General features: G+C 34.4%; 1 protein-coding gene across 2 annotated transcripts; it reads left to right on the top strand.

The window, feature by feature from the left end:
- The first annotated feature begins 31,039 nt into the window (after positions 1-31,039).
- On the top strand, positions 31,040-40,500 carry LOC107847377 (integrin-linked protein kinase 1). Of its 2 annotated transcripts, XM_016691583.2 has the most exons (12): positions 31,040-31,823; positions 33,195-33,269; positions 33,345-33,449; positions 34,209-34,294; positions 35,710-35,830; positions 36,112-36,191; positions 36,325-36,387; positions 36,497-36,615; positions 36,943-37,028; positions 37,191-37,312; positions 37,938-38,069; positions 40,086-40,500. In XM_016691583.2, the coding sequence occupies exons 1-12, from the start codon at positions 31,410-31,412 to the stop codon at positions 40,090-40,092; spliced, it is 1,410 nt and encodes a 469-aa protein (XP_016547069.1). In that variant the 5' UTR covers positions 31,040-31,409; the 3' UTR covers positions 40,093-40,500. The 2 variants fall into 2 exon arrangements, with proteins under 2 accessions (XP_016547069.1, XP_016547078.1); XM_016691592.2 differs by lacking the exon at positions 40,086-40,500 and having other exon boundaries at positions 37,938-38,073.
- The last annotated feature ends 31,589 nt before the right edge of the window (positions 40,501-72,089 follow it).

Genomic DNA, 72,089 nt, shown 5'->3' with positions numbered 1-72,089 from the left:
TTAAGTGTTGAATAAATGAATCAAGAATTTTTATTACAATATGCGAAAAAAGTATTCTATTGAGAGAAGTTTAACAGCCTTGTTGGCAGTATCATTTTTTTATATGTATTTTGTTTGTTTCTTTGTTGTTTATGCTGTTATTAATGTTGTTGGTAGGGTTGGCATTGTTGAAAGTTGTAGTGGGGTGTTGTTGATGGTATTGGAACAAAGGATGTTGCTTTTTTATTATTGATGATGTTGGAACAAATGTTGTTGTTTCTTCATTGTTGATGTTTTTATTTGTTGTTTCTTTATAGTTTATGTTGTTGTTGATGTTGCGACAGATGGATCAACTGTTGAAACAAATCAAATCACCAGCAAGGCTAGTTTGATGTATTCCAACAGACTCCAAGTCTGTTACAATAGACTCCACATCTGTTGCAACAGACTCCACATCTGATGCAACAAACTCTACATCTGTTGAATAGATGAATAATATTCTTTCTATGACATTAATTTTTTTCCTCTTCTTTGTAGATATAAGGAACTGACAGTTGATCAACTTTTGCTCGACCATCACAAGAGGCTACAGTAAAGATGGGTTCAGAGGAATAAGTTACATGCAGATGGAACTACTTCATAGGTGGGAGGTATGTATTACTGATAAAATTATCGTAGAAACACACATAGAGTACATTGATTTTGTGAATGTTGTTTTTACCGATTAGTCATAGATCATTACAATAAGTTATCTGCAATTTTACAGTTAAGTTTGGTAGGTCCGAACTGATAAGGCTGCAGGACCATAAATATGATTCTGATACCTTGTTAAGATTTAATGTCGGTTATTGCTCATGTTTATTTGTCAAGCACTGTGAAAGGATCTAGTTTTGGTGTTATTGTAAAGAGATTCAATAGCAATTAGACTAACTTTTAGGGTGCATTGGACTCTGAGAAGGCCTTTGAAGCCTAGCATTGCATCTAACAAGAACGGAAAACCAATATAGTTATTTCCCTAGCCTAAATTTATATGGTTGGGTTGCTTGGGGTGATGATTATACGCCTGTAGGTGCGGTAGGAGAATGCCTTTGAGGGAAAATGGGTGGTTAATGAAAGACTATATCATCTGAGAGCTAATTAAAGAGGATACATAGGGTAGAAAGTAACTTCTAGTGAATTTGGCCGATGAAATTATCTTAAATTATGAGAAATCTGTATCAAGTGCAAATATGAAAGTGTATATAGTAATGAAAAATCCATATGTTGTCTCTCTGAAAGAAAAATAATGCAAATGGTCACTTTGCTAGGGAGCTGCCACTAGGTAGCGTGGACGGGATTATCACCTAGATAGAAAATAGCAGAAGATCAAGAAAGGTGCCTTGAGGGCATCGAGGGTTGAAATTTTATAGAGTAAGCCTAGAAAACTTTCACCAACAACAACTGTAGTTAAAATAAGGAGTTTAAGCGAAGGCGACAATTTCTGAATTTTAAATTGCATCTCATGCCTTCTTATTTGTGGTTCTGATTAGATCAACTGTTGTTGACCTGATCGGAACCACAAACGTGATTGAAAGGCAAATTGAGTATCATCACTTCAATAGTAATATGGTTATAATTGATTGTGTTTTATAGCCTTAGCATGATTTAAACATTTCTTGGAGAAGACTAGAGGCTTGCTCTAGTTTGTGAATTTCGATAATTTTCAAGCTTGCCTCCAGCTTGCTGATTCTGTATTCAAGCTGGACGTTGCCATCTTCAAAGTTGGTCAAGAGATCCTGATCTCTTGTGAGCTCGATCTGGAACATCACCTTCAAAGTTGTGGCATTTTAGAAGGCATTCAGAACACTTTCTTCAGAAGCCTTAAAGGATAGACAAAGGTCCTTGTGTTTGTTTTAGGTCAAAATGTGTTGATGCACACTGAAAATGTGGTTCTAGCAGTTGAACAACATACTTTTATCGAGCGTTGCTCAATGCAACTTGCTCAACTAATTTAATAAATTAATAACAAGGAGTTACGTAGCGTGTGATCTAAATCGACTCTACCAAGCCTAGTAAACGTTACGTAACTCCTGGCTTATTACCTTATAAAAAAAATTGACAGAGTTAGTACACAAATCAAATGAGCTAAATCTCTCAGCCTTTCTGTTGATCACTCTTCTCCAATTATAGATGACAAGATATATGCTATGCAAAAGGCTACCCCGTCGCCAAAAATGCTTGTCAGGGTGCAAGTCTTCAGATGGCATCATCAGTAATCTCTTAATATCAAGTGATATGGAGAGATTCCTAGTCATGCCTTCCCAAGACTTTTGCTACGGCAAGAATTTCTACTGATAACAAGATATCTACCATGCAAAAGTCTACACCATCAGCAGAAATTCTTAACAGAGTGAAAGTATTTAGAAGGCATTATTAATAATCTCTCAATATCAAGGAATCTTGTATGAAAGTCTTCAGAAGACATTAAAAAAATAAGGAATTTTTTATCAATGACTACATGTTGATTATCATCAACAACATCACCAGATTCACTCCTCGTATAAAAGAAAAGGCAAAAATATTTTCATTTGCATTCGCATGAAATTTATTTAACAAACCAAAAAAAGATGAATTAAATGCTAGATTTAGTTCATCTTTGTTTGGTTTGTTAAATAAATAACATGCAAATGCAAATGAAAATATTTAACATGAATTAAATGCCTTCTGAAAACTTTTGCTCTAGTAACAATTTCTGCTGACGGTGTAGAATTTTGCATGGCAGATATCTTATCATCAGAAGAAATTCTTGCTACAGTGCATATCTTGAGAAGGCATGACTAGGAGTCTCTCAATATTACTTGATATTAAGAGATTACTGATGATTCCATCTGAAGACTTACGCTCTGGCAAGAATTTCTAGTGACGGTGTAGACTTTTGCATAGCAGATATCTTATCATCTATAATTGGAGAAGAGCGATCAGCAGAAAGGCTGAGAGATTTAGCTTGTTTGATTCGTGCACTAACTCTGTCAAATTTTTTTTAGGGTAATGAGCATGTAGTTACGTAATGTTTGATAGGCTTGGTAGAGTCGGTTTAGATCACATGCTATGTAACTCCTTGCTTATTAAATTATACAATTAGTTGAGCAAGATACATTGACCAACGCTCGATAAAAATGTGTTGTTCAACTATTGGGACCACATCTTCAGTGTGCATCAACATATTTTGACCTAAAACAAACACAACGACCCTCTGTGTATCCTTTAAGGGTTCTGAAGAAAGTGTTCTGAAGGCCTTCTTTAATACCGCAACTTTGAAGGTAGTGTTCCTGATCGAGCTCACAAGAGATCAGGAACTCTATACCAACTTTGAAGACGGCAACGACCAACTTAAATACAGAATCAGCAAGCTGGAGGCAAGGTTGAAAATTATCAAAATTCACAAACTAGAGCAAGCCTCTGACCTTCTCCAAAAAAATTGTTGAAAGCATGCTAAGGCTATAAAACACAATCAATTATGACCATATTGCTATCGAAGTGATGATACTCAATTTGCCCTTCAATCACGTTTATGGTTCTGATCAGGTCAACAGCAGTGGACCTAATCGGAACCACAAACAAGAAGGCTTGAGATGCAATTTCAAATTTAGAAATTGCCGCCTTTGCTTAGATTCCTTACTTTAACTGCAGTTGCTGTTGGCTAAAATTTTATAGTCTTACTGTGCATCATTTCAACCCTCGATGCCCTCAAGGCCGCTTTCTTTGTCTTCTGCTATTTTCTATCTAAGTGACAATCCCGACCACGCTACCTAGTCGCAGCTCCCTAGCAAAGTATTCATCTGCATTATTTTTCTTTCAGAGAGACAACAAACGAATTTATATTACTAGATACACTTTCATATTTGCACTTGATTCAAATTTCTCATGTTTTAAGATAATTCCATCGGCCAGATTCACTAGAAGTTACTTTCTACCCTATGTCTCATCTTTAATTATCTCTCAGATGATATAGTCTTTCATTAACTCCCCTTTCCCTCACAGGCATTCTCCTTCGGCTCATTCTGGCGCATAATCATCTTCTCGATCAACCCTTCCATATAAATTTGGGCCAGGGGAATTTCTATTAGTTTTATATTCTTGTTTGATGCAGTGCAAGGCTTTAAAGATGTTCTCAGAGTCCAATGCGCACTTAAAGTTAAGACCAATCGCTATTGGTTCTCTGCAATGACATCAAATATTGATCCCTTCTCAAAACTTAACATGCTTAAACACGAGCAACAACCGTCGGTAATTCATAACAAGGTATCTGCACTATCTTTATGAGGCCCTCAGTCTTATCAGTTTGAACCCATCAAACTTAACTGTACAATGCAGGATCTTGTTTGAATGATCAGTGCCTAATGGGTTAAAACTACATTCACAAAAACATTGTACTTTGTGTGTTATTCTGGTGACCTTATCAGTAATACTTCTTAGCTCACACACATATGATAGTGGATCCATCTGCACGCACCTTATTCTTCCTAGCCCATCTATCGCTTAAATAAAATAAATGGATGACTAGCAAGTTACAACAGAAGCCACATCTATTGGAAAAGCAAACTGATATATCCATATGTTGCAACAAATTGTCAATATTGTAAGTTATCTGACAGATGGAATATATTTTGCAACAGATTACCTATCCGTAAGATTTATTTTAAAGTAATTTTCTTTTCTTTTCGAAATACAATAAAAAGATAAAATGTTGTATTTAGATCTGTTTTTTTTTAATTTACATATTCGAAAAGTCACCAGTTTTATTTAATTAAGAGATATGAATAGTTGTGGCTTTTTGTTTGATTAACCTCTTTCAATTCAATCATTTATAAATAGGTCCCTCCTTACTCGTTCATTCTACTACACTTACAAATATGGCCGATCCAGATTCGTACAAGAAGATTAATATCGAGTCCTTGCAGGAACTTCAAAGGCAGTTTGATGAACTCCATAGGGATTTGGCCGACTTCGGATAAGGCTGAGGAGGGCCCTACTGCTGCCAAATGAAAATTGTCCAGTTGACAATACTAATAGTAATAATAATAATAGTAATGATAATAATAATAGTAGAAATTATAATTAGTTTTTTTCTTTTAGCGTATGTATGCATTTTCCTCCTTTTGTATATTGGATCTACCCAAGGGATTTAAAAATCTATGTTTGGTGGTTGACTTTGAATTTTTAATTCTTATTTAGTATTTAATTATCATTCTTGCTTATTCCTTATTCTCAACATGTCGACAAAGGTTAATCTGATGCGACAGATCGATCATATGTTGCAACAGACGGTTATTAATAAAAAGGGTTATTATTATTGATAGAGTGAAAAGACATGACATGACTTTTTGATTATTTAATATGAAGAACGGTTCGTAAATAAATAATAAGGAAATAAATAATACACAAAATTTATAACCGTAATAGAACGATTTTTTAATTTTAATAACTGATTGTGACTCTTCAACATATTTATTTTTAAATCTATTTTTTAAATTTATATAATAAAATTCACCAAATTTGGCTTAAAGATATGTTGATTATTAAAAAATATAGCTTATATGTGCAACAAATATATTATCTGATGCAACAGATTGTAGATTTGTTGCAACAAATGGTATATCTGTTGCAACTAAAAAAATGGTTACTGAAAAGAACTTATCAAGTCAAAACTTTCCACAGTAATAAAAAAGCCACCAGTATTAATAAACGGAGTTGAACAGTCATGCCTTTTTATTTTTGAATCTGTTTTTTTAATTTATATAATAAAAAAGTCACCAAATTTGGATTAAAGATAAAGATATAATAATTATTAAAAAGATATTTGTTGCAACAGATCGTATATTTGTTGCAACAAATTTTATATCTATTGTCACAGATGGGTTATCTGATGCAACAAATATATAAGTTATTGCCACAACTCAAAAAAGGGTTACTGAAAGAATTTTATCAAGTCATAACTTTCCAAAATAATCAAAAAGTCACCAGTATTAATAAATGGAGGTGAACAGTCGTGCTTTTTTGCCTAACTCATTCAAATTCAATCCTCTATAAATAGGTCCCTCCGTACTCTTTCGTTCTACTACACATATCTATTTATTTCTTGCTCGTCTTTCATATTACACCTTCAACTACTTTTTCTTCAAGAACTTGATTGCTTTTCCCTGTCTCTAGTAAGTTTTTTTCTTGCTTTTTGTGTAAATATACGCTGTATTACTTTTGGATTCTTTTCTTTACTTTTGTTTTCGCATTTTTTGTCAATTTATGCTTGTTCTAAATATGGGCGATCCAGTGTGGGATGTCGCTATTTTACAAGACGACGTACAGGAACTGCAGAGGCAGATACATGATATACAGTGGGAGTTGGCTGCTGTCAGAGTAAGGATGTTGCAGGAGATCCGCAGAATAAAAAGGGCGCTGCTGCTGCTTGTCGAAGATGTGGCTGGCGATAATAATAATAATGATGAAGAATATATTAATAATAATTAGATTATTTTGTTTCTTCTTTCTTTCTAAGTCTATATATGTATTTTTATTTGTTTTTGTTTAATTAAAAAATTATGTTTGATCAACTTTAACCGTTTTAATTCATATTTAATTTTTATTCTGTCTATTATCTTCTCAACAAACATGTTGACGATTGAACGTAAGGAGTAATTTTGAATCCAGTAGCAATAGCAAGATTTAAGATTTATCTGTTGGGTTTGTGGCAGGGGTTGATTTAGGTTGTTCCAAACAGATTACTCATATGTTGCAATAGATAACTAGTTTGTTTCAACAGATAACTCCCTCCGTCTCAAAATATCCTGCCCGTCTCAAATTGAGATGATATATTGATTAAGAAAAATAATTAATAACATGCCTAGTTTACCATAATACCCCTATTAAATGATGTTTACATTTTAATTTGAAGAAAAAGTGATTAATGCAAAGGGTAAAACATGAAAAAAAAATTTCATCTCTTCTTGATTAATAAAACAAGACAAGTAAAATGAGAAATCAAATTAAAAAATTTGGGACGGGTAATTTGAGACGGAGGGAGTCTTTAATTTTCATTCAGTCTATTATATTCTCAACAAACATGTCGATGATTGGACGTAAGAAATAATTTTAAATCCAGTAGCAATAGAAAAACATATTGGTTATCTGTTGGGTTTGTGACAGGTGCTGATTTGTGTTGTTCCAAATAGATTAATCAGTATGATGCAACAGATAATCAGTTTGATGCAACAGATAATAAGTCTGGTGCAAAAGATAATCAGTCTAATGCAACAGATAACTAGTCTGTTGCAACAGATATATCTTCTGTTGCAACAGATTACTCATCTTATGCACCAGATGAGTGATCTATTTAAATTGTGGGCACTTATGTTGGATTCATGATCGGCTTCTATCCATTGTTGAAAAAAACAGCAGTAACTTTGTAACCCAAATGACAAATTCGAATGAAAATCAAATTTGACTTACCAAGGTCTCCTATGAAGTAATGTCAAAGTGAAAAAATGGTGATGCTCGAAACAAAATTTGACCTAGAAAATTGGTAAAATAGCAACAGTAGCAGAAACAACAACAACAATGGTCGACAAGAAGAAGATGAAGATGATAATGAAGTAGAATATGATGATAATGAAGTAGAAGATGATGAATAAAGCAGTAGTAGCAACAATGAACAAAAATAATTGTGAAGAGAGAGAAAACAACAAGGGATAAGAAGAGAGAGAAATGCGTCTTTTTTCCCTTCATTTTCTATTATATTAACTAACATTTGGATCAAAGTGTAAATATAAAAACTTGTGGTTTATTTTCAAACCTCTCCAACTTTCTTAATCCATAATAAAGTAATTGTCACGTCCACTTAATAATTAAGACTTGTGTCACCTACACCTTATTTTAAAACTATTTTGTCACCTACAACCCAAAGCCCCGAGAGTCTTCATGAAACAAAATATGAGTTTATATAGCAAAATAGAGGAAAGTCATGAGACATCAAATTAAAGTTTGGGGGTTATGAACATACAAATTATGGAAGTTACAAATGTTATTGAGAGTAAAAATTTAAAAGGTATAAGTTATGAGTAGTTACTCCTTATAAATATATTAAATATATATATATATATATATATATATATATATATATATATATATATAAAGACTTAAAATATTAGAAGATATTGATATTTACAATCAGAATATGACAAAAAAAGGGGGAAAATAATAAATTTCTTGGCTATAAATTTTTTTAACACCAGTCTCATTTTTAATTCCTAACTTTAATATATGAGTTCTCCAAAAATAAAGTGAAAACTCAAAAAAAAAGTAGTTGAAAAAATTGAGAAAGGAGAGAAAGAACGATTGGAGTGGCCTTTCAATTCTCCTTTAATATATATAATAATTATATATTAATATTATAACTTATGCATAATAAATTATTATGAAACTTAATAAATAGGATAGAATATACTCCGTTCATCTCATTTTATGTGTAGCCATTTTTTTTGTCCATCCCAAAAAGAATATCAATTTTCCTTATTTGGTAACTATCAAAAGACACAATTTCACTTTTATCCTTATTGGTCCACCTTATAAGGTTTCACTTAATTAAAAATAATAATAGTATATTTTTAAATAAAGGACAATTTGGTAAACATCATCAAATCTTTTCTTACTTCTTAACTTTCGTGCCCAGTCAAACGATGACACATAAAATGGAACGAAGAGAGTAGTTAATAGAAAAATAGATAAAAATGTCAAAAAAGAAAAAGCATGTCACTTCATCATGTTTATAACTCTCCTTTATATATATATATATATAAATTAGTTTAGGTGTACGCGCCTTGCGCATGTACCTCACTTTAATGAGTTCAATCATTACACTAAATAAGATATTTGTTTAAATAATAAAGATGAATATAATAATTAAATTTAATATCTTTTGAGTATGTAAATATGAAGAATTTATTTATTAAACCTAATCTTTACCAAAAATATTTTTAAAAGTCGATTGGCATTCATCTACCATATGTAAATTGCAACAAAATAATACAATGATAGAGACATCAAAATAATACAATTAAATCTAATCTTTACACACAAAAAATTTCTCAAATTCATCCGACACTCATCTACCACCTGTAAATAATAACAAAATAATACGATAATAGAGATATCAAAATAATACAACTAAACGTAACTTTTACATTAAAAAAATCCTCAAAGCCGACCAACATTTATCTATCACTTGTAAACTGCAACAAAATAATATGATAAAAGTGATATCAAAACAATACAATTAAACTTAAATTTTACACACAAAAATTTCTCAAAGCCGATCGAGATTCATCTACGAACTGTAAACTACCACAAAATAACAAACTAATAGAGATATTACGACAGTACAATTAAACTTAACATTTACCTAAAGAAAAAATTTCAAAGTCGATCCACATTCATCTAGCATCTATAAATTAAAATAAAATAATAAGATAATAAAGATATCAAAATAATACAGTTAAACCTGACCTTTACGCAAGAAATTCTTCAAAGCTAACCGACATTCATCTACGACCTGTAAAATAAAAAAAAAAAAATATAATAGTGATCACAAAGCTTCGATTTTGATCCAACTAATTCTTGTTTGAGCTAAAATTTTGACCTTAAAGAATGATTTTGAATGAAAACAAAGAAGATATATATATATATATATATATATATACATACATACATGTTGAATTCTATTATGTAGATAAAAACAATGAAGAAGTTGAGGGTTAGAAAATCAAGCACCCACTAATCTAGACATGCAATCGAATCAAGTTAGATGAGCATCAATCATATTCTCCCAATAGCTAAACCGGTTTGATATCTAGTTCAATATACATCTCAATATTTACAGAATTATTTCCTTAAAATAGTCCTATTTTATGAGTATTTTTCTAATTGAACAGTAGAAAGGAAAATATTAATTAATTCTCTTACCATATATTTTAGGAAGTATAGTAGAAAGAAAAATATTAATTAATTCTCCTACCATATATTTTAGGAGTCTCATATATTTTAGGAAGTCTAGTTAATATAACAAAAAAATAATTAATTAATAAATTTTAAAAAATAGTGAAAAGACAGTTTTGTCTAAAGAAGAGTTTTTTAATGAAGGCAAAAAATTTAAATCACTTTCCTAAGGGTCTTCACACTTTTAATATATATATATATATATATATATATATATATATATAATTAGTTTGAAATAGTTGGTTTTCCAAGGCTTAATGGTGTTTTGACTTTTTCTTCATTAATTAATAAATTAAATTTTGAATTGCTTGGATGAATTGTGCAATTGATTCAGTTAATAACATTGATAACAAATTAATATAATATGCATATCTAATATTCTATAAAATTTTATAGTGAAATATTTAGCTTTATAAAATTAAGAAAAAGGCTAAAAAAATCACAAAAAAAGATAAATATGATTTTATGCCTTAGAGAGAAATACATCAACAAATTTATAATCCTCCTATATATAGAGAGATATATGGAGGACCCCATCGACAGACACCTAAAGTTTCAACGATCTTTCACTTTAGCACCTAAAGTAGACGGTATTCATTTTTGGTATCTCAATTAGCATTCTGATGTGTCACTTTAACACTTTTTGCACAATCAGCAAACATATATGTTGCGCGTGTATTACACACGGTATGCTATGTAAAAGAACCTATTATAAGAGGACATTTGTCATTTTTATCAAAAAAGTTTTATATAATTAATTTAAATAAAAACTATTAATAACCCCACCCCACCCCCACCCTATATCATCTTCGACAACCACACCACCCACCTCATATCATCTTTCTCTACCAACCCATCCCTAAATCGTCTGCGGCCACCCCCACCCCTATATTGTGTTCTCTCCCCCCCTCCTCAACCCTTGCCCCTAAATCCCCACTACAACAACCCCCAATAGACTACTCCCCAAGCCCCACCCTTCCACCTACTCTAATCCAAACGTCGCCCCCAAATCACTGGAATGTGGTGGATTAAAATCAAATCCAACCAAACCAGTTCTGTTGTTTCTTATTTACACTTTTCATTGCATTGAAATTGTCTACTGAAATTTGGAGAGCACCCTGAGAGAAATTTTTATTTGATTGTCAATCATTATTATTATTTGTCCCAGTATTAGCTAAGCTGTCTTAATTTGTCAATATTGTATTCCACTAATGTGGCTTTTTAGGTTAGATAAGATATTTGTCTTTGGTATTTGAAATTAGAAGCTCGATTAAATAAGTTATATTGAAGAGAAGGTGATACAGTGGTGGATATAAGAGAATACTACTGAGGATGGGAAGTGGGTGGGGGTAGGGGTGGGTGGGTGAGTTGGAGAAGATAGATTTGGAGATGGGGGTGGATACATGGGTCAGAGAAAATAGATTTGGGTAGGGTTAGAGTGGGGTAGAGTGAGGTATGGGGTAGGTTTGGGTGGGGGAGAGGGGTAGGTGTAATACCCCGTACTACCTAGCTTAAAAATCATCCCAGAATTATTAAAGACTTATTTAAAATATGAATACGATTTTATAAATATGGTATTTTCAATATTTTCACTTTTTATCATGTGAAAAATTGAATAAGATTTCCATCGATACCAAATTCACCCAAATCCGACACCCGGGCAAAGAGTTAGAGCCGTTTTAGTAAGACAGTGTGCCACCTAAGCCATCAACGCATCACGGAGCCAGCCAAAATGGCAATCATCAAAATACAGTGATCCTCCATGATCATGGCGCGTTGCATCAAAGCTCAAATTCAGAATTGTCAAATTCTAGTGACACGGCGCGGTAGTGCCGCGTCGCGCTAAAGGTCCAGGTCGGGAAATTTTCTCATAATTTAAATACGCGTTCAAGGGTTAAAATGGTCAATTTCTCACCCCTATATAAACCTAATAACTCGTGATTCAGCCATATTTCACCCTAATTATAGTGTTTCTCTCAAGAATAAGCTAGGGTTTTCAGTTGGGGATTCAAATCCAAGACTCAAATTCAAGAATCTCTCCGTCAATCTTCGTAGAATCAAAAACTAAGGTATGCACAGTGTTCATTCATGGATTTCTTTCATCCATGAAGCCCAATAATCAATTTTTAAATCTTGTGTTGTGAATATTTTATAGTGGGTTGATTATAATCATGTGATTATGGTTGTATGATTCCCAAGTTGGAATCTTTATGTGTTGTTCATGAACCTATGCCAGTATGTGGTATGAAACATTTAAAATTAAATTAAAATATGGAGTTTTGTTGTATTAATTTTATGGTCATGCCTATGCCCTAAGTCATACATCCTAGGTGTTTGATAAAATGTTTAAGAGAATATAAATTATGCCTTATAGCTTAATTGTGACCCAAGTGATAAATGCATGCTTTACCCTATGACTAAGAATGACTTCCATAATATTGTGTGCATAATGAATGTTTTAGGAAATGTCCATAAGATTAGGTTGATGAAAGTATGACATGTTTATATGCAATTCCATTCATGTACAAGACTATGATAACTATGTGCTTCATTAAATTCCCAAATTAATGTATTATGAATTGTTGATATTGGTCATGTATTCAAGAAGTGTTATGTCCTATCAGTTTCATGCTATCGAGTCCTGGGGGTACTCGTACCCAGCAATTTAGCTGTATGTCTAGAGCCAATGTCATGTTTTCATGATACTCTCAATCAAGTCATGATCAGTAGAATTCAGTCAGTTATATGACTCAGGAAAAATTAGTAAATTCAGTACCTATCAGTTCAGTCCTACTCAGAAATCTCAGTAGTCCAGTAATCTCAGTGATCTCAGTACTCAGTAATCTCAGTAACCTTAGTATTCCCAATTATCTCAGTTACTTTAGTAATCTCAGTCAGTTATCATATTTCAGTAATATTCCATCAGTCAATAGAATTTAGTGAACTCAGTTTAAATCAGTTAAATGATACAATCAGTTATAGCTCAGTTCAGTTTAACTCAGTTCATTATCTATTCAAATGGGAGTAGGAATTATCACCGAGTGAACCCAAGGATGGGAACACACACTGTTAGATGAGGGTGTGATTCTTAGAAGTCGTCCTTACGTTCCAGAACTATGTAGCTAACATAGATTGAGACATTAACACTGTTAGATGAGAGTTGTTGAGGTGGATAAGCACTATCAGGTGAAGGCTCCACCATTCTCTTTTGGGGACACTGTCAGATGAGGGTCACTCATAGCTTGTCCTTACCAGTGGCGCGGTATTTACACCCTTCTAATTGTGGTTACAGATTAGACCCCAACTCATCCATAATGGCATATTAGGGGCATGTCAGTTAGATAACTACTTCCCACAGTTCCAGTTATAGAATCAGTACTGTTAGATACAGTCATTCAGTCTCAGTAATAGAACTCAGATAGTTCTACAGAATTCAGGACTGTTAGATATAGTATGGAAATCAGCTAGTTCCATCAGTATCAGGACTGTCAGATACAGTCACTCATGTTATCAGTACTCATACTCAGTAATCATGTTATCACGAACTCAGTTAATAGTATATTAATTATACAAACTTTATGTTATCATTATTCAGTTTTAGGACTGTCCGATACAGTCAACCAGACCAATTATTCATAATCAAAACTGTCAGAAACAACCTTTTCTCTATCAGTAAAATAACATCAGTCTCATAGTATTCAGTAGACTCAGTCATTCAGTAGTTCAGTATTAGTACTTAGATATCAGTAAATCCATGTTATCATAATTCATGAGTCAGTGTTATCATAAATTCAGTTATAGTCTCTTATTGATACATGTATTCTCAGATTCATGTTATTCAGTCAATTAGTATTGTTCATGCATATGAATCATTGCATTCAGTCTACCTCACTCGTATACCAGTACATTCAACGTACTGACGCATTTACACTATGGTGTTTTATACCATAGGTTTAGAAGCTCGAGCTCCCGAGCATCCTTAGTAGATAAGATGTTCAGCAACCAGACTTACAGTGATTCCTCATCATTCTAGGATAACATGATTATTTTATTATTTTATTATTTCAATAGTTCAGAGTTAGTTGGGGACAAAGTGATTTAATTTAGATCGTTATTTAAATAATAGCAGTAGTAAAATGGCTAACAGATGAATGAATAGACATTAATACATCTTAGCATATTTGACATCCAACGTATTGCTAAATTATTTGACTTCAAACATATTAGTAGATTATTTGATATCAAGTATGTCACCGTATTAGTGTACTTGGTAGCATGTTAAACATAAGTATTAGGCATGTTTATCATATATTTGATCAATTTTTCAGTATGTCTAATTAGTTTTTCAGTATGTCTAATTAATTCTTTCACATGATTAATCAATGTTCAACATGTTTAATTAATTTTACAGCATGTCTAATTAATTCTTTCACATGTTTAATCAATGTTCAGCATGTTTAATTAACTTTTCAGCATGTCTAATTAATTTTCAGCATGATTAATCAATTTTTAGCATGTTTAAATAACTGGTTAGCATGTTTGATTAATTGGGCATGCTCAACATAACTCTCAGCATGTCCAATAACATCTTTAGCATGTTTAAATATAATATCAGCATGGCAAAATGTTAGTTTTTTAAGACATCTTTAGTATGATTGATACACTTTCAGCATGTCACTATGAATACAACTGTTGTTATATAAAATACATACTTTTGAGCACTTTTCGATATGTTTAAACACTAGAATAAGTATTATGGCATCTATAACATATTAATGCCTTTTAATATTCTTGTTGATTTCTTGTGTTCTCATTTATATTTTACGACACTTAATTCGCAAGCACATTTCTTTTTGATACATTTACCATACTTTTGACACCTCTTAGAAACATACATAATGAAGTTACATTCACAAATTACAGTCGTCCTTTATCACTACTTGTTGAACATTTAGACACCATACCTATAGGTTAATGATAATATAATTTGCTTGTCCTTGCGTGTCATCACACTAATTAACATTAACTAATCAAGAGGATAACTTGAGATTATTATGTGCTACCTGTTGTCCAATATGTTCGCGCTTCGAGTCCTAGGTAACATAGCTTTCTTTTAGTCTAGAACACAAATCCAAAATATCAAAGTCCAATGCCTCTTGGATGATAGCCGGGATGTTAACTATTACTAAAAACGTTAGTTTTGTCCTTGTCATAGAACACCATTAGACTTGACATCCAGCCTAGGTGAGGTGGGAAGGGTAGCCCTTTTCGGAAATGATGATACCAATAAATATTAACGACGAGGCTAATGACATTATTACTTGTCTAAGAGTTCAGTCTTTGGGTTGGATGATGATTAACGAGTTGGGTTTCTGATCCGAATAAAACCGAAACATCGCTTTGTTTGACTCGAATGATTTTTTTTTAGTCTTTTTATTTATTTTACTAGTTTATTCGGGGTAGCTAGTTTATTATAAAGCAGTCCCCTTTTTATTATAATTTATGTCATTTCTTTCTCCTCGCTTATCTTATTTCTATGTTTTTTATTTCTTTTATCACCTAGATAATCGACAATTAGCATTAACAAATGACATGTGTTTGCTTATTAATTATCTTATCGCTTAGCTTAATAGTAAATTAATAATAAAAGAAGAGACATTTATTTGATCACATAGAATCCCCATGTAAAGTATGAATTCGGCCGGGAACCACCTTTGTGGACCTCGAAAGGTGCTTAAGACCTTCCTTTTGAGGTAATTTGAACCCTTACCCGAACTCTGGTGAACTAAGACAAAATAGGTTCATAGTAGCCTAAACCGGTGCCCTAACGCGCCTTAATACGTTCGGTGGCGACTCTGCACACTCTTCTCTTAAATGCATCCCAAGATTTTGTCAAGTCGAATCTCGCCTTCCACGAGGAAAATAGGACGGGACAGAATGGCGACTCTGGTGGGGATACTGAGGTTCTAACCATTACGAATTTGTGCTTTATATGGGATTATCTTTATTTGTTTTTGTAATATTTTCTTATTATTCATTCGCATCATGATTTATCTTTCCCTTCTCCTTCTTTATTTTTATATTTATGTTTCTCCATACCTACTTTGCTTTTAAATGTTTCTATTTGCTAAAGTATGATTATCATATTTTGTTACTTGCTATGTGTTATTGCTTTCATACAACTGGCATTTCACTCATACTTTCCTCCACTTGGAACCTCTTTTATTTTCCTTCTACGAATGGTTGCGTGGTAGCACGGACGTTCATTCCTAAAACACCCTTCACGAAATTCCTTGTGGATCGGTCGATCAGCGGTGCATTGACAGCCACAAACTTTCCCACTCTTGAGTTGCCCACTCAGGGGAACCATGCCATAAACCCACTCCTATCCTTTAGGCCTTGGCTATATATTTCTTTTATTAAGGAATATGCATCCCATTCAACGTTGGATGACTTGGCATCCTTGACGCATTGAATGTTAGTCTCATTCAGAGTCCAAAGAGGTTCACGACCTCAAAAGGACTCACAATTATTTGTTATGTGTTGTATTACCATGTATGCATTGATATTTTGCCTATCATGTTGTTGTCTTTCTTGTCCTAAACGATCCTTATTCTTAGTATTCCTTATTTTGGAGTTCTTTACTCTCAAAACCCTTATCATGTTAGGACCCTACAATGCACTCTTAGGGTCTATTCAAAACTTTCCTTTAATCTGTCCTCCTAACTCATTTGTTAGTATGTTAGTTCCCTCCTAGGTTCAACTATTACTGTGATAAAAGGTTTTAGTCTTATTCACAATCTTTTAGTACAGCTTATCATTTAGGAAATCTTCTTCCTATTGCTTCTAACGTTTACATACTACTGTCTTACCACAATTCTTGGACATTAATATCATCATGTTCATGTCGCACTCCAGCCTTCACAATATCTAAGTTACATAGAGCTCTCATAACTTCTATTCACTCTGAATGAGCATAACTTAAAATGAGTAGAATATTCATTCTAGACTTCTGTGCGTACTCTTTGTTTCTAATTATAAGTCCTTTTTCTTAGGTTTACTAAAGTTGAACATTAGAAGTGGCCAATCAAACAATGTTTATCGACCTTGTCAATAGCGAAGCTAAGCACGAAAGCTTGGGGTTGTATCAAAACAGAGTCATTTCGAGCATCAGAAGGTTAAGAAGAAGAATGGGGTAAGTAGGGGAATAATGAATGAGATTCGAGGTTCGGTTGAGATGCCACTAGGCTTTTCAGAGCCGTTATCTGAAGCTGACTTTATCCCCCCCCCCCCCCCATCCACACCACGGAGTCCCCTATATTGGCAACTTCACCTACGTCTGATCATGATACACCCATGTCCCCAAGTCAGTTTTCAATTGCATTGCTAAAAGAACTTATTGAGATGACCAATACAGGTGAGGACAAAAAGACGGAAGGACAAGTCCCTAACCATGAGGCATGATCATCTCAACAACCAAAAATAAATAAGTTACTTAAATCAAGAGAAGAAGACAAAGATAAAATTGTGGACCTGAACTTTCCATTATATGACGGGTTAGGAAACCCGCATTGTCATTTGAAGGCCTATCTTAATGAACTAGCAGTTCTAGGGAAAAGTGATAGTCTCAAGATGAAACTCTTTGTCTGTTCACTTACAGGTCCAGCATTGATGCGGTATGCAAACAAAGGCCTTAGCGATTGGGTTTCTTAGAATCATTTGATAATTGATTTTATTAGGCAGTTTGACAATAATCTTAAAAGGAAGCTCACAATCGAGGCAAATTTGGTTACGCCACAGTCCAATAATAAGGAAAAGACGATCATTGAAGAGACATTCAAACCTTCGAAGCTTGAAATAAGCGCACCTCAACCTCAAATGATATGGTGCCCAGCCCCAGAAATCATCCCAACCTCTAATTATGTCTAAGCTTATTATCCCTATTCCTTTACAAAACCTCGTCCACAAACTGTTTGGTACCCCCTTCCATTTGTTGCTCTAACATCAAACAACATTATAGTTTCTTACCCAAGTCCACTCATAAATCAACGATCTAAAAAATCTACCAAATCTCAATGTAAGATTTAGAAAAATCTACCAAGACAGTATACTCCTTTGATTGAAACCATAGCTCAACTTTATGAGAGACCAAGGATGGCTGGCTACATCACTCCTATTCCTGCAATTGTCATGAATACATGTGCGCCATGGTTTGATCGTTCTAAAATTTGTGCTTATCATTAAGGGATGAAAGGACATGCCACAGAAGAGTGTCGAGATTTGAAAGAAAAAATAAACACTGATTGACGACAAGGTGATAAGTGTGATACAGACGAATCATGATGATGAGTGATTTACTAGGCTTGACTTGCAACGATTCTACATTGGTGAAGATGACAACATATTAATTCTCCGCTCCAGATTCTCAAGCATTAGGAATTCCTTCAAATTTTACATTCTACAGTTTTCTTTTTACGTCTTCCTTCCTTATGTAATATGAACTACAGTCGACCTAGTTCCCCTATATGAGGGATACGTAGGTGCTCATTTAATGAGTTCGGTCTCACCATAATAAAACTTTCTTTTTTCCTGCTTTATTACTTTTCTATATGGAGTTGGATGAATCAACAATATGATATAAATCAACAAATCTGATGTTCAACAAAAGTCAACCTTGTTCATTTTCTATCTCTCTTACCTTATTTACAATAACATTTGCAAAATCAACATCATACCCTATCGTTATCATGTTTCGTGCGGTAGGAACTTAAAATCTTTACGCCTAGAACGCTTATTAAGGCTTAGTCTTCCTCCTAGAATGACTTTTTTTTGTATATATTATGTGTTGAACTTATGCATTATGTGGTAACTTTTTGCCTTACATATTTTTATTTTTTAAGGTTGTCTAGCATTTGAACATTGAACTCAAGTGACAATCTATAACATGACAAATATGCTCAATATCCAAAAAAATTTCAATTCACTTTCTCATCGCCTAAGGCAAAACGCTATGACTTCTTATCCTCGCCTTACCCACACCCCTTCTCGGCAACTTTCTGCCGCACGTAGCACTCTTGAAAGTGAAAGGCTCAATTCAGACGAACGTTGGCAAAGGATTTGTGACTTAGAGAGAAGGATGAAAGAGGAAATGAGTTCTAGGGGTATCTACGATTTGAGGTATGAGAAATTATGTATACATCCGTGGGTTGAATTACCTCCAGGATACGAAGTTCCTGAGTTTAACACATTTGATAGGAAAGGGGATCCAATCACACATCTAAAGGAGTATTACGGCAGACTAATTGGCATAGGGAAAAATAAGTCTTTCCTTATGAGACTGTTTATTCAGAGTTTGTCAGGAATGGCACTTACATGGTTCGCCCAACAAGACTTTGACAAGTGGCATAATTAGGAAGAATTGGTTCGAGATTTTGTGAGGCAATACAAGTTTAACATCAATACTGGTCCGACAATACGAGAATTGCTCAAGACAAATAGAGAAACCCATGAATCTTTTGAGAAATATGCAACTAGATGGAGGTTAGAGGCTTCCAAAATACGTCCTACTGTACCTAAGGAGGAACTAGTCCAAATTTTCCTCAAAACACTAGACGGAATATACTTTCAGAAAATGTTCGTCCTGGTCAATCACAATTTTAAAAGTCTAATTTCTATTGGAAAGAAATTAGAATATGAAATGAATAATCCATCCAAAAGAGAGAGAGAAGGTTCATCGCCCTCCATACCTCAAATGCAAGGCCATCAAAATTATAAACCGAACCATGCTATTTATGGTTCTTGAGACAAGGCTCAATCCTACTTTGTCCAACAAGATCCAAGACGTTCACAAAAGAAACATAAGGTGCATCACATGAATTGACGTTCCTATTTCACGTCACTATTTTACCAGCCTTACGACTTGCAATATTTTCTCGTTTTCTCTACATTTCCTTGAACTCATGAACTACATTCGACCTGACTTCCATTTGGATATGTAGGCAGCCCACTTTGGGTCTGGTCTTTATCTAATAAAACATTTTCCCCCCCTCTCTTTCACATTCCTACACTTTCAAATCATCAAGCTAATTAACCCAACTCTTGAGCATATAAAGAAAGATTACATTTGAGGTTACGAGATTCAAATATAGGACAACCATTTCTCTTGAACTAATATTTTCTTTTGAGTGGTGCAAGAATATAAGACCATAACTAGGGCAGAATTTTTGAGAGGACCTCAAAAATTCTACGTGGGCATGATATCGGCATAAATTATAAACTGGGGCAGAATTTTTTAGACGACCTCAAAAATTCCAATAAGTAGACTGTGGAATTCCTACAACGAGTTAGTCCTATACTAAGGCAGAAAGTTTTGAGTAATCCTCAAAAATTTCTTAACAAGAGAATAAGGATCCACAAAATGTTGCGCCGTCTCAAAACATGTCACAATCAACGATTCGACAAAATTTTCATGTTTATTCTAACAAATTTTACTTACAACTTTCAAAAGAAAATTTTCTTTTAAAACATGATCTTTCTTTTCAAAAACGATTTCTCTTTTAGTTTCTATCTGTCTACACGAGTAAAGGCCCGAGCAAAACTCATCAACAAAGATGACGGCATCAAGAGGAGGACACTTCAGTCAAGGCAGAAGCACAAATCAACCTCCCCTTTTTACAAACTAACAATTTTTCTTTGAGTGCAGGAATTAATAGGTACACATGACAGGAATCACTCTATCGCGAAAAGCCCAACGACCAACCCAACACCAGGACGAAAGACTCAACGGTTGATCAAATAAAAATAGCAGATACATTTTCTTTCTCACTCAACTCTTATATGCATATGTGCTAATCGTTTTAACAAGCACAGGTAACATCGAGAAGCCAAACAGTTGATCCAACATCAAAAGTTTTAACAACTAATCCAACGTCCTATCGAGAAGTAAAACAGCTGATCCAACACCAAGAGGTTCAACAGTCGATCCAACGTCCTATCGAGAAGCCAAACCGTTGATCCAACATCAAGAAGTTAAATGGCTGATCCAACCTCGAGAAGCCAAATAGCTGATCCAACATCGAGAGGTTCAACAACCGATCCAACGTACTATCGAGAAGCCAAACATTTGATCTAATACTGCGAGGTTTAATATCCGATCCAAATTTTTATCAAGAATCTAAACAACTGATCCAACACCGAGAGGTTCAACAGCTGATCCAACGTCTTATCGAGAAGCCAAATAACTGATCCAACATCGAGATGTTCAACAACCGATCCAATATCATATCGAGAAGATAAACAGCTAATCCAATGCTATATCAAAAGATTCATCAGCTGATTCAACGTTATAAATAGATGATCCAGCATCGAGAGGTTAAGCAACTAATCCAACGTCATATCGAGAAGCTAAACAGCTGATCCAACGCTATGATTCAACGTCACATCAAAAAGCCAAAATATCAAACTCAATAGTACAATGATATTTTTTTTTACTATGTTACGTTTATCAACTATTTATTTCTTACATGCCTAACCTTATTATTTAGCGATATAAAGACGCAGGTAACGGAGAAGGAATAACAAACAGAAATAATTTTCATTTCGGATTTCGAAATATCACCCCACCTATTCATTCATTACCTGAGCTTATCTTGAAACTCACTTATCTCAACATTTTCAAAAATCTTCATACGTCATTATTACAAATTCTATTCACTATCGTCTCACTGACCCACGATACCATTTATTGATGCTGCAATCTTTGTCATTAACATTCTTTAGGAATATTGTTCGTTCCTAAATCTAGAAATACACACGACCTGATTCTTGTAAAAACAGAGATATGTAGGCGACTCAAAGCCAAAGTCCCGGCCACACTATTTTTAAACACCCCCCATTGCTTTCTTCCTTGCCAGCTGTCATCTCGGTCTGACAAAATTGGCTACTAAGTCAACTTTCGTTGCTTGAAAATTCTTTTATCATTCTCAAACAATGAAGAGGCAGCTATTGATACCCAATTTTGACCTCTCGATACTATATTTAGGCTGTTATTTTAACAAAATCGTTAATTTTTAAACATTAGTATTTTTTACATATTTTTTTTGCATCAAATAGATTTTCGACATATCGCATTCATAATTTAGAAAAATGCATAAATCATTTTAGAATCATTTATATAGTTTTTTTAAACTAAATACGATATTTTACATAATTTTATTAATTAAATAATTTTTTCACATAATTGTGCACACTCACGATTTTTTCGCAGACACATTGTCTAATTCCCCATTATTTAATACCATTTATCTGAGTATTTTTGTTTATTTACTAACATTATTATTATATATAATTATTTATTATTATAATTTATTTAATTATTATTTAATTATTATTATTATTATTCAATTAAATTATTAATATTATTTATTTATTATTAGTTATTATTTAATCATTATTAGTATTATTTACTACTACTATTATTTAAATAACGGCCTAAATTAAATCACTTTGTCTAATTCATTCATCTATTAGCCATTTTTTTACCCAATCTTACCTAATTTATTGCAATTCTATCCACTGTTATTAATTTTAGCCTAATCTTGTTTGATACATTACAATTATAGCCCTTTTTATTACAACCATAGCTAACATGATGTCCAATTTAAAATCTTCCAGGTTTAAATCTCAACCGTCGATGCAAAACGAATCCAACGGCTGAGATAAAATCTTTCTTTTCTTGCCTTTTATACACCTAAACCCTAATTTCCTACCCCTCATTTTCATCCGCTTCTCTCCCCTCTCTAACTTTTCTCTCTCTCTCCCAAAGACCTTCATCCTTCAACATATATAGTCGCTGGTGATGGCACCACCGTTCTCTCACTGCTGGCGAGCCTCATTTTTTTCTCCTCCACTCTCACTCTCACCTCAAAGAAAGGCATCCATGGCTGCCGAGGCCCCATACCGCCTACCTCACCTCCACCGCCCCTTTCTTTTTTTCCTTTTTCTCTGATGAATCACGACCAACAGCCACCAGCGGTCAGCGCTGCTCCGATCAAACACCAACGTCACCATCACCACAATGCAGCCGCCCCAAAACTCCATCATCACTATGCCAAACGCCGACCAGTGCCATTGTTGCTCCGTTCCAGATGACGATGACCCTCCTCCATGCGAACAGCGCCACCAGCGGCGACAACAAGTACCCCCATCATCGCCAGTACCGCCTTAGCCCTTTTTGCCACCTCTCTAGTAAATAATGCCACGAATCAAACCCCCTTCGTCCTCTATGCGTCAACAACAACCCCACCAAATCATCCAGCTGCGAGCTCATCTGATTTAAGGGCCTCATTAGGTCCCTTTCTCGCGAACTCAATTATTTTACGGTTTGATTCCTCAACATCTTGATTGCAAGGTTGTTTTCTCCATTTTAATTTATTCTTTGTATCCTATTGATATAAATTGCCTAAGATCTAAAGTTTGTCTGAATTTGAATATAGTTTTAATCCGCTTAGTAACATGTTTAACTAGAGTGTTACTGACTTCTGCTTGTCCTTGAAAAGGCTATGCTTGGGATTACGTTGATTTAATTGATACTAACTGAAGGATGAATCCCTGTTTGTCTTGGCTAAAAAGAAGCAGTGCTAAATTGATTTTAGTAATTGATCTAGCCTGATTTTTTGTTATTTGTCAGTCAATTTTAATGATAATACGTGTTACTGTCATTATCTCCTAAATCAGTAAATTTTCATCTATTTATGGTAAACTGAATTTTGTTGATCTCTGCTTACCCAACCTAAGGGAATAAATTATTTGTTGTTTTTCTGAATACATGCTCTCCTTTATTTTTTTGACTGATTTGGGAGTGATTAGCTGATTTATTGGTTCCTTAATTGATTTTGATCTTAAAATATTTCTTTTCATTTTACTTGTTACCCTATTCTCCTTAATTAATTGGGACTGATTTTTACATATCGTTTTTCCTTTTTCTGAGTGGCTAATTGAGCCTTAACCTTTTAATCCCTCTTACTATATAAGCCCCTCTCACAATCTCACACGAGATTCACAAGTTCAGCACCTCTCAATTTCTCACTTCTCAATTTACAGCTCTCAAGTTCTATTATAATCTACTACTAGTATTTCAAACAAAGTACTAGTTACTTTAAGGTAATTAATTACTCTAAAGGTGCTTTGGTATTTCCTTCAGGAGTATTGAAAGCATCCCGCATACTCTATTGTTACGTGGGTTTGGCCATTTTTTGCTCTTATTCTTTTACTGCTGCTCACTGGTGAGTCCCTAAATCGATGTAATATTTTTAAGCTATGTGTGTTGACTATATCATGCCACGAAAACTAGTAAGCATGTCTATAGAAAATAATTGTGTTGTGCTTGTATGCTATATGTTTGTATATCTTGTGTTTGCCATGCTATTTAGTTGTGTTTAGCAGGTTTCAAAATGGAAGAGTCGCCAGAGTAGATATCATTATCTTGTATTAGTCAGCACCATTAGTTTTAGTATAATTTTTTTTTCTTACTTTTATTATGTGATGTGTATTATTTGTAAAGACACTTTTATTATTGTAATAAATAAATTTCGGGGGCTGCTTTTGGGGGGGAGGGGATTACGTTCTCTATGAACGGAGTGGTAGGCACAATTTAGGGTTTTACGTGTCTTATATGCTATATGAAACATTTAAGCAAAACGTGACTTATAATCTATTAACATACTTACTTGGCCACCTAGAAACCCTGCTTTAAGAATTTTAATTAATTTCAATATATTGAATTAAAATTTGGCAACACGAAAATCGATGAATACTGTTTACCATGTATTTTTAGCATCAAAGTCATTTCTCATCACATTCTCACATATTAACATGTTAAAATAGATATCAATACATCTTAGCATATTTTACATCCAACGTATGGCTAAATTATTTGACATCAAGCATATTAGTAGATTATTTGATATCAAGTATGTCACTGTATTAGAGTACTTGGTAGCATGTTAAACATAAGTATTAGGCATGTTCATCATATAGTTGATCAATTTTTCAGTATGTCTAATTAATTCTTTCACATGATTAATCAATGTTCAACATGTTTAATTAATTTTACAGCATGTCTAATTAATTCTTTCACATGATTAATCAATGTTCAACATGTTTAATTAACTTTTCAGCATGTCTAATTAATTTTCAGCATGATTAATCAAGTTGGGTTTCTGATCCGAATAAAACCAAAATATCTCTTTGTTTGACTCAGACGATTTCTTTTAGTCTTTTTATTTATTTTACATCTTTATTTGGGGTAGCTAGTTTATTATAAAGCAGTCCCCTTTTTATTATAAATTATGTCGTTTCTTTCTCCTCGCTTATCTTATTTCTATGTTTTTTTATTTATTTTATCACCTAGATAATCGACAATTAGCATTAACAAATGACATGTGTTTGTTTATTAATTATCTTATCGCTTAGCTAAATAGTAAATTAATAATAAAAGAAGAGACCTTTATTTGATCACATGGAATCCCCATGTAAAGTATGAATTCGGCCGGGAACCACCTTTGTGGACCTCGAAAGGTGCCTAACACCTTCCTTTTAAGGTAATTTGAACCCTTACCCAAACTTTGGTGAACTAAGACAAAACGACAAAATAGGTTTGTAGTAGCCTAGATCGGTGCCCTAACGCACCTTAATGCGTTAGGTGGCAACTCTTCACACCCTTTTCTTAAATGCATCCCAAGAGTTTGTCAAGTCGAATCTCGCCTTCTGCGAGGAAAATGGGGTGTGACACCAATGCTTTTGAAATGTCGAATTTAGTAGGGTTACATAGTTCGTTTGCGAAAAACAGAGTCTGAATGAGTCCGGAAGGTCAAAAATAAGTTTTGACCTTATGGGCCTATCTAAACTCGTATAAAAAGGTCCTTTTGGCCGATTTTTAAGACATTCTTTAGAATTTTAAAAACCCTAGTAGCTATAAATATTTATTGACAAAAAAATGAGTCTTATGGGTTGATTAGAAGCTTAGCAACTTGTGTAATCCAATTTTTTTCTTCAAATCTAAGGTAAGAATTCCTCTAATTTGATATTGATTTCATGGTTTCTTGACTCAAATCCCCTAAATGATTCTGGGTCAATTGTAGCCCCAAAATTAAGCGATTGACTCAAATTACTTGGGAGTTTTAACTCCCTAAAGATAATTAGGTTATGGGTTGGTCTTGGAAACTCTTTTCCAAGGGTGAAACCCAATTGGGGTTTTGGTGTCCATTTGAAACCCATGGCACAATGATGCTATAATGGATATTGTCATTCTTGTTGTAATGCTTAGATTATATTATTGATAGCATTGCTTGTGGAAGAGGAAGCCCCTTAGAAAGGAAAGGAAAAACGTATTGGTTCGTAAGTTGCTTAGATTCAAAGTAGGTTAGGCTTACTCGTAGTCTAGATTGAACTTGTTTGTAATGTAATCATTGATATCTCACGAGATTGGGTAGGAAATTTAAATGATAGTTAGTTAAATAGTGAACTTGGAATTTATTAATTGCTATAGGCAATGAATTTGTAAGATATCATATTTAACCCTTAGTCTAGGATCTCAGTTAACTTAATTATGGTCTCATGACTAGTGTGAGAACACTATAGTTATTCTAAGTAAACATAAATGGTATACTTCTCTATCCTTAGGAGTGTATTGACCTATATAATGCCTAGATAGGAGATGACCTTAGGGTTGGGTTGACTTAGGAAGGATTCTTGAAAAACTTTCCCTATGGACCTAGAAAGGATTGGTAAGCCATTATGTTGAGGTATGGATGACCTAGCTTAATTCCGGTTAGAATCTAGACTTTTGTTAGTAAGCTTCACATTCTCGGAATTTAGAAGTGGGACTTGACCCACCTTAAGCTTGGACTAAGTAAATGCTTAGCGACCTAGATAAGTGGTGATTGTCTAAATTATTTGTACATAGGAGTTGTGATGGTTGAACTCGATTATCGAATTATCTTGTGATCATGACTTTAATAATCTTCTTAAGTGACTATTGTGCATGCCTTGTAAATACTCATGCTCTTGTTGATGCTCATATTACGTGTGAAGATTATTAGTAAGGTAAAATGGAAAGTGTTATCCTATATCCCTACTTCTTTATATATTATGAGCTTTTGTGTATGCTTATTGGTTTGGTTATGTATGTGGATGTATGTTGTGTATCTAGAGAAATATATGATATTATGATGATGCCTAGTGAATTCGGAGGAATATGTGATATTATGGTGATGCTCGGTTTGAGTTCGGAGGAATGCGTGATATTATGATGATGCCCAATTCGAGTCTAAAGAAATGTGTGATATTATGATGATGCCCGATGAATTTGGAGAAATACGTGATCTTATAATGATGGCCCGATTCGAGTTTGGAGGAATGTGTAATATTATGATGATGCCTGATAAATCCAGAGGAATATGTTGATATTGTAATGATTCCCTGTAAATATGAAAAAGGTAAGAACATATGATACTGTGTGGGGCAAATTTACTTATATGCGTTGATATTTGTAAGGTTAGGCTGTGTGGGGCCAATCGCCTATGTGATTGAATTATGAGGTCTCTCTTGGTAAATTGTTATTCATTTCTTGTTCCAAATCACTATATAAGAGGTGTGACTCTTTTTTATGCTAAATTAGCTACTGGAGGAAATTTATGCTTAATATTAAGTTAAGACTTAGCGTCATGTGTAAACTTGCATACAAATTCAAGGGCTAACCTAATATATATACTTCATTGGAATAAGAAGTTATATTATGAAATCTTGCGTAGTAAGATGGCTTATGTGATAACTAACTACTTCTAAAATATATGATTATTATTTGGAACCTAGTAAACTAGTTGGTGGATTGATTAAAATATGGAAACTAGTCCTTAAGGTTATGACATGCTTAGAGATGATGGATCTAGTATTGCGTGATAGTTAGTTAAATTATCTCGTAACATATGAATTTGAGATGGCTTAGTTGATAATTCATGTCATGATGATGCTAGTTAAAGAATGGCCTTATGATAGTTGAATAATCTATACTATGGGTGGCTTGTAGTTTTTCCCCAACTTGATGACTAGTAATTTTAAGACTTGTAATCTTTTGACTTTTGAAAAAATAAGGTTAATTAGTATGGACTTTGCGGTATTTATCAATGAATTATAGAATTAATGATTGCATGCCTATGTTATGGCAATGTTGGTTTCTTTATGTTCAATTACGGTATGGGTATTTGGAAGTGGATTTTGGTAATGAGCCATGGCAGGGTTGTTCTACCCGCAGTTTTCGGTAAATTGATGGAGTAGTTATGCTTTAGTGTATTTATTGATTGTATTCTTTGGTGTACTTTCCGATGGTATGGGACGCTGTGATGAGTTCTTGTTTGATATTCTTTTGTGTGTTCTCCGGTGGTATGGGACGCCGTGATGAGTTCTTTGTTGTGCTCTCTTTCATGTACTTCCCGATGGTATGGGGCGTCGTGGTAAGTTCTTGTGTTTATGTTCTAAAGATGGTTGATGATGATTGTAGATGCTTTGCGATTGTGCATATGGCTTTATGCTTTTGAAATGATACTCAGCTGTTATGGAGATTGTGGGGTATATTGAGATAGTATGTCATGTTATTGCTTTAGTAGTATAGATGTTGTTACAGTGGTATCAAAGCAGATTCAGGTTTGATCTTATCCCTTGACTTTAAGATCATTGTCTAACGTTATATCGTCTTTATATTATATTTGAGCTCAGTCGGTCGATGATGCCTAATGAGTACCCATGTTTTGGTACTTATACTACACTTCTGTACCTTTTTGGTGCAGACCCAGGTTCTAGTTGCTGCCATTGAGCTAGTTCATGCGAGTTGACTATTCGGAGATAGGGTGAGCTCTTGGAGATTGAGTTTCCCTCTTTCCCCTCTATTCTTATTTGTCTTTTGCTTTCGAGACAAATGTATGAGATTATTGAAGACATTTTAGATTCTGAGATTGTAAATTCCTCTTGTCAACTTTAGAAGCTCTTGTATTAATACTATCAGGTCGTGGGATTTGTGTTTGAATATCGGCTGTCCTTTGTTGTGAAATATTGTTGTTATATATTGTGTTCACATATGGGTCCAAGTTGGACATTCTTTCCAAGGTAACCAACTGCAATAGCTCCTGATTACGGTATTGGCTTACCTACCGGTGGGATGTGGTAGGTGCCATCATGACTCGAAAATCGGGTCGTGACATTAAGGTCCCGTTTGGATAGGCCAAAAAAAGTGGCTTTTAAAAAATTCTTTAAAAGTGCTTTTGAAAGTGCTGAACTTATTTTAAAAATAAACAGTTACGTGTTTGAATAAAAGTGCTGAAACTGAAAAAAAGTTATTGATGTGTTTGGTAAACAAATGCTTTTAAGCACTTTTTAGGTCAAAATGTCTGAAATACCCTTAAAGCTGTTCACAATACATAGAGTTGATTATTATTAATTTTTATATCTAAAATGATTCAAATTAAAATTAATATATATTTTAATATATATATATATATTAAAAATATTTTCATGAATGACTATTAATTTGTGCACTAAAAAACCTTTTTTGTTAAAAGAGTTTAAATCATTAAGCAAACTATATATGTTACTAATTATTATAATTACATTAATAGATAGATAGTTGGTTACAAATGATACTATTTGTTTGATAAAAAGAATCTTAATTAGAAATATATTAATCGTTGATTTAGTAATGACTATCACCATTAAAACATTGGTAAATACAAATGTTGCATCGTGAAACATAGATGGATCATTCACTAATCGTCCATGAAGTTGTTTATCTTTAATGAGTATTCTCCATATATTTTGGTTGGTGAATTATTTTTTTATTAGAGAAATTCATATGTTGTACAATAATAGTTGTCTAAATTTAAAAGAATATATTAAAGAAGGGGAATAATATATAAAAATTCATATTTCATAAATTAGAAGTATCATACAAAAGAAGTACTAATATTACAAAAAGTGAAAATATTCAATTAATACAAGCATTAAAAGCTATTTTGCGGCTACACAAAGGTAATTTTGGAATAAGGGAGAATTTTGAGGGACAAAAATGTCTTTTAATTGGTCAAACTACAATGGCTTAAAAGCCCCAAAAAAAAAAAATAAGTTGGAATTGGAGTTTTTAGTTTTTAGCTTATAAAAAACAATTTTCGGCTTTTTTAAAGCAATTTTGAAACTTGCCAAACACTCGTAAAAGTAAAAAGTGGCTTTTAAGCCATTTTGACCAACGTATAATCTTATCCAAACACCATATAAGAACTAATTAAGGTTGCCACATAATTTTTTTGATATAATTATTGTAAAATTCGGTTATAGTGACTTTTGTGATGGTTGGGGTAAAGTTAAATGACTTTTGTGTAATGAATAAAAGAAAAGTGATTTTTGCGTAATAGATATAAAGTTAAGTGACCATGGATAAAATGAATGAAAGAAAAATGACTTTTGCATAATAGATACAAAGTTAAGTGACCATGAATAAAATTTACTCAATGAAAGATCACTGAAACTTTAGATGCCTGTCGATGAGTTCAGTCTATATATATTGATTGATTGATGTCTAGTTGGTAATGAAATTCGATAAGTGGAAAAGTTTTCAGGTTTGTAGTGATCATGAATAAAATTTACTCAGTGAAAGATCGCAGAAACTTTAGATGTCTGTCGATGAGTTCAGCCTATATATATTGATTGATTGATGTCTAGTTGGTAATGAAATCCGATAAATGGAAAAGTTTTCATGTTTGCAATAGCCAATAATGACCTTTGATAAGCAGCAATGTAGTATTGATTGATTTAGGAGAGAATAGAAAGACCATCAAATTTATTGATATTATTATTTAAAATCAAGTGTAAAACACATTGTAATTAACCAGCTAACTACTAATAGTTGCAATAATATAAAGTGACACGCGTCTTTTGTTTATTAATTGTAATTGAGTGTAAATATTTTTGATACGGATAAGCTTTTACCTACGGTATTACAAGAAAACAAAATGAAAGAAAAAAGGGAAAATAAGTGGACTATTCTCCCAAAACACATCAGTATCATAACGTATTTTCCGGGAATCTGTGTGGATGTTTGTACCTGAAAGCATTTTCATTTCATAATATCCCGTTCATTTCCTCCAGATTGTAACGCACTTTTCTTTCTTTCTTTCTTTCTCTGAGAAATTTATTCTCAATTCTCTACTTTCAATTCCTTTACAACAAATCCTCCTAGATTTCATAATCCCACATATACATTTTTTTTTTTAAACATGTTTTGGCATTTCTTCTCATGATGATGATGAAATTATTATAATTGTGTTATTGAAATATAGAGGTGAAAAGTTGTTATAAACGGTTAAATGGATCTAAAAAACCGTCTAACACGAGGAATATCTCGACAATTCTCAACAGGATCATTGAGAATGAGCGGTAAATTCAGTTTCAAAAGACAAAACTCAATGGATCCAAGGAATAACAATATGAGATTTAGCTTTGGTAGGCAATCATCGCTCGATCCAATACGTAGATGTCCATCATTCGAAAATGCTGTACCGGATAATTTGGATTCGACGATGCAGCTATTGTTCATGGCATGTCAAGGTGATGTGAATGGAGTTAAGGAACTGTTGGATGAAGATGTTGATGTTAATAGTATTGATTTAGATGGAAGGACTGCTTTGCATATTGCTGCTTGTGAAGGACATGTAGAGGTTGCTAAGCTTTTGTTGTGTAGGAAGGCTAATATTGATGCCCGTGATCGATGGGGAAGCACGGTAATTTTTTTGCTTTTGCAATTTTTTTGGCTCATAAACTGTACTGCCTGAATTTATCTGACATAATTTGGATTTGGATGGTCAAGAAGTTTAATTTTGACTTTGAATTCAGGTGCGGAAGGGGAGGCTTGACTTAACGGGTAAAATTGCCACCATGTTACCTCCAGATCTTGTTCAAGCCGTGGAAACAGTCTCTTGTAGAAATGCAGGGCAAGACTGTGTAAAATTGACATTTGTGATCCGGTCCTTCCCTGATCCCGCACATAGCAAGGGCTGTCCTTTTTAATTCGGGCTCGGAAACTTCAAATTTTTAAATTAAATTTACTCCTTCATATTTGGAAATTAATTATAAAGTAATGTAAGTCATAGTAATTGAAAATATAAAATATTTAGAATATACATGAAAAAAGTCACGGTCAAAGACAGGGGCGGATCTATGTATTGGGTTGGGGGTGCCACGGCACCCGTAGTCTCGATTGAAACTCTATATTTACATGTGTATATCTGTAGATATTGTACACGAATTTAGTATAAATATTAACTGTGGCACCCAAAGTAACAGAGGGGCTTGTTGCACCAATGTCTAGAGGTCGCAATTTGCTGCTTGGGGACCCAAGTTCGAATCTGCTGGAGGAGATTTTATTTTTTTTAAACTATAAAATGTGCAACTAAGAAAAGACCTAGCCATACCAAAAAGGCAGTGCCTTACATTGTTTAAAAGGCAGTTTACAAATTTAAACATAGATTTCCTCTATGGATAATGTCATAGATTTCCTCTATGGATAATGAGACCACTTCCGCAAAATGTTGCATACGTTACTATTTATCCTGGCACTCGGAGCTTCAAAATCCTGGATCCGCCTCTGGTCAAAGAAGAATTGTTCGAATCTCAAAATCCAAAAAGTAACACGACTTAAAGGAGTATATGTATGATGTATTGTGTTTGGTATGACTGAAAAATGTTATTGAATCTAATCTCTGAATTGTATTAATATGTTTTGTGAAAGTATCCTCCTCACTTATTGCTGTAGGGCATATTTACAGTTGTTATTCTTGTCACTTGTTTCAATCAGCATTTGCACCCCAATGAACCTCGAATTATGATAAATTTTTCTTATTGATATATGCTATTATTCTCTTTGATATGTTATAATTCCTTGATAATTGATGAAATTTAAGAGCATGTAATATGGTGAAATCGTAATTCTAAACTTCAGCGAGTCTAACTTGAGATCAAAAAATGAAGACTTAAGAATTTACAGACTGTGTATCTCCTTAATTTTCTAATTTTATTTATCTTTTTGCATTTGGACAATACTATTTTTATGAGGGTTCAGGTGCATCCCTTGAACTTCCTTATTATTATGCCAGGCTGCAGCTGATGCGAAATACTATGGAAATAATGAAGTTTACAATATCTTAAAGGCCCGAGGGGCCAAAGTCCCGGTAAGTGGGAAGATAATTTTCTGGTTAAAGATAGCCTTATGATATTATGGTGCTGAGTATTTGTCACATTGCTAGAAACTCAGAAACACACCAATGACTGTAGCAAATCCTCGAGAAGTTCCAGAATATGAACTAAATCCACTGGAGCTTCAAATCCGGAAAAGGGATGGAATATCAAAGGTAAGGACTTTCTTTTATTTCAAAATAAGCATAGGGATGTTTCAATTTTTAGAAATGATGAAAGCGTTAAAATGCAATTTACCGTATGCCAGTATAAGCAAATTTTGGTACACTTTGTAGAACCTATATTCAATGATACAAACCTTTTGGCCTGACCAAATTCTATTGAGTCTGAATCATAGTGATCACACTTATTAAAGAATGACTCTGGTTATCAAATGATTGAACAACCGGGAGCAATTTATTTACTATACTACTATAAACTAAACTTGAAATGTATGGTGCTCCGATGTTTCTACAGAAAAAATTAAGTACCGCTACTATTCTTTGGTCCATATCTATCCAGAATCAGGAGATCATCTTACTACATATTTATCTGAAATCAGATTTAGTTCTCCACTTGAACTTGTGATGGTTAAGTGAGTAATTTGTTGTAACTCTAAAATTTTAGGTATACTTCTAAATTTTCAGCTTGCTGGGTTGGTGAAACATCTTAATTCAATTATGTCATCAACTATAGTTCATTTGGCAGCGAGTTAAGATTAATAAAAATCAACATTACCTCATAGGAAACCTAACCTCAAATTTTGAACGTTTGCAAACTTTTGAACATTTCATTTCCTGCTTTGCTTTCTGAAGTAAGCTACAAGACGTCTGCATTGGCTTGCCTCTCCTCGTACAATTTGTGCTTGATTTTGCATAGCTAATTTTTCAATCTTCTCTTAACCACTTTGTTGCAACTTCTTTGCCTTTCAACAGGGTTCGTATCAAGTTGCTAAATGGAATGGGACAAAAGTTTCTGTCAAGATACTTGACAAGGATAGTTATGCAGACCCTGAAGCTATGTAAGTTGTTAACTTATTTTCTGTTGATCTCCTGATTCACAACCATAGGGCACATTTCTATTATTGGATTTGGAAATATGCTTACCGAAGAGACATGCATATTTTGGACTTCAGCTAGTAACCATGTTGCCTGATTTTCTGTGGCTAGAAAAGGTTTGTCATGATACACTAATCTGGATATTAATTAGTTGTGCAGCTTTGGCAGATGATTATACCGGATTGGGTTGTCTTGTCAGGTGTTCAAACCATTATTTTCTTCACTTTCACTTGGGGGACATTTCATGTATCCCTTGTGTACTAGTTTGCTTGTTATGTAGGTGAAGCTCAGGCAGTTTATACTAATTTTGAGGCTCATCGTTTGGAGGAATCAGGCTGAGATAACTAAGAAAATTTCCTAGTGTTAGTCAACAAGTTACTTTCCTAACAAAAGAAATCAGGATCTATTGGAGCGCGTTCATGTTTGATTAAGTAGGGTGTTCCAGTAAGTTGGGTTCTGTTATATCATAGTCTTATGAGCAGCTTGATGACATCATTATGTGTGCTCACATCCACAGTTGACTTTTATTTGCAGATTGATAAATAGTTCTTGCTTTTATTTCTTAAGATAGATTGTGAACATGGTATTGGGATGGCTCTGTAAGGTGCTTTTGTCAAGTTACCATAAGAAAACCAGATCCCTAAAGCTGCTGGAAATACATTTAGCAAAAATTTTAACGTGTATTTCCTTCTGATCAACGAGTCACACTGCTTCATGTGAATAGTATACTTCAACAGTCTTTATCCATGAATATGATCCTTTGAGCATTAAAAGTGGATAGAAAGATGAAATTAGGTAAAATATTTTTAGATTCATATGTTTCCAAGATTCTGGCAGATTGAGTTGATGGATCTGGATCTTTGATTTGTAGTAATATGGAATAAGTTGAGGATCACAGATGGTCCTTCCCGAGGCCTTTTTGTTAGGCATTTTTGCAATTTCATACTAACATTTCTCTGAAACAGGAATTTTGTACGCACAATTGTATAAGCTTCTTTGTAATTTTCTGCTTCCTAGTTAAGGAGACCATTCCTCTACCTTGGTTTGTCGCATAATACATAATAAGTCGATGCTCTCATTTCATCTAACGTTTCTTTGAATTCCAAAGTTAGGATGCATAAAGCATAGCTTCTTTTCCTTTTTGTTAACACTAGCTGTCAGCGTTCTTTGAAAGAAAAACTGATAGCTCTTTCCTTTTTCTAGTGCCTTTCTGAATCAAGAGAAACTTATAATATTCATTCTTATGTGATCTCCACAAGTTTTGGCTCAGACATTGAAATGTTCAGGGGACATGCTTAATTGTCAAATCATATCGTTCAGTTAATTGTTTCTATTCTTGATGTTAAAATCACCTTAATTCCATTACCTTTGCATGCAGTAACACTTTCAAACATGAATTAACTTTGTTGGAAAAAGTACGGCATCCTAATGTGGTTCAGTTTGTTGGAGCTGTTACTCAAAATATGCCAATGATGATAGTAATAGAGCATCATCCAAGTGTAAGCTTTCTCTATTTCTCTATTTTACCCTGCTCCCCACAGAAAAATCCCTTCTTCACTCTATCCGCCTACACACTATATTGTCAATATTGTATGTTAATTATGCATACATTAATATTGGGAAATATTCAATCAGCTCTTACATCAAGAGTACATCCAATTTTGTGCTTTGAGTTTTCTCCTGATGTATTTTCATTCTTATAGATTTTATGCGCTCTACTTCTTGTTTCTTGGCTTAGCTGTCCGATAGGTATGTGCATTCATGTTTGTGGACTTTTCAGGGTGACCTGGGTAGCTATCTTCAGAAGAAGGGACGTCTATCTCCTTCTAAGGTTTTAAGATTTGCTCTGGATATTGCCAGGCAAGTCTGATCTCTTTCATATGTACTGAAAAAAATCTCTATTGGTACATCTGAGATGTTTTATTTTCATGCTGATAAGATATTCTAATTTCGTTGGTTGTATCCTATTTCCGTCGTATGATCTTATTTTCAGGGGCATGAATTATCTTCATGAATGTAAACCGGACCCAATCATCCATTGTCTTTTAATGCCAAAGTAAGAAAACTAAATGCTTTATGATTCTTATATATTAAGTACCCATTTTCAGTATACTCGTGTCAAATATCTACTTCTTTTAATGTTTGTAATTTTTGTAAGGTGCCAGAAATATTTTGCTGGACAATGGTGGTCTGTTGAAAATTGCAGGATTTGGTTTGATTAGATTGTCAAACATTTCACCTGACAAAGCAAAGTCGCTGCAACCTGAAGCTGTTGACCGTGCAAGTAAGTATTTAAATTTGAGCTCATACTGTTAAATAACAATACTCCTTATAAAAGGCAGAAAAAAAGCCTTCCAGGTCGATACTAGTGTCCACCTAAGTTGTGCTGACTCTTTACTTTCGATGTTGTACACATGTCGGTTTCTCCAATAATACACTACTTTTGGAGAATCCGATATGCACCTGTTGACATTTTTGAATAGTCAAGCAATGCAGGTGTCAACTTTTAAAACTTCAGGTGATGGACTTAAATGTATTTTAATTTCATGACAGGAGAAATTGTAACTACGATAACTGTTGCCTGTTGCATTCTCTTTCTTGTTACTTGTAGGTACCTATATAGCACCTGAGATTTATAATGACGAAATATTTGATAGAAGTGTGGATGTATATTCTTTTGGAGTTTTACTTTATGAGGTACAGATTCAATTTCAGAAAGTTTAACTTATGGCTGCCTTTCGTTTTGCTACATAATTCTTTTAGGTAATTGTAGTCTTCCTCAAATATTCTAGAGCTCTTATCTTTTTCAGTATTTGATTTAGTTTACTGTTGAATTTTGGTTAACTTTGTTGGGTTTAGATGATGGAAGGATGCCAACCTTTTCATCCCAAGTCCCCTGAAGAGGCTGCTAGATTGATGTGCAAAGAGGATAAAAGACCATCATTCAAGTCAAAATCTAAGTATCCACCGGACCTTAGAGAGTAAGCCCACCTGTTCGCTTTTATTTTCAATACTTGGACGCAATCTGGTCTTTTGCCGTTCCTATGCAGTTATAGCAACATCACATACTGAATATAGGAGACATTCCATGTCATACTCCAAATCATTCTGATGGATATGACTTTCTTGTGAAAGGATTGAGCAAAGGATTTTTGTTTGTTGTTTTCAAAAGTAATGTGTGTTTTGCTTTAGCTTCTGCTATCTGGCTGCTTAGTCCAGTTTTATTTGTTGTCATTTGACTTTGAACTTGCATTCTCCGATTTGATGTTCTTTTCCTACCAGAGCTCATTGAAGATCCTGGACATTTTTAAGTGGATGATGATTTATTTTCCTGTTTCCATCTATCTGATGATAAATATCCACCTTTACAGTGTGCAACTGCGCATTACCTTATTTTAGATTTCCTTATATTTTAGTAATCTTAAGGAGTATGACAAGATGATTTTGCAATATATTATACCAGTCCTAAAGAATATAACAAAATGATTTTGCGCCATTCATCTGGCAAGGCTTTGTCTCTCTAAAATATTTTTGTTGATCTTATTGCTTTAGGATTAGTTCAGTGGTGATGTCATGTTTCTTTTACAATCTTTGCTGAATGTCTAGGTTGATTGAAGAATGTTGGCATCCGGATTCTTTTATACGGCCAACATTTTCGGAGATCATTGTGCGCATGAATAGAATTGTTGCAAACTGCTCAAAGCATGGATGGTTGAAAGATACTCTAAAGCTTCCCTGGTAATGCTTCCATTGCATGATTTTGCATATTTTGGATCCTTTTTCCGCTGTTTACAGTGTTCAAAAGGTCCTTGAACCAAACAGAGAAGATTCAACACAGTAGATAACTTTCCCAAAAACTGGAATTGCTTCTCCATGGTATTTCAAGCAATAAATTTTTATATTCTCATGCAAAAATTTTAGCTGAAATTTATTATCTGTTTGGGTAGTTGAAATGCATGATCATCTCATTTAAAAGATGAAGCTGTTAGACACAGCACACGTAGATTTCCTTAATTATGTCTCCAACACGCCCGGTCATGTGCTGCCTTGATTCTTCTTCATGGGCCAAGCATGTAGAATTTTTTCTTTTTTAATAATGGATGACTGGAAGACTCGAATTCAATACCTTTGTCTCCACTCGAAACTATGCTGAACGCTTCAAAATACCCCCAAAGATAACTTACGCACATGTGAAAGATTCAGCAATAGTTGCAAGGAAGAAATCTAGCTAAGTAGAGAGAGGACATAGGAGGCTTTGATCCTAGAAATCTTATTTCTATGTTACTTTGATTATAAATCCAATTTAAATATGAAATAAAGAAAGTAACAAGTATTAACTTCAAATTAATCTGGTACTACTAATCGTAGTTTAATTTCAACATTACCTCTCTTAAACCAAGATCTTCAAATTTGAGCATGCGATACATAATATAAGGTTTTGTAGAAGTCTAGTACCTTAGACTCTCCGCTAATTTCCTAAAATATGTAGCATCAACAAAGTTGTCGTTCCATGCTTAATCAATTTCAATTGCTCATCGATAGGGGTCAATAAGAATCCAGTCAAAATATCATAAGCATATTTTTTATTCTACTTGGTATGCTTTTGACAACTAGGCTTGCCTTAAAGCAATTTTCATTCCAGTTGATTTGTATTTGGTCTTGTAAATTTGTTTTGACTCCATTTGGCCTTTTTGTAGGTGGTAGAGTAGTGTCGTTGGCAAACAATTTGTTATCATCTCAACACATATAATCTCAGAAAATGGCTCGAAATTGATTGCATTTTCAATATCCTATGTACTTCTATAGTGGTTCTGGACCTTGATCAATCAACTATTTCTGCCACTATGAAAAACTTTTTCTTGACGAACTCAACTGCTTTCTTTGGCTTGTTCATCTTGACCTTCAAACATTTCTTTCTTGTCAAACACCAACCTCTTTTGGAAAGGAACAAATCTTAACCAAATCATCCATTTTAGTCATCCCATGAATTATTGACACACCAATTTGGATATTGGTTGAGTTCTGTTTGCATTCAGTGGCATCTATACCATGACAAAAATTTACCTCTATCTGTGCTTCTTTAATTTCTCCTCCACCTCTGAATTCTGCACCCCTTGATTATTTGATGTTCTCTTTTTCTTTAAGTTGATCATTATTTGCTTGCTTTCCCCCACTGCCTCGTGTGTTAATTCAAGGACATTTCATGTGTCGCTAATTCACTTTCTAGATTGTCTAGTCTCAAGGTGCTAAAATCCTTGGTGACTTAAGCACTGTCTTCTTGGAGTGGGACTTTATACTTACAGACTGCAATATCCTTTCAACAACTTTGACTTCCTTTAATACTCTTTGGATCATGACAAATGATTAAGGATCCAAAATTCCTTAAGAGGGTATCACGGAGGCTTTGCTACGAAGTTAAAGTTTGTGATCATCTCGTCAAAAATTTTACTCTATTTGAGAGAGTTCACATTTACATTTTTAATTATGTCTCCACCATAATAATCATCTTACTTTATCAAATTAATCACTGTATCAAATCAAGCATACCAGTTCTGTATAGAAGTAATGCCAAAATGACAATTTAGCTGAACAACTTCAAACTTAATGTTTAGCTCACTTTTTTCACATTCATCTTGTTTACATTTCTTTTCCATTCTTAGTTTGTGCATTGCCTTCTGACGAGACCATAAAAATAGACGACAACATTGGTTTTCCATCATAGGGACCATACCTTAGATGAATTTCTTGGTGCAGGTTATAGAGTGCAACAAACTACATCGACCTTGGACAAAGCTAAGATCCGGTGAAGAACATTGACACAAGATTCTTGTGACTATTCGATATAATGTGGATATGTGGCAGATTATGATATCATACTAAGCCTTATGCTGTCTTTGCAAGAATGGTCGATCGTGTTGTTGGACCAAATAAAGGAAGAAAGAAGGGAGTGAGTCTGTAGGTAAGAATTCAAACTTCAGATCCAGTGCTTCTCTATTTTTGAGTAAGCTGGAACTCTGATTTTATCAATCTCTTGAGCTTCTTTCTTTGTCTATTTATAAGCTTTCACCAGACCAACTTGTATCTTGCTGTATAAGGAAAGAGGAAGGATAATATACATTATTTTTCTTGTTTGATTTGTTAAGCGAACTATCGAGAATTCATTCTGCAACTATTGTATAAATGTATTTCCTGCACTTCTGCTACCTACGCAGAGAAAACCAAAAAAGTGAGCGATCTGACTTTTACCACCGAGTTCAACTTCACATGTGCAATACATGTATAACTTTGTATATGAAATGCATGATAATATATGTCGAAAAATAAGAAAAGTAAGAAGAAGAGAAGAAAAAGCATATTGTATTTCAGTGTTTACACCCAATATACAATATAATTTTGTATAATGTTGTCTACAGAAACTGGATTTCATCTTCAACTTCGTTTTTGAACTGGAATGATTCTGAATGCCAACATTTATCTAACTCAATCACCCTAGCATTCTACATTCTAGTTACTACAAGTTTTTAAGCGTTTTTTAATTTTATGTGTGGTTTCACTGTTTGTCATAACTGCAATTTTGGGGTGGGGAAGTTAAAAAGCTTACTCATAGATATAGCAAAATGAGTTCATTAAAATATTTTAATGACATGTTCAACTCTGTTTGAGGTAAAAATTGAGCCTCATCGCTGGATATACTTGACACAGAGAAGCACGATTTGAGATAAAACCCATGAACAAAATGAGAACCTATATTGGTCACAAAATTAGATGAGATGACTCAATAGTGTGTAACTTTGACTTTTTTATCTTCATAAGAAAAAGTTTTAGTGCTGTTTTTTTTTAATGCATAATACAAGTACATTTTTGTACCTCTACTTCTTAAATCTTTTTAACCTTTTCACTCTTATTTGTCTCTCAACTTCTATTTTATTTTTTACAAATTTTTTTTACCTTAACTTTTGTTTCTTTTCTTGTATTAATTCATTTGTCTCAACTTTTATTTTTTTCTTTTTTCCTTTTTTTTCTCAAACATTATTTATTTCTTCATTTCTCTCCTTTTTTTAAAATTCATTGGTCTCAATCTTTATTTTTTATTTTGTTTTATTTTTTATCATTTCTCATTTTTTCTTTTTCATTTTTCTCAAATTTTATTTTTATTTTTTTCTTCTCATATTTTTTTTTTCTTCAATCTTTTTTTTTTCTTTTGTTATTTATTCCTCTCTTTTTTCTTAACCTTTATTTATTTTTATTTTTTTTCCCTTTTTTCTCAATCTTTTTTGTTTTAATTTCTCAATTTTGTTTGTTCTCTTTTTCTCTCTCAATTTCTATTATATTTTGCTAATAAATAAAAAGTTGGATAATCCGCAAAGGAATCTTCTTTTTTCGACATTAAAATAAATTTAAGGACATGACTTGTTGTTAGGAAGTCTTTTGGGATAAGTCTTGCCTCTAAGGCAAAAAATTATAGACAACAACAACAACAACAACAACAACAACAACAAACCCAGTGTATTCCCACACAGTGGAGTCTGGGAGGGTAAGATGTACGCAGTCCATACCACTACCTCCGGAGAAGTAGAAAGGCTGTTTTCGATAGACCCTTGACTCAAGACAAGGAATAATAAACAAATCCATAATAAAGCATAGGACAAGATGACAAGACATAAATACGCCACCCTCAAGGAAAAATAAACAAGGAATATTAAAGAAATTCTTAATAAAGCCTGCAACACGTTGACCTAACAAGAATAATACACCTATCAAGTAATGTCCTACCCCAACGACCCAAACTGGCACTAGCCTTCTATCTTAATTCGCGTCCTCCAGATCTTCCAATCTAGGGTCATGTCCTCAGTGAGCTATAACTGCTTCATATCTCGCCTGATTACCTCTCTCCAATATTTCTTCGGTCTACTTCTATCCCGCCTGAAATCATTCAATGCTAGCCTCTCATACTTACGAATCGGGGCATCCGTGTCTCTTCTCATCACGTGATCGAACCATTTCAATAGGATTTCCTGCATCTTGTCCTCCACCGAAGCCACTCCAACCTTTTCCCGAATAGTCTCATTCCGAACTCTATTACCCCTAGTAAGCCCACATATCCAACGTAACATCCGCATTTTCGCCACCCTCAATTTTTGAATATGAGAGTTCTTGACTGGCCAATACTCTGCTCCATACAACATGACCAGATGAACTGCCACCCTATAGAATTTGCCTTTAAGCTTGGGCGGCACCTTCTTATCACATAACACCCCTAAGGCGAGCTTCCACTTCATCCATCCCACCCCAATACGGTGGGAGACATCCTCGTCAATCTCACCATTCCCCTAAAGGTAAAAAATTATATAACAACTCATAAATCAAGAAATAATGTGGCAGTGTCAAGTTTTGCTTGTGGAGCATAACTTATTATTTGAAAATCCTTGAGTTGAGTCTTGCTTCTAAGGAAAGAGTTATAGAAAATCTCATGAATCAAGAAACAATATGGTAGTGTCAACACTTGTCCATTGGGCATAACTTGTTATTTTGGGAGGTTCTTGGGCTAAGTCTTGTCTTAGAGGCAAGACTAATAGAGCATCACATAAATCAAGACACAATATGATAGTGCCAACTCTTGTTCATGGGGCGTAACTTGTCGGCTAAATCTTGCCTCTAAGGCAAGAGTTATAGAATATCTCATAAATCAAGACACAATGTGGTAGTGTCAACTCTTGTCCATGGGGTGTAACTTGTTGTTTGAAAGTCCTTGGAATAATTCGTGCCTCTAAAACAAGAGTTATAGAACATCTCATAAATCAAGACATAATGTGGTAGTGTCAACTCTTACCTATGGGGCATAACTTCTTGTTTAAAAATCCTTGATTTATAAAACATATCATAAATTAAGACACAATGTTATAGTGTCAAATCTTGCCCATGAAGTGTAACTTATTGTTTAGAAGTCCTTGGGCTAAGTCTTGCCTCTAAGGTAAGAGTTATGACACATCTCATAAATCAAAACATAATGTGATAGTGTCAACTCTTGCCCATGTGACATAATTGTTTGTTTGAAAATCCTTAGGTTAAGTCTTGCCTTTAAGGCAAGAGTTATAAAATATCTCATAAATTAAAACACGATGTGGTAATGACAACTCTTACTCATACGGCACAACTTGTTGCTTGATAGCCCTTGGTCTAAGTCTTGCCTCTAAGGGAAGAATTATAAAGCATCTTATAAATCAATACACAATGTCGTGGTAACAACTCTTTCCCATGGGGCATAACTTGTTGTTTGATTGTAACGACCCAAAATCACCTTCCAGGATGTCACATGGTGCTCAAGGCTACAAGTAGCCCCAAGCTAAATCTTTGAGCCTATTACTACATATAATAACTCAATTCGAGATGAAATAAACAAAACACTGGTACTGTCATATCAAATAATAGGAAATACGAAGAAAATACTCAGTCCAAACGACCACAAAACTGGAAATCTCAACATACTAACAATCTAATAACTAGTCTGACAAAGCCTCTACTACTCCATGAACTAGAGATCCATTAGAACAGGTCCCCAACTGACTCAAACTGAATTGAAAGCAATAACAAATCTACTAAAATACAAAAATGTTTGAAGATAGATCCTCGAACCATGAGGAATCACCACTGTAGAGATATAGACAAAGGTACTCGAAAATCACTGACGAGGCTGGGACTGAGTACCTAAACCTACATTATAAAACAATGTAGCACATAGACATATATGTGGATCAGCACTTGGGAATGTACTAAGTATATGGGGGTGTATGCATTTACAGAAAGCAATATCCATACTCTTTAATCAAATCATGCATGCAAATATGAATGACTCACATAGCTTGAATACGTCTACAATATAAAGCTCATAAATCAAATAGAATGAAGCATGTAAAACAAATCTCGTGAGTCATTATACTTTAGCTTTAAAATCTAAACTCTTCTCTTATTCTCATTACTCGAAGAATAAAGAAAGCTTTTAACAATACTTTCAAACTCATGCATATATCTCATGGAGAGTAAAACTTCTTTAATTCTCAAGAACTTAGAACTCTTTTAAACTCAAGACACTTGGAACTCGGAATTCTATAACTCTTACTAGTAGAGAAAACTACTTTCTTCTTGGAAAAGTTTTACTTCAAGAAACTATTTTGAAAATCTTACTATTAGGGAAAATCACTTATCTCAAAGCTTTAGGGAAGATATTCTATCTCAAGGGAAAGTACTTTAGGGAGGTTCTCTTAACCGACATAAACCATTCGAGCTACATGGATTCCAACGTCTTTCCCTCATAAGAAAGAAATCTCATGTTGGGGAGAGGCATCATACTCTTGCCAGGGAGTATAACCTTAACTCAGTGATCACTTATCTCAGCCTCGGGCCTATAAATTTCAATCCTACGGTGGCACGTAGTTCTGGGGTATGAAACCATAGTAACTTACCCAACTCGATGCTAAATACTACTCTCTTTAGTTAGCTACGCTCATCTCATGGAAATCCACTTTAAAAATAATCTCGTGGTTCATAAAGAACCTAACTATAAAATCTATAATCTCACGTAGTAAAGTGGATTTCAAGGCTACTATGACCATTAAGGTTAAAACTTTCTTAATGATCTCAAAATACTCAAATCAAAGGTGCTTCTAGCAAAAAAGTTCATAAAAACTGAAATCTCAAGTAGGGTTAGTGACCCATAATCAAATCTGAAGTTAAGACTCGTCAAAATGCATACTAGATGTCATAAGTATGCACAAACCATACAGAAATCTGGAATGTTTAGCAATTTGCCTTAAAATCTCAACATACTCATATATTTCAATTTCTAGAGCACTGAAACCATTAAATTCTCAAGGAATAATACTATAGGGTATAAACCTAGCTTCAATTTCTTAGGAAAATATGTAAAATCATGCTATTTGACTTTCAATTCATGGGAAACATCAAAAGCTTGCAACCAATAGCAATGGGTGAAAAATCCTAATTCAATTTCATGTAAAATCTCATAAATTGTAGAAAAATTATAGTTTAAAATAAGTCTTTGGGCACAAGGGTAAAAAGATTACCCTTGTTCAAAACCTCATATACCTTAGATTATAACTTAGATAAACAAACTTGCTTGAGACTCTTCTCCTTACTCTTGAGAGAGGGTTCTTGAAGCCTTTTACTTGGGGAACTCAAATCTCAACTTAATTTGTAGAATCTATGGTGAGTTCTTGAATTTATTGGAGAAGGGTTTTGGATTTGCTCTTGAGGGAGAAACTCTAGCTCTTGGATGTTTTGGGAGATAAAGAGGCTATCTACTTTGTTGTGAATATATCAGGGTATTAAAAGGAAAAAAACCCAAAAGATCCTTTTAAAAATGACTTAAAATTATTGAACGAGATTTGCGATGGTCGGAGTGATGGTCCATTTCTAGTCTGATGGTCCATCTCATGTTGGTCAGAAAAAGGCCACATTGCCTTAGTTATGACGGTTCTAGCAATGGTCCGTCGCTAGCTTGACGGTCCGTCATCTTGGCCGTCGCACTTGGGCTAGAAGAGGGAGTCACTGCCTTGGTTGTGATGGTCTGGGCGACGGTCCATCGCAAACTCGACGGTGTCCGTCAACCTGTCCTTCGCACTTGGGCGGTTCCGACAACTCTCAGTAAAAGGGCCATAACTTCTCACTCCGATACCGAATTTGAACGAAATTGGTATCGTTGGAAAGCTAATTCAATTCTCTATATGAAAAAAAAGTTGATATTATGGAAATTCTACATGGTTTAAAATATTTCTCACTTGGAAAATCAGCCCTTATATTGATGATCCTTGGGCTGAGTCATACCTCTAAGAAAAGAGTTATAGAGCATTTCATAAGTAAAAAACACAATGTGTTGGTGTTGACTCTTGCCTAATGTACGTAACTTGTTTGAAAATTCTTGGGATAAGCCATGCCCATAAGGCCAGAGTTGTAGAACATCTCATAAATGAAGACATGACATGAAAGTGTCAACTCTTTCCCATGGGGCATAATTTTTTGTTTGAAAGTCCTTGACTAAGTCTTGCCTATAAGGCAAGAGTTGTAGAACATCGTATAAATGAAGACATAAAATGGTAGTATTAACTCTTTCCCGCGGGGCATAATTTATTGTTTGAAGAACATCTTATAAATGGAGACACAACGTGGTAGTATCAAATTTTTCCTTTGGGACATAATTTATTATTTGAAATCTTGCCGATAAGGCAAGAGTTGTAGAACATCTCATTAATAAAAACATAATATGGTAGAGTCACCTCTTTCCCGTGGGGCATAATTTGTTGTTTGAAAGTCCTTACATACCTCTAAGGTAAGAGTTATAGAACATCTCATAAATCAAACCACAATGTGATAGTATCAACTCTTGTCCATGAAACGTAACTTTTTGATTAAAAGTCATGTCTTTACCTCTACGAAGTGGTAGGGTCAACTTTTGCTCATGGGACGTAACTTGATTGGAAGAAATCGAAGAAAAGAAAAAACAAAAATTGCAAAAAAAAAAAAAAGAAAATGAAGAAAAATATTTTAAAAAAATAAATAATAAAGAAAATTAAGAAAATATAGAAGTTGAGGGAAGAAAAAAAATACAGATTGAGAAAAAATAAAAAAGAGACAACAAAAATATGGATTGAGAAAAATTTAAAAATAAAAAAAATACAAAAAATAAAAATCAAAGAAAAATAAAAAGGAGAAAAAATTAAATAGGAGTTGAGAGGAGAAAAGGAAAAAAAGCAAGGGTTCAGAAAACTAAAAAGAAAAAAATCAAAGTAAAATAAAAGAAAAAGAATTAAGAAAAAATAGAAGTTGAGAGGAGAAAATAGTAAGGAATGAGAAAAACTAAAAAAAAGAGAGAGAGAAACAAAAAAAGATAAAAACTAAAGTAAAATAAAAAAGAGAAAAAAGTAAGGAGTTGTTGAGAAATATTTGAATTACTGAAGGACAAATAGGAAATTGTGCTATATAAAAAAACGAAGGGAGACAAATTTGTATGACCATTCTTATGAGGGACAAAAAAACAAAGCCACCAATTATAAGGGTCATTTATGTAGTTTACCCTATATTAGTTGGTTGTGCGTTGGGATTTTATAGGCCCTGAGGTCAATAATCTCTAGCATGTTAGGGATAGTCTTTCGACCTGGGCCTTAATGTCATCATAATTGATTGTTTAAGCTTATCCAAGGCATGAAGTATCATGATAACAAAGATGTCACTAAGTAGCCTAAAAGCCTGCATCGTCCTGTAGCCACATGATACTACTCAAGTGTTATTTAGTATAGCCTTTTCTCTTGGGCATATATTAGCCCTTTTATGTTATTGTTTAAAGGATTTTGTGTTATAAATGGACTCTTTCATGAGAGATAAAGGTATCTCTATCTTTCACTTGTAATAAGTAATGTTCAAGAGTTGAATATACGATCTTCTTTATTCTCAATTCTTGTTCTAGTTTTTTAACACTTAAGTTTTTTAATCTTTGCTAAAAATATCATACTTGCTTCATTTATTCCCATTACTCTGATTTAACCCAAAAAAGAGTTGATCTAAATTGATTCACTTGTCTTTAACCTTACTTGTACGAATCTAACTTTGTACCCATATGATTTTCTGGCAAACACGACCGTTCAAGTTTTGAGTTGATGATTGGTTCCACCTATACCTGTTGTAGAACCATTCTACTCCGGGCAGATGGTTCTTCTTCAAATAGCTGCTTCTTGACCTTTGCAAGTTTCTCTCCTCAAAGTCGTTTTTACTTGTGTTTGAATCGTAAGAAAGAATGCCCTTCCCAATTAGTTTTCCATGCTTGTTCCATGATGCTCTGAAATATTTCATGGTTAGTTCAGGAACCCAAGAATCTAAGTGGTTTTTTAATAAACTAGTTCTGATCCCGTAGAAATAAACAATGGGGCATGATTTGGACTTATTCTAGTGAGATATTCCACTTCAATGTGTTCAAAGCAATTAAAAATAGGTTGGAGCACTACTAAATATGCAATCTTCTGCGATTATCTCATTTTACCAGGCGAAAGAGCTTTCTTTGATTTCTATGTTAAAATGTTTAGATGAGTTTATGCATAAGAAAAGATCCTATACTTCTTGTGGTGAATTGGAAGACTCCTATCTTCTTCTCATCATTCATTACCTCATTAAAATATCCTCCCACTACCCATGGAAAAATCATATTACTTGCCAATTGATAAATATTATTCTAGATCTGAAGTTTTTCTCCTGCATCACACTTAGTATATACAAGAATGGTAACGTATGTAGATTTACCTTTTGTAAAAATATCTTTACAGTAACCTACCGAGTAGAATCCATAATAACATCTATCTTCATACTGTCATGAATAAAAATCAGATCTTACCATTACAATTATGTTGAGGGATTCACCACCACTAAGAGACCAGGTCCCTAATAGATAATAAATGACAGTAAAATCGGAATGCAAAGTAAATGCTTCAAGTAAATCAACAAAAATGATTTTTACGTGGAAACATTCTTTCTTAAAGGAGGAAAACTACAACCAGTCCTTACACGTTTTCTAAAGATCCACTATAATCAAAATCAATTTTGATTACACACTCTACATGGACTTACCTCTAAGTCCTAAGGATTGAAATAGCTCTATTACAAACCTTCGCAAGAAAACTCTGTCAAAACTCTCTCCAAGTTGACGAACTCTAGCCAACACTGCTTAGGTAACTCTACCTAAGAACAGCTCAAAACAAAGAGAAAACTTTACTCAGAACACTGAAGTACAACAATTTTAGGACATGACTCAAGAATAACAAAATCAAGAGCAATAAAAATTCCAAATCTTGAGCGAAAAGAATTTTTTATACCTCCACAAGAATTATTAGATTGCAAAACTATTGAATAATATTGCTTCCTTTTGTATACATAGGAGTGTAGAAATCTTGATAGAAATTTAATTGGAACAGGTGTCCATTTCGGTACACTGTGTACCTGCATAGTATTTGTGCTACAAGACAAAACAATCTAGAGTGCGACAACTGTCCTTCTGAAACTCATGTAGCGGACCTGGTCCTTTGAGAAACATGTAATCATCATCAAAACATGAAACAATAATTTCCCTCTTTTTGATGATGGCAAGTCATATTCAAAGAGCACTCAAATTTTGTTCACATTAGTACACTTACACCAGCATTCCCCCTATCAGCAACATCATCTAATCATTCTACATTCCTCTATCAATAACATCATGAATCTATTCCCTCTATCAATAGAAATCTTCATTATACATTATGAATCTATTCTCCCTATTAATAACACTCTTAATTATTACATTAGAGACCAGGTCCTCACTGATAGTTGCCATACCTGCCTTGTAGTGAATCACTTTTCCCTTTTTTGGCATCATAAAAAGTAAAGAAAGTAAACTAAGATAAATAATTTAGCACAATCAGGTTATCTTATGGCCACTGGGGAAACACTAACATGAATGAACAACTTTAAAAGAGAGACAGATGATAGACATAAAAATGAGTTCCATTAATAGAATAAATGAAATTAGTACCATACATTGAAATTTTTTAAAAAATATAAAATAACTGAACTGAGTAGTCATAGTAATAATCAAAGAAAACTGACAAAGGGATACTAATTAGACAATAAAAAAAAAGAAGGGAGAGGGGGGGGGGGGGCTTAGAAGGATGGAGGTTTGGGAGTGAGAGATTTGAGGAACATCTCCATTCTAGCACTTTCAGCAACATGAAAATTCAGAAGCTACTTGGTAAGGTCCTTCACTTCAATATTCAATTCTTTGACCTCCCCTGATAGTTTGGTGACCTGTGCCTTTAATTTTGCATTTCAACTTTCAGTGCTTCTGCAACACTAGGTCCCTTGAATATAGATATTGATTCCTTACTTTGAGATGTGTAATCTCAGCTTCCCTTGCAACCAATGCTATTCTCAATCCATCCACCTTCAAACTTAATTTCTCTTGGGTAGCAATTATCTCAGACACTTGGGACATAGTTCCTAGTTTGCCTTTAACACACTCATTTTCAACTAGAGTGTTTAGAGTGAACATCTATTTACCAGTCCTAGGTGTTTCCTTCTCACTAACAACTCCAAAATAATTGAACACTTTATCCATAAAATACCCATAGGGCATTCCATGTTTTTGTTTTTATAACATGTACAACTTTGTACATGTATTCAATCATCAAGGTTGGCAAACTTATGAGTTCAAACTTACTCAAGAACTCCATCATAAACTAATAAAATGTAGAAGCTACTATTCTCTTTTCTGACCTAGGTAGAAACACCTTATTCACAAATTCATACACCAACTGAAACTCTTCTTTCAATAACTTCTTTCTCACTTCTACTATAGAAGTTCCACCCAATTTAGAAGAATACTTCATGAAATCCACTGAGGGTTTCTATTTCTATACAGGCCTCACTCTAATGACAGGGATATCTAAGATCGTCCCTAGAGTTTCTTCATCTAACTTTATCTTTTTTCCTTGAACCAAGGAAGACAAGTTCATACCATCTTCAATAAATTTTATGGTGTAATAAAACTCTCTAACTTTTTTTTCAAACACAGAGGGGCCTGGTTCCCCTAAAGAGATGTAATCAGCCCTGGTGTCTAACATATTCCAAAAGTTCTACCATTACAGGTTGTTCAAGTATCCTTGAATCAAACACCCTTCCAAACAATGCCTTTTGAGTCTTCAGTATCTCATTCCTTTATTATCTTGACAAGGTATTTCCATCCTTTCCACCTTTCTTCTTTTTGAGCCATTTTCTAACTCTTCTTTTGTAACATTCTTTTTCATGGGACCAGGTCCCTTTGGCACTTTTCTTTTTATAGCAGTGTGTTTCTTTAGGGTAGCAGATTTTGGTTTGGTTTGAGAGGACTTGATACTCCTTTCTTTATGAACTTTCTTTTTTTATTCTATGTTGTTGCAACAACATCAAGATCAACTTCATCATCTCCTTCTCCCACATTAACTACCTTCACATTTTCTTCATCTACCATGGTCCGCTTTCTCAGCCTTCTTCTCTTAGTTATGGTTGTGATGTTAGATTTTATTACATCTCCTATTAATTTCTTTTCCACATTCCTAGTGATGTAAGTCTTAACCACTTTCTCAGGTTTATAAGATTTTTCCTTATCTTTGGTTTCTCTTTGCTTTTGCATTGCCCATCTCAAGGGCATATTATCATTCTCTTCCTCCTCATCCTCCAAAAAAGGCTACACAACTATGTTAGGAAGTTTAGTGTAAGCGGGTGTGAGTATCCCTCAAATAGATTTTCCTCCAACTTACCAATGTTCTTGTAAGACCCCTCAAAATTTCAATAATTTTATTTTTGGCCCTCCTATATTCGTAATGTCAATTTTTGACTTGGATTAGGATTAGGTATGTTGAAAGGGTTTTTGGGAACATTTTAGAACTTTTGAAAGGGGTTTGGGGTAATTTTGGGACCCCGGGGTAGTGAGGGTCTGTGATATTAGCATGACATAAAGGTTAGCCTCTAGAATAGGGGCGTGGCATGGAGACTACCCTCCGCGATATCGGTGTGCCACACCGCTGTGTTACAAATGCCTAGTTTTTATTTTTTTAACTTGGGGTGAGGGAATTTTGGTCTTTTTACTTCTTGTTTGACTTATAAACATAAAATAACCCTTTTTCTTCAATTTTAAAAGGTCTAAACCATTCTTTTTCCTCTCTTACTCTAAACTCAAGAAAGCTAAAGGGTTTTACAAGGGATTCACCATTCATGCTCTGAACTTCCAATTTACTTTAATTTCTTATGTATTTTAGGAATGTATCTCATTTCCTAACTTTAATTTTACATTATGACATTTATTTACTCATTATCCATGTGGTTAAATTGACGGGTTTGAAATTGGGTTGAGGGGCTTTGATTGATATTACTTGAATTACTTTTTTCATATTTTAAATTGATGACTTATGCTTTAAATTTATGTTTACTGGACTAAATGGATGAATTATTATGAAAAGTGAAGGGAAATGAGTAGTTTCAATTTCTTTGGACGAGCTTGGAGGAGAAGCTTTGTCAGCCATTTGAGTTCTAAGAAAGAGAATTTGAATATAAGGAAAGAAATTTTTAAGAAGAAGTGAGTGATTTCTCTATGAGGGTTTTAGAGTTAATTTAGGATAAAGTGAGTAAAAAGAGGGATTTGATTTTTGGTTTTAATGAAGTAAAAAGGTGCAACGTTCTAACTTAAAGGACATGGGATGTGTCTGGTCCCAATAGGCACATCCTTTCATTTTTAAGCAATTTGACAACTTTTAGATATGCGAAAAAACATGTTGCTTTTTCAGACAACCATTTTATGCAATTTTAAGAAAGGACACGCAAGGTACTAACCTGTGGGATGGGACCAGGTCCCTCCCTTGCTTGAAGGAATTTTATTTGATGTTTTTCTTATCTACTCTCCTTCAAGGGTTACTCACCATGCGTGTATACCTGTAGAAGGTATGGTACTAAGTTAGACCAAATTGCCCTTATTGAAATAAAGATACCTGCCTTCAATCATAGCCAAAATTTGAGAATTATCAAACCCAGCCTTATCTTATTCTTTACAAATTAATCCATGTGAAGAGCCTTTTCTAAGATGTCAACCAATTAGTTTTCAGTCTTAAAAAATTTCATACAGATAGCTCCCTTTTTAACATTGTCCCTCAAAAAATGATGTCTCACATCAATGTGCTTCTTTTTCTTATGCTGCATAGGGTTCTTTGCCATATTTAGAGCACTTGTATTATCACACATTAATGGAATAGTGTCAGTGACAATTCCAAAATCCTTCAGCTGTTATTTTATCCATAAAAATTGAGCACAATATGAAGTTGCAGTTACATATGTGGCTTCATCAGTAGATAAAACAATTGAATTTTTATTTTTAGAAACCCAAGAAATGAGAGATAAAAAGGGGAAATGAGACATTCTGGAGGTACTTTTTCTACCCACCAAGTACCCTGCATAATCAACATCAGTATATCCAACCTGTAGAACTGAACTGAGTTATATTATGAAGACTGAGACCGAAACTAAAACTATTGGAGGTAATCATCTAACTGACATTCCCTAAATAAGATAAGATAACTAAGCTAGAGTCCAATCTATAACCCCAATTGGAAGGGTATCAGTACCGTACCATGGGTAAAGACAAGCTGAAGAGTAACTCTTTACTAGTAGGTTCCCTAAATGAGAACAATGGTACCCTCTACTGGCAGGTAGAGCACCTCATCAACCCTCAATTGGCAGGTTTAATGTCTTAACCTATGCTAGCTACATATTTCTGGAATGCAAAGATTGCTTCTAAGGATCACACCCTCTATTGGAAGGTGAGCCCCTATCCTTGGGTTCACTCAGTGCTGAATCCTACTCCCAAGTGAAAGACACTGAACTATTATACTTGACTAAATTCACTAAGATTACTGAGTTTTCCTAAGTTTCATAATTGACTGAGTTCTGCAATGGACTGAGAGTACTACTGATCGTGACATGACTGATACTATTCTGTAACTGACACTGGCTCTAGGTAAACAACTAAATTATCTGGTATTAAATACCCCCAGGACTCGATAGCATGAAAATTAATTAAAAGCATAATCTTGAATAACATAACAATGTTCACTTGGTCATAATTCATTCATAGAGATATTCCATCAAGCACTTGTAATGTATTAACTTGAAAATGAATGGAGAATACATGTTAGCATGCTATAATGGCATTATTTTATTCTCATAGACAATTTATCAAACAATAAGAACCATACTTGGTTCATTAAATCATAAAAAATTAGAGTTAACATGGTTACAACAATCAACTTGCAAATTGAAGGGTTTATCATGAATACCATGTAATTCAACATATACTAGAATTAATTCTTGGGACTTATAATCTACATCATGGATTGAAACTCAAACAACATCATCAACATGAATTCAATCTAATTCAAATATGGGAATCATAAATCATACATCTTGTATTTTAAAAAGGATTCTTGGGCTCCATGGAAGGTAAGGATCCATGGATGAACATCGAACATACCTTAATTTGATGAGTTTTTGGAGAAATTCTTGGGATTGACCGTGATTCTTGAGAGCTAGGGTTTATTTTCTTGAGAGAGAATTATCTTTTGATTTTGGAAAAAAGTGAATAATGAAGGGTTTTACAAATTTTTAAAGCTTAAATCCCACATCTGGGCGGAATAAAATCATCGGCAAATACTGTTTTAACCCTGGGCACATCTTTAATTTTTTGATAAATTTTCCTAATCTGGACCCCTAGCGTGAGCGCCGCTATCATACGGGCCACTGGAAAATGATGACTGGTAAATTGCATGGTGGCGCGACGCGGTGGTATTGCGTTGCCACTTTGTTTATGAACTGAAAGTGCACCGCAATGCGGTGGAGTCACGTTGGTACACTGAAAATTGATAATTGTGAACTGGGTCTATGGAGTGACGCATCAATAGCATGGAGAAATACGGGAAATTGACAATTTATGTTTTAACACACTCCGCAATGCGCTACTGGCCTGACTGAAGATGTTTAACGACTTAAACTTAAAATCGCCATAACTTCTTACTCGGTTGTCGGATTTAGGCAAATTTTATATCTTTGGAAAGATAATTGAATTCCCTAAGCAATGACAAGCTCAAATATGAAAATTACTAAGTATTTCAAAAATTTTATTTAGGATAACCCATGTACTTAGGGTTAATCTAGGCTAGAGAAATATGGGGTATTACAGTATCAATAGGCTTGGTATTCCTATGTTGAATTTCTTTAGCCACTCCTTGATGTATATTTCTTGACAAATCATGGTGCCCTGGAATGTTTTCCTAATTTGTAGCCCTAGAAAGAAGCTTAACTCACCCATCTTGCTTATTTCAAATTCACTTCCCATCTATTTGGCAAATTTTTCACATAAGGACTCAGAAGTTGCTCCAAAAATAATGTCATTAACATAAATCTGCACTATGAACAAACTGTTTCCTCTAGAATTAAGAAATAAAGTATTGTCAATTTTCTCTCCTTTAAAAACATTTTCCAGAAGAAACTTTGACAGTCTTTCATACCAAACTCTAGGAGCCTGCTTTAACCTATACAGAGCTTTATCCAGATTTAGCACATGATGTGGGATATCAATATCTTCAAAACTTAGAGGTTTCCTGATATAGGCTTCTTCTTTCAGATTTCTATTTAGAAAAAAACTCTTCACATCTATTTGAAAAAGCTTAAAACCCATACAAGTTGCAAAAGTAATAAGGATCCTAATTGCTTCTATGTTTGCAATAGGAGCAAAGGTCTCATCATCGTTTGTTCCTTCTTATTGATTATATCCTTGAACAACAAGCCTTGGTTTGTTTCTTATGATGATGCCATGTTTATATTGCTTGTTTCTGTAAATATTTCCTAGTCCCAAACCAAGAATTCTAATAACCATCATAATCAATCTACTCCATACAATAGTAGAGAGATATATGTAAATATATAATTAGTGCATAGACTCGAACTGTGACTAAAATAGTGCAAATCTGTAAATCCATTGCCCGAGATCAAGTTCGAGACTAAATCAGCATAATAGCATAGAAAAAGTCAAAATCTCTCTCGACCAAAGTAAATAGTAGTGGTAAAAGATTGGATTAAAAATTGACCAAAATCAATCTCTGTCAAGTTTTCAGAGCTTATAATTCATTAAATAAGATGGTACGATTCCCATTGTAGCAAAAATCCATTTTTAAAGTGAAAAGTGGGAATAAATTTCTTTTAAGAAAATAGTAATAAAATCAAGGGTCTGGTTGGAGTCATACCACTAAGTAAGCATGAATGCGCCAAAAAGCATGCATGTTATCATCAATATCCAAACAATACAACCATAAGAGTTTATAAACCACAACAATATTCTCACAAGGGGTAGAATACTAATCTGGTACTTAAATGGCATCAAAATCATGTCCACAGGCCCATAATATACACTTTAATTAATATTACCACCATAACCCGGGAGACTAAGGTAAACAAGGGCATAAAGTTACTACAAGGTTCTAATCGATAGATATAGCCCCAAATACTAAGTAATATGATAAAGGATTTTTTATGCTAATCTGTAGTTAATCATGCCCATTATTAGATATAATAGGATTCTACAGCCTTAAAAGTTCTTCTAGGCTAAGTTTGGGGTGAAATTGCTATTCTAAATCCCCTAATTATGCTATGTCATGGTATACTAGTAATCAACCCATCCTATAATCCCACCTATCATAAAACCTATACTATACTCAATCTCATAGAGAAACATAGACCGAAGCTTACCTCGATGCCGAACTATATTCTTGAATCATCCATAATTTGCTCGTCTTTGCCCCACAATTCCAAAATAATATCACACAACCAAAATAGTTTTACACGCTAATAAGAGTTAAATGATATACATATTGCTATATAAAACTATAGGCTTAAAATTGGGTTAATAGTGGGACCATGGGGCTCGCTAATGGAACTCCAAAATTGAATCCATCACAAGGTCCCTCGAAGGACTAGGAATGTATTATCAAAAGTTGAGCAAAAATGAGGCACAAATTAGAGCTCAGACATCCCTTAAATCCCAAAGAATCTAGACCTAAAACCAAGAATTAAATGGATTTTTGGGATGAATTAGCATGAGAATAAAAGAGAAAAAGGTCAAGAAATGATGGGTTAACATACTTGAGATTTTTAGGATGAAATCCCAATAATTTATAAGACATAATGTCCAACAATGGCTGAAATCGACTAAGAAAATGATAAAAAATTGAGGAAGAGGACTTATATACTGCAGGGCAATGCCCTTCACAAATTTGGGGCTCGAGGGCTGCGAACGCAAAGTCCATGGGAATTTTCCTTTATGAATGTGCAAAAGGTTTCGTGAATGCAAAGTCAAACAAGCTCAGCTATTATCAACGTGACACTAATAGTCGTGAATACAAAGAAGATAAAGGATAGGGTCGGGGCTGACCTACAACGCGAGAGGTGAGTCTCACGATCACGAAGGTCATGAACTTAAACCTTTACAAATGAGGACCTAGCCTGTTACATGGGAAGAGTAAAATATGGTTGCATTAGGTATTGGAAAACCAGAAAAATGCTATATCCTAACAGGCTTTGATCAGGTGCTCAAAATTTATTCAAAACCCCGTGAGCGCAAACAAACTATGTTACTATACCAAATTTGATGTTTTGAACTCAATGGAACCACCAAAACTTTTATCCAAGTTAATCTAGATTTTGTATGGGCCCTACACCTAGTTTTATTTAAATCAATTTCTACCCAATAACTTAAAATGAGTTCAAAAGGCTCAGGACCTGAATTAAGGGTCTTCCTAGCCTAAAATCAATGTTCTGGAGTTGTTGTGCTGTTGTTCTCATTCACATGGACTAGCATAAGAATCAGGCCCATAATGCTCTGCTTTAATACTTAAATGGTGATGACTAATGTCACTAATCTCTGCCAAGCCACTAACTATTTTGGATAACCCTCAAAATTAATAGTCATGGGTCCAAAGCACAAACTCTCAAAACTGAATGGTCCACTCTAAAATTCCCCACTGATTATGGGAGAAATCATGTTAAGCCCAACTTAAGCATATTTCTTCTGTTGAGAAGAAAATCTAAAAATTCCAATGAAAATTGAGGACCAAGGTCAAGTGCAGTAAAAAACCAATACATTTGCCAACAAACCACCCTTCAAGTATCTATCAAGAATAATATATCTAAATAGAATAAAACTAATCCGTTAGGTACTGAACAGACCTAGTCAACCTACAGATGAAGTCTCAGTCAAATTTTAAAATAGAGACTACAACCAAGCTCTACCGCCCATATCTCAAATCTCAACACCAAAATTGTACTTCTTTAACTTAACTATCCAAACCAATTATGTTTACGGCTAAGCACCCAAATTCCAAAATATGTCATAACCTTTAAAAAACCCCTCAAATATCTTAATTCAACACTTAAGCTAATACATCTTCTCTAAGGACAAATCCCAAAATCAAACTCATTATAAAAAATTAGGCATATACCCAATGATATCTGCTAAAGCTGAAATTGAAATATTGTCAAAGAATGTAACCACAACTAATGAAAACCACAAGGTGAATATACGAGAAGTCAAATCCACATCTGTCAGAGGGAATAGTTCATCTAGGAATAACCAAGGACTCACCAAGGCTTAAAATAATACTAGGGATATACAAAACTCAAACAACTCAGAGAAATACAACCTTAGCCTAAATTTGGCCAGTCCAATACTCCTCAATCTATGATAAAGAATATCCATAGACATACATCAACAAAGAGAAACATGCAACAAAGTCAAATAAGGCTGAACAAATGTCGAAATAAGATTTTTTTGAATTAACCCATTTACAAAAACCCGAATGTGTAATAAAAGAATAAAAAGAGAGAAATAAAGGTGGAAAAAAGAAATTGGCTGATAAGTGGATCCCAAAATAAGTGTATCACCAAGGAGGCGTAGTCACTCTAAAATATCCATATATGTATCATACTATCTCCCCGAGCCTACATTACAAGCTGAGTAAAGTCCTATAGTGATCCTAATCCGACTTTCTAAAAACTAAGGTAAAGAAAATAAGGGGAAGCCTATGGTATTTGATACACATTAATTGGAACTTCTTTGTGAGTGTGATTGTCTCTTGAACGTACCTACATTGATATGACTTATGCTATATACGTGAGTGAGACTTCTTTGTTATGAGGGCATATGGGTTTTATTACTAGTTGCTTACTTGTTTGGGCAGTGGAACTTGTATATATGGATGTTTGTATGTTGCTAATGTAATTTCCATACCTTGATTCCCTTGTGTCACACTATTATTCTTCACGAATGGATACAATTTGTTTTGGATTATTTATATAGGAGGGGGTAATTTATTTGAGCTTAAAATGATGATTGACTGCCTTAGATAGCTTAGATTCTCCTAGTTAAGTGTCATATTTTTGTTTTGTTTTGTTTTGTTGCCTAAGAAAATACAAACGTTCTAAGTTGAGGGTGTCGATGTGCTATGAATTTATAGCATTTTTGATGCTTAAAATGATGAAAATATGCAAGTTTCTTATGTTGTTTTGGGAGATATGATATGTTTTTGGTATGTTTTGCAGGAAATTAGGTTTGGATGCCAAACAGAAGAAAAAGATAAAAATTGAAGTTTTAGACTACTTACTTACGAATTTCTAGGCATGAGTTCCACTTGCCAGACATAGGTGGCCAAAGTAGGTGTTAGAACTTGAAGTCCAAAGGCTCAGAAGCAAGAAAAAGAAGTATCTATCACTTACTAAGGGCACCTACAGTCCGTAGGTGTCACCTACAGTCCATAGGTTACCAAAGTAAGTGTTAGAGGTCCAAGTCCAGAGAGTTTCAGGAGCTGTGCAGGAGGTTTGGCACTTACTTAGGACTACCTATGGTCCATAAGTGGCCTAAGTAAGTGGCTACTAACCTCAATTTTCCTTTTTCATTTGGGTTTTAATTTGTAGGTTTTTATTGTATCCTATAAATACCCTTTTGAAGTTTTGTAGGTAAGTTGCCACTCCTAACACTTACAAACTTATGTTTGATTCCAAGATCCGAATTGATCTTGGGAGTACTTTGTTTTTTATTTTGGTTGATAGTTTAGTTGTTGGTTTTGGGTTTTACTTATTGATCATTGTGATATTTTTTAATGATTTTTGTTATGAATTACATTGATCTTTTCACAAGTATGAGTAGCTAAAACCCTTAGCTAGGGTTGTGGGAACCCTGTCATATTAACTAAGTAGAGGAAGTGCTAAGTTATTCTCAACTAGTATCTTTGCATGTATTGTATTATCTTCAGTTTAATAGATGTCTTAGGATTGTAAACCATAAGATATGACCTATAATATCACTTTTTACTCCACAAGAGAAGTAGTGACTAGGAAAAGATAATCACAATAGTAATTTGAAGATTAATAGTCGATCTAGGCTAATCAGTATCATCTTTGTAAGGAGGTTATATATCATCTATTAACTTGAGATTCAAAAGATAATATTTTATTGTGATCTAGGATAAGGGTTAGTAATGTGACATCCTGAGACTCAAAAGGTAAAGGATGAAATCCGTCAATAAGTCCACAAGGCAGTTGATGGTACATAACTTATCAGTTCTACATTCAAGGTACTGGATTGGTTCAATAAACCAAAATAAGCCTGCTGAGTTTAGTAACCAGAGGGAACACAATCCTAGTGATCATCTCTAATTGATTACAACCAAAGTTGAATTCTATTGCTTATTCGAGATTGTTACTACAAACCACCATTTACTTTTAATTTTTCCCGTTGAGCTCAGCAAGCTAGAGATATAAATCTGTGTCTTCCCTGTGGGTTCGACTACAACCTAGTTGGGTTACTTTACTTTATAGTGGCCGCTATATCCTTAAGTTGGATGTGTAGTTTGTGTTGTATGCTTGTTGTGAATTGTGAACACTGTATATCTTTTTATGGCATTATAGTTATAGGCTTGACAACCATAGTATAAATATACATGAACTAGATAGGTAGTAATTGATAATGTATTCCTGACCCATATGCTTACGAGATACTTACCTAGTTCAGCTTTGTGTGTATGATCTAGAACTTATTTGGTTAGTCTTTCTTAGGTTATAAGGTAGTTTTTTAGGAAAAGATCACCGGTCATTCTTAAAGAATCCACTTTTAGACTAAATGTCTTACCAAATAGAATATGTTTCCCTTTATTTCCATTTTGAGCTTAAATAGACCTTTTCTTTGACTAACCAATTTACCTTCCCATTTATATTATAATGAACCTACTTTGGTCCTGGTCCCTTTTTGGATATTATGTACCTCAACTCAAAAAAATCTCATAATTTTAGGGTGTCTATCGTAGGGGTGCATATGTAAAAGTGGGAATGAAGAAGAAATTAGTAATCAAAGAAGAATTTAGGTATATTATGTGTAAAAAAGAAAAAGAAAATGTACAATATAAATAAATCTTGAGGAAAAAAGTAGATAAATGATGTGGCATGGAAAGACGATACTTTCGATGCTTAAAACTATGAAATTATGCTTGAACTTAGGTTGCTTTAGTAGATATGATGTGTTTTTATGGTTATTGTAGGTAAAACAGGTCTAGCATAGTGTTGGAAAGAAACTGGAAGAAAAAGACCTAAAAATACCAAGTCTGAAGAAGGTACGAGTCTTCTCACGAGATGTTAACCCCTCATACGACTCGAAGGCAGACTCGTAAGCATAACAGAAACCACAACCAAGAAGTAAAGCTAAGTGTTGAAAAGATACGACTGAGAAGCTGAGTGGTAAGATGAGGGTATGAGTCGTATCAGGAAGTCATCAAGACAATAGAACCCAAGAAATAAACTTAGAGTTGAAGTTTCAGAAAAATACGAGTCAAAAGTCTGAGTACGACTCGTATAATCCAATCATAATCAGACCAATGTCCAAAAGAAGAAAGAAGAAGTCCCAGGTGGATATGAGTGAATACCATGAGTCGTATGATCAAGGTACAACTCGTGTGTAAAAGTCATAAGATGAACAAAAAGTTGAATCTTGGAAGATCTGACACTGGAGTGGATACGAGAAGCATAGTATGGCTTGTATGATTACTGTACGAGTTAAAGAGCAAGTCGTACCTTGTGCCAACATTACTTTACCTTTTCCATTTTTATTAGGATTTCTAAGTATTTTTGATATACTATAAATATCTTAGTTTTTATATTTTATTAGGTTACATTCTTTTGCATTCTCTTATATTATTGTGAGACTCCATTACATACTTTACAATTATTCTTGATATTTTGGGTTTTTATTCAATTGAAGACTTCAGATTTTATTCATCTTATTTTGTGCAATTAACTTCATGTATTCTTCATTGATTATCATGGGTTCTTATATGAACATGAGTAGCTAATTTCCCTGACTAGGGTTTTGGGAACCCTTGTAGATTAACTATATAAGGGAAGTGGGAGAGTCATCTATTCTAAAGTAAGATATATGTATCTTAATCTTATTCACATTAATTAACCTCATAGCTACTGTAGAAGCTTGAGGGATAGCCTATATTCACAAACGTCCTCACAAGGGAGTTTGTGATTAAGAAAAGAAGATTAAGATAGTAATTTAAGATTCATTTCCATCATTATTATTCCACCAGCTAATCTAATCAACTTGATACTCAAAAGGTGACAGTCAAACTTAAGTCATTGACAAGGAGCAATAAGGTGACACCTTGAGACGCACATGGTAATGGGTGAGATTTATCAACACTTTTACAAGACTATTGATAATACATAGCTTGTCGACTTTACATGTATAACAGCAAATAGGTGAGTTGAATACGAGAAACTTATAGATTTAAGAAGCCAGGGGGAACATAGTCCTAGTGTTCTTGTTTTATTGTTTACAACTCAAAGCATTCAAGTTTGGATACTATTTGCTGATTACTTCGAAAACCCCCTATTTACTTTTTTCGTGCTACTCGTGAACTACATCAAGTTAAACAACTATTCAACATCTTCTCTATGGGATCGACCCCAACCTAGTTTGGTTATTGTATTTGTCATCAATCACAACATACTTCTTAGAGGTTAGTTTTAGGTGACATCAAATTTGGCGCTGTTGCCAAGAAAGAGGTTTGAGTAGTTAATTAAATTGGTAAAGTCCACAGTTTTTATTTTCTGTTCTGATTTGGCATACGACAATGTATGTCAAACACTAGGAGAAGCGACCTTACTCCCTTTTGATCCATAGTGAGAAAGAATTCTTCAAACACCAAGAAAAATGTCAAGACAAGTTCATGATGGGGTTCAAGACCCTCTCCCTCCACCTGTTGATCCTAATACGGCACTTTGTGTGCAACTAATAGCTACTGTTGAGAAAGAGAGAAAAGCAGTTGAATAGGCTTGATTAGCTAAAGAGGCTGGGTTAGCTTAGCACGGAGGACTAACCAGGCCCAGACAGGTAGCTGATCATTGATACAGAGTTCAGAAAGGTAGAGCTCTATTGATTCCTACATACCAATACTTATACCCATAAAATAATGAAAAGGATATAGGTTATGTTGAACTTGCTGAGACCGGAGCCATCGTTCCTCTTGCCTTACCTCCCAATGTGAAGTTTGATATTACAAGCGCCATGATCTAATTATTGAACTTAAAGGGTGTATTTTTTAGATCAGCTACTGATGATGCAAATATGCATCTTTCTAACTTTACTGGGATCTACACATTATATACTATTCTTAGGATGGACCAGAAAACTTTGAGATTGAGGTTGTTCCCATTTTCATTGACTGGTGAAGCATCACTACAGTTAGGGGAACTTCCAAGAGGTTCAATCACTACTTGGCATGAGTTGTATAAATAGTTTTTGAATAGATTTTCCCTTCTATAAGGATGCTATAGTTGGAAGATGAGATTTATAACTTCAGATAGTTACCTACAGAATCATTGTATGAGGTATCGTTTAGATTTAAGAAAAAGTTGAGCATGGTACCAAATCACAGAATCAGAGGTCAAATTTGTTGGAAATCTTTTATAGATCACTGAATGTCAGTTTCAGAGCAATGGAAGATATGATTTCGTAATTTGCACTCATGTATCTTCTGTTGGATAATGTGTAAGAAATTGTAGATAATATTTCAGTAACTAATAGAGGATGGCATACTAGAGATGCTGAGCATGGTGTAGGTACATATGCTATTGGGGATGATACTATTTATGGAGATGGTCATAATATGGTTGCACAAGAGTTTGCACAACTTCGGACCGACATTGGACTGCTTACAAAGTAATTTGCAATAATGAGTGCTAAGAAAGTGAATACAGTTGCAACATAGTCATCTACTTTTAGAACTTTTGAGATTGAATCTAAAGAGGAAGCAAAGTATGTTGATCATAGGTTGATGGATTTTTGAGACCAAAGGCATGTAAATCAAGCTTGAAACTATTATAATAACAGATATTGAGATAGAAGTAGAGAGATAGATGGTGATTGGCAGTGAAAAGATGACTACTAGGAGAAGACTGACAAATATATTCCACCAGGTAAATGAGATACCGAGTCTCGAGTAGAGGCAATGTTATCAAAATTGGTCAAAGGGAAAGAAAGTTAAGAGAGTTGTTTAAAGGAGATTAAGGCAGATGTATCCGGGATGAATTAGAAAGTTGAGCCTATGCCATGACAATCAAATAACTGGAATAACAGTATGGCCAGATTTTGACCACATTGAATCAAAGGCAACCTGGTACTCTTCCTAGTAATACTGTTGCAAATCCAATGAATGATGGTCACTTCCATGCCATTACTACTCAAAGTGGTAAATCCATCATAGACCCACCTGTGCTGGTTGTAGATGAGCAAAAGAATAATGATGACGCTGTTAATGTAGAAAGTAATAGAAAGCAAGATAAAGAAAAAGAAAAGGCTGAGGATAAGACCATTCTGAAACCTTTTCCTCCTTTTCCTCAAAGAATGAAAAAGAAATAAAGAGATAGTAAGTATCAGAAGTTTTTGTCAATGCTAAAAGAGTTGTCAGTCAATATCCCACTTGTAGAAGCATTAGAGCAAAGGCCAAGATATTCAAAATTCATGAAAGATCTAATCACCGCGAAGAGGTCAGTCATTTATGATCCAATTGATAATATTCATCATTTCAGTGCTATAGCTACTAGATCATTGGTAGAGAAAAAAGAGAATCCTAGTGCATTTACTATACTATGCACCATTGAATATTTCGAGTTTGCTCGTGCACTATGTGATTTGGGTGCTAGCATCAATCTCATACCATTTGTAGTGTTTAAACAATTGGGTTTGGTAGCACCTAAACTAACCTCTATGAGATCAGTAATGGCAGACAAGATGGTGAAAAAGCCATTTACTATTTTATATGAGGTATTAGTAAAGGTGGCTTCTTTTATTTTTCCTATGAATTTTATGATGTTAGACTGCAAAGTGAACTTTTAAGTCCCAATTATTCTCGGAAGACCATTCTTGGCAATAGAAAGGACATTGATTAATTTAAAGCTAGGTTATCTGATGCTAAGACTCAATGATGAGCATGTAATTTTCAATGTATGCAAACCCATGAAACAACCTAATGAGTTAAGAGTGATATTAGTGATTGATTTGTTTAGTAAAGAAATAGACTCTTTCCATGATATTAATGCAGTAAAAACTTGGGAAGATACTTCTGATACAGTTTCTATTGAAGAGAGGTTGGGTGTTGAAGCTCTAACAACTGTGATCATGAACTTTGATAGTGATGGTATTGAGAAATATGATGAGATAGTATGTTCTCTCTATGGGAGTGGTTCTTACACTAATGTACCTAAGAAGCTTGATTTGGATTTGAAGAATAGAACTACTTTACCTACTCGTCTATCCATTGAAGGGACACCATTTTTAGAGTTGAAGGCTCTCCCTTCTCATTTACAATATGCATTTTTAGGGGCTAACACAACTTTACTGGTAATTATTATAGCCGATTTGATTGACCCAGAAGTATAAGCATTATTATCAGTATTACAGAGATTCAAGAGGGCCATTGGTTGGTCCATTGCAGATATTATAGGAATCCTTCCTAGTTTGTGTACTCATAAAATTCAGCTTGAATGAAAATGTATTCCAATTATAGAGCATCATCTTTGACCTAAACTTCTTATGCAGTAGGTGGTAAATAAAGAGATAATAAAGAGGTTGGATGTTGTTGTAGTGTTTCCCATTGCTGATAGTAAGTGGTTCAGTCCGGTACAATATGTTCAAAAGAAATGCGGTGTTACTTTGTGCCTAATAAGAAGAATGATCTACTTCCAATGAGGTCAGTCATAGGATAAAGAGTATGCATGGATTATAGAAAATAGAATACATGGACTTAGAAAGACCATTTTCCTATGCCCTTCATGGACTAGATGTTAGAGAGGTTAGTGGGCAGAGGATGGTACTGTTTTCTTGATGGATATTCAGGCCAAATCACTATTGCACCTGAAGACCAAGAGAAAACCACCTTCAGTTATCCTTATGGGACCTTTTCATTCAGACGTATGCCATTCGGGATATGTAACGCTCCAACCATATTTTAGAGATATATGATGTCAATCTTCGTTGATATGGTAAATACACCATAAAAGTGTTTATGGATGATTTTTTTAGTTGTTGGTAATTCTTTTGTTGACTACTTAGTGCACTTGGAAAATGCTCTTAGAAGGTGTGAAGAATGCAACTTTGTACTTAATTGGGAAAAGTGCCATTTTATGGTTAAAGAAGGTATAGTCTCTGTGCATAAAATTTCAAAAAGTGGTATTGAGGTAGATAGAGAAACAATTGAAGTGATCGAGAAATTACCTCCACCAATTTCTGTGAAGGGGGTTCATAGCTTTTTGGGCCATGCCGGGTTTTATAGGCGATTCATCAAGGATTTCTCCAAGATTGTCAATCCTCTTTGTAGGCTTCTTGAGAAAAAGATGAAATTTGAGTTTACTGTAGTATGTATGAAGGATTTTGAATGTCTAAAAAAGAATTTGGTGACTGCTCCTGTTATTGTGTCTCCAAACTAGTCCTTGATTTTTGAGATTATGTGTGACGCAAGTGGATTGGCTTTAGGGGCTGTACTAGGTCAATGAAAAGAGAAGATCCTTCATCCTATTTACTACGCTATCAAGGCATAAAATCCTACCCAAAAGAACTACACCATGATGAAATAAGAGGTGTTGACAATGGTTTTTGCCATTGAGATGTTTCGATTTTATTTGATTAGGACTAAGATGATTGTACATACTGATCATGCAACATTGTTGTACTAAATAGAAAAAAAGGATGCTAAATCTAAACTAATTAGGTGGGTGCTATTGCTACAAGAATTTGATTTTGAGGTCAAGGATAGAAAAGGCACTGAGAATCAAGTTACAGGTCATTTGTCTAGGCTTGAGGAGGAAGCTATGCAGAATGTTGAAGATGGGATAGAGATTGATGACACTTTTCCAGATGAGTGGTTGTTGGCTGCTTTCTAAGATCAAATTCCATGGTTTGTAGACTACCAAATTACCTAGCTAGTGATCTAATCCTAGAATATCTTTCCTTTTAACAAAGAAGTTTATGTATAAGGTAAGGAAATTTTTCTGGGAGAGACTTATTTATTCAGAATATGTGCAGATGAGATTATTTGTAGATGTATAACTTAGGTAGAGATTATTAGAATACTTAAGGCTTGTCATTGTTTGGCAGTTGGGGGTCATCACGGAGGAACCTATACTACCCACAAAATCTTTTCTCGATTTGGCACACCACGTGCTATCATTAGCGATGGTGGGTCACATTTTGGTAATAGTCTATTCAAAAGTCTGCTTGAGAAGTATGGAGTGAAACACAAGATGGAAACACCTTATCATCCACAGTCTAGTGGACAGGTTGAGGTGTCTAACAGAGAAATCAATTCCATCTTGGCGAAGACAGTAAATGCCAATAGGATGATTGGTCATGAAATTTAGATAATGCATTATAGGCTTATCGAACAACATTCAAGAACCCAATTGTTGCTTCTCCTTATCAATTGGTGTATGTCAAGGCTTGTCACTTGCCTATTAAACTTGAACATAAAGCACTATGGGCCTTGAAGAAGCTGAATTTTGAGTGGCAAGTGCAAACATGTCAAGGATGAATGGTATGAATGAGTTGGATGAATTCCAACTTCGGGCTTATGAAAGTTTTGTACTTTACAAAGAAAAGATGAAACTGAATCATAATCGTAAAATTGTGAAGATGATATTCGAAAAAGGTGATCGGGTATTGCTTTATAACTTTAGACTTTGTTTGTTTCTAGGAAAATTAAAGTCTACATTCTATGGTCCATTCACAATGACAAAAGTTTATCCATATAGTTCCTTAGAATTGAAGAGGGATGGTGAAGCCCTGTTTAAGGTAAATGGGCAAAGAGTAAAGTACTATATGGGAAATTCTGAAGAAGTGAAAGGGTTTTTTGAAATTGACCTTTGTGAAGTCAGAGTAAACAAGGAAATTACGTCGTGCCGCAACGTTAAATCAAGAGCTGCATGGGAGGCAACCCATGAGGCTGGTTGGTGCAATCCAAGCATCCAACTTAGCCCCATCATGCCGCGATATTAAATCAAGCAATGCGTCAGAGGCAACCCATGTTTTGTACTTATTTATTTATAGGGTAATATATTACTTGAGTGTGCAGGACTCAAGATTGCAGAAAAGATCTAGAAAAGTTAAAGTAAATAAGTCATACAGACTCTTCATGAGTCGTATCTAGATGGTGTGACTCGTGGATAGGAGTCGTAAGGACGTAGGAGAAAATTTAGAACCAGGTAAGAGTTTCTGGAGTCTTTACAACTCTCAGAACGAGTCATACCCTCAAGGTATGGCTCGTCACATTGAGCCGTATCCACTCTAGAACCCAGGTAAGGTTCCAGGTCTATACCAAATGAAGGAAAGACCCATAAGCTTGGGTACGAGTCATAACCATGACTCGTACCCAAGCTTACCAGGTCAAGGGTCACAAGTCAACCCGACCCATAAATCTATTTAAAAGAAAAGAAGGTTACCCGATATGGGTACCCGAGATCCAAAACAAGTTCTACACCACAATACCTTTATTTTTTTATGAAACTTTGAGCTCCTAAGGCACAAACTCACTTCGAATTAAATACCAAGGTGCTCAAATTCTTCATATCGCTCGATTTAGGCGGGAGGGAATTCATAAACTTGAGAACCTTATATTTTTAACTATTTGATTAAGTTCTTGAACACAAATGCTTTTTATTTCTAGTTGATATTGTTAATGTATGGTATGGTAAACTTATTTTGAGTTCATTTTACATATGTGTTGAAATTTGGTACCCTAATTCATAGAATTTTAGTTGAAAAAATGGAAAATAGGGGTGAAATTGATTTTAGGTGTTAATATTATGTGTTTGGACTAGAATTGGGTGATATCAATGCGTAAAGTAGTGGGTAGTTTGGGAAATTTGAATTGGAGTCAATATTAAAGTTGAACTTCTGTGTTGTAATGGATACGAGACTCCTTATGACTCGTACCCACTAGTAACGGGGTTGTAATGACACTCGTACACACTGAAAACATAGAAGTTTAACTAAGTTTAAGTTCTGGTATGGGTATGACTTGCTCATATGTGTCCTAACCAACCTATACAACTCATACACTTAAGTCATAAGGACCTAGGTAGATATCATATTTTAGACTTTTGTTTCTGACCTACTTATGGGTGTTGGTAATAAGTGATACCTTATTTTATGACTCGTTAGGAGGACTTGTAAGAAAGCCAGTGAACACCCATGTATATATTATGTATCATACGACTCGCTCATATGAGTCGTACCTAGTTGATACGAATAGTACCCCCTACTTGTACCCTGAATAGAAGATGCACACTAACAACTTATTTTTTTCTACTGATTTTCTTTCTTTAGTAGTTACTAATACATATGCATGCAATCAGGTACAATGCCTCCAAAACGTGCCTCAGTTTCCAAACAAGTGTCAAAAAATGAAAATTAAAAGGCACAATCTTCAAGTTCTGAGGCTATTGAGTCATCTATCAATAGCGATGACTTATACAAATACCCCATAAAGGGCAAGGTTGATTCGAAAGGACAAAAGACTGCAAAGGGGAAGAAAGTAGCAAACCCAGAAGATACACTTCCCCGGGGAATAAGGAGAAAGAACCTGAGTACCTCCCCACCTCACTCACCTCAACCTTTGGAGGTAGAAGAAGAAGTTGAATCTAGTTTTAAGGCAGAGAGTTCAAAAAATGCTGCGGAAGAAGTTGACATGCCTCTGATTGATGTGCAACACCCTTCACTTGCTCTTGCACCTGCTCCGGTGCCCTTATTGAATGGTGGGGGTACCTCGGTATGTAGGATACATATCATGAAATCCTAAGAAGACTTAGGAACGGAAGGATCAAGAGAGTTCTATATCTTGAGAGATGCTTGATCACTACTAGGATGGCAGATTTACCAAGGTTCAAGGAGCAGTTTCAATAGAATGGGTTTAGTTGATGACTAGAGCACCTGATAGATAAAATCCTACACTAGTACATAGGTTCTAGATAGCATACAAGGGAGAGCTGCAGAGACAGTATCTCCAGGTTCAGTTGTGGATAGGTGGAGACCCCATTGGGTCATTATTCATTTGGGGTATGCAATTCGATGTCTCTCTACAGACTATTTTTAGGTTTTTTTATGGATAAAATTATCAGCCTCCAATTAAAATGGGTTAAATAGAGTACCACATAGAAGAGATAAAGAAAATCAAGAGGAAATAGTTGGGATCTAATGACAAGATGGGCCACTTTAGATGGATTGCCAATCGGATTGCTGCAAATGGACAAGATATAGTATGGGTAGTTAGTGGCCAAGTGTGACATATCAGAAGATAGAGAAGATTACCTTTAATTTCGAGGCCAAGGCATGGTGGATGTTGGCATGACATAAGCTTTGTCCCACCGCTGGGGGCAATGTGTTAAGTCTAGTATGAGCATCTATGATAGATGTCTTCATAGTCATCTACGAGTTTGATGTTGGAAAGTTCCTAGCTTGGGAGATGAGAGACTGAGCTATAGGTGTAAGAAGTCTCTTTTGGCGTATCCCTGCATGATTACAAAGCTATGTTTGTCTATAAGAGTGCAGGAACTCCCAGGTGTTGATGAGATGATAGAGGCCACGAACACCTCAGATTTAGGCCTAATCAAAGATTTAGCCAACCCATTGGCCAGGCAGGTGAGATGTGCAGCTGAGACTACTGAGATAGACAATCAAATTGAGCTCGCACAAGCTTTCAATGTAGCAGGTACATCTAGTGTTGTAACGCCTCAAAAATGGGTCCCAAAGCATCACATGGTGCTTAAGGCTACAAGTAGCCCCAAGCTAACCCTTTGAGCCTGCTACTTCACATAATAACTTGCTAAGATATGAAACAGACAAATCACAGGCACTATTATATCAAATCATAAGAAATACTGTGCAACTATACTACTAGAAATCTCGACAGACTAACAATCTGACAACTAGTCTAACAAAGCCTTTACTACTCACGAACTAGAGAGCCATTGGGAAAGGTCCCCAACTGACTCATACTCAACTGAAAAGCAATGAACAACTACTAGATAAACTGAATATCTAAAGATAACCGGTTCTCAAACCATGAGGACTCACCACTGTGGAGATGTAGATAAAGGCACTCAGGGATCACTGACGAGGCTGGGACGGAGCACCGAACCTACATTATGAGACAATATAGCACATAGGCGTATATGTGAATCAGTACTTTGGGAATGTACTGAGTATGTGGGGGTGTATGCAAATAAATAATCACTATCACAACTCTTGATAAAAAAAATACATGCTATAATAGATGACTCACATAGCTTGAATAAAATTCTCATAAGTTGTCGTTAGGAAATAGATAATACAAAATCATGTGAGTCATTTCACTTTATTCTGGATCTGTATTCTTTCTTTGTTCTCAACTTGTAAATTAGACGAAATCTTAAAATATCATCTTTCAGGACATAAGTTATAATCTTATGAAAGCAAGAAACTTTTTGGGAAATTAATAACCATGACACTTGAAACCTTTAGGATTTATAGGGTCATAGCATTCAAAAGCAATATACCTTCAAACTTAC

This window comes from Capsicum annuum, chromosome 1 (assembly GCF_002878395.1).
Source record: "Capsicum annuum cultivar UCD-10X-F1 chromosome 1, UCD10Xv1.1, whole genome shotgun sequence".
In the NCBI taxonomy this organism is placed as follows: domain Eukaryota; kingdom Viridiplantae; phylum Streptophyta; class Magnoliopsida; order Solanales; family Solanaceae; genus Capsicum; species Capsicum annuum.
This window is presented reverse-complemented; position numbering and strand designations above follow the sequence as displayed.

Bases quoted from the DNA above. Each gene is read 5' to 3' on its own strand.
- LOC107847377 (XM_016691583.2), top strand. From the start codon at position 31,410: ATGGATCTAAAAAACCGTCTAACACGAGGAATATCTCGACAATTCTCA. The intron at 36,192-36,324 runs GCAAGTCTGATC...TCTTATTTTCAG, and splicing joins TTTGCTCTGGATATTGCCAG to GGGCATGAATTATCTTCATG. The intron at 37,029-37,190 runs GTACAGATTCAA...TGTTGGGTTTAG, and splicing joins TTGGAGTTTTACTTTATGAG to ATGATGGAAGGATGCCAACC.